Below are 60,948 nucleotides of genomic sequence, written 5' to 3'. Positions count from 1 at the left end.
CAAACTGCCATTACATTACTGTCTTTTATAAAGTACACACCAGGCACCACCTTTCGAGTTTCAAATTTTTGGTTCACATAATCATATTACTCCCATTGTGCGCTCATATCCAGAACCAGATACCTACCGCTACTGCTACCATCAGGCAGGCAAGTAAAGCAAAACCAAAAACACTTCCAATTCAAAGCCAAGATGGATACATTAAGTATTTATGTTTATAGAGTTAGGGCAACGTAAGGTGACTACTGCAGTGCTTTTTTGGGTACCCTGCTGCCACTGCTGCTTCCAGTCCAAAATTCAGATCTTCTGATTCAGAATTCAGATAGGTAGGTACGTGTATCCATTCATGATTCATTCGACGAACTCATTTACTTTGGCATGTAAACAACTAATCTGTTAACACCCTAATATCGTTTTCGTTTTGACGTCGTTGTGTGGTTCGCCTGCTTATACAATGGCACTATGGCAGTTCCACTTCCACTCGATTTGTGTAAGCTGTGCTGTGACTCTGTGATGTGAGATTGAGAACGTTAAGTCTCCCTTCATCAGAAACAGAAACACAGAACCTGCTCTGTCATGATTAGGAGAGCCATCTATCGCCATCCTTCCTTCTGTTATGCCGATAGCATTAGAGTGTCTTTTCTTTGATTTGTTGCCCTTCGTTTCTTCATTGCTTGTGAATCATTTAGATCCGTCCAATTCGAAATGGCGACGACACCTTATTTTACTTCATCACAATCCACAATGAACGTATGTATGTGATCTCTTTCGCACCATTTGTGTGTGAAAGAGATAGCTGCATTTAGATGGGAGGAGATTTCACGGAATGGTGACGCCCTTCACAATCTGGTTGGGCTTTGTGCATGCACATAATCACGGCTCGGTTACCGTCAGATGGTCGGAGAAGTTTGTCTGGATAGCGTGGTGTTGTTTCGTTTGGTATTGTGAAGTTTAGTCAAGTATATGCTCGGCGTCTGGTAATTTTGCGTCTCAGCTGAACTCCCACTTTTGAGTATCCAGCTCTTGTTCGATTGTAGAAGTCAGTGCGCGGCGACGAACACTGTTGATATCGTTTTCGCTACCAGTTTAACCAACGACGGGCAGTGTTTAAATTACACGTCGTGTACAAAAACGAACGGATATCTGTTTATGTCTCATTGGTTTAAGTGGATACGTGTGTGTATCACGACATTTGTGTAGCGGAGTAAAAAGGGGAGAACGGAGAAGGCTGTTTCGACGGACGGTAACGGAACGGAATTGGCCTTTAATGAGCTGGTTATCTACAGCGAAGGTGATACTTTGCTTACTGTCAGACGTCTGTACTGTGAGTGCATATAGTGCGGTTTCGAAATAATTATAATTTTTTCTTAATTTCGCTTCGACAAAACAAAAAACCGTAATTTAACCAAACAAATGAAAAAAAGAAATACCTTAATTTTTTGTTCCAAAGAAAGAATTTAAATGTGTGTTGAAAAATATTTACCTTTTGTTTAAAATAAAAAAAAAATCACTTAGTCATTTGCGTGAAAAAATTTATAAAAAATAAAGTGTTTTTTCGTCTGTTAATGTATACCGATGAGTTTTTTGACTAAATGCAGACAAGAAATTAATGATTAAATAACAAATTGCTGAAGTATAGTATGCAAATTTGTTCACAGTGGATTCAATTAACAAAATGGCCGTTGGACCGACGGAGGGTAAAAATCCTCCTTCCGAGACATTTTCCCCAAATCATCAGATTATAGCACCTAGTCCGATTTTGGCGGTTCCTACGTTGGCATTTTCGGCCACTCAAGTGGAGATTGTATGCAAGACACTTGAGGACTCAGGGGATATTGAACGTTTAGCGAGGTTCCTTTGGAGCCTGCCAGTGGCTTTGCCGAACATGCATGAAATATTAAACTCAGAAGCAGTTCTCCGGGCGAGAGCTGTTGTAGCTTATCACGTTGGAAATTTCAGGTTTGTTTATAAACTTTAAATTTTTGCTTGTTTGTTTATTAACAAATAAATATAGATGGATGCATTCGTGAAGCGTTCAGCTATCAGTGTGTTGTGTGTCTAATTACAAAAATATAAATGCTTAAATTCGGAAATAAATGAAAGAGTAGTAAGAGTGAGTGTATAAATAAAAAAGTTACATGCTTGGGTATACAATAATTTTGTCTCAATATAATAAAAAAAATAATCGGATCCATGATAAGAAATTTTTTAAGGTTTTCCCTAACTATCTGACCAACGCGTTTTCGTATTTGGTTGTCTCTTTTAAAACTGAGATTCTTGTTAGTCACCAGCCAACGAGTTCTCAAACCCACGCAATCAAAAAGTGTGGCGATAGTCTTTTGAAAAAGCTATCGGGAGCGTAGTGGAGTGTCACTGCAAAAGTTTTGCGATGTCCATTTTCTGAGATCACAAGATGTAACCTCTGAACAGAAGTGAGAAGTATGAATACATAACAAGATATGTATTATTTAGACTTTTAACTGAATTTTTAGTTCAACTAGCTCACCCGGTGGGCTTCGTTCCACCTTTTCTAGTATTTATTTCCAATTTTTGACTCTGTAGTACGTGAACCTTTTCCAATACCACCAGAAATCTGGTCACAAAAACAAATATAATTTCCCTAAAGAAGATTGAAGCGTTGTAGATTTTCAAGTATACCTACGTTATTTAAAATAATAAATTATTATTATTATTAAATTAATCTCTCAGCGCAATGGAGTGTACAATACTTTTGGTTAATCCGTCTTTATAGCCAATACAAATAAACTTGATGGTTTTTTAACGATGTCATTCAAAGTAGCAAACATCACTTTCGAATGAATATAATATTTAACATCAGCATCATGCTGAAATGCTAGTCGTCAAAATGAATCTGATGTAAACTTTCAAAGTAGGTACTTGTTGGCGTTTTTAGTCAATTGCTCTACCCTCTCTCTACGTGTGTTGACTTCGAATCTGCGCGTTTCTCTTCGTTCTTATCATTTTTGTGGATTTCGTTCATCTCTTGCCTATTGCGATTCTGATTCACGTAAATGCGCCATGCTCACACGCATATCTGCATTGTTTTGTTAGGTTTGTTCGCCTGATCTTTGTGCTCTTCTATCCTGTATAAAACAAATTGGACCCTTTGCGTCCTGCTAGCATTAAATATTTCAGCAAATTAAGCTAATCAAATTTCAAAAATTAACAATTAAATTAACTAACCATAAAGGTTGCGGTTTTGTTTTTTACTTTTCACAATAATAAAACACGTAAGCACGACCTATTCAATAAAAAAATAAAATGAGATTTATTTGACATCACAAAACATTTATATTTTTTGACAGAAAAAACCTTACAAATGTTCAAAATAATAAAACACTTTATTTTTCGACAAAAAAATCGCTATGAAATAAAAAAAAAGATTGGTTCTTGGTTGATCTTAGAATGTTTAAAGTTTTAAGATGTATGTTGTTTTGTTTTAATAGTGAATCATAAAAATAAATGTTTTTCCAAAAATTTAAAAAAAAAGTTTAACCATTTATACGTGCATGAAAAATAGATGTTGGCCGATTCTTAGACCTACCCGATATTTGCACTTAAAAGTTAACTTTCATAGATATTTCTGGTTCTGCTACACAGAGAGAAAATAAACCAGGGATAACTTTATTTCTGATGGTATATATATACTTTAATTAAATATACGAGAAATAAAGTTATTTCTGTAGAAGGAGAAGTTGTTGTTTATCTATCGCTCAGTTTAATTTTATTCTGTAGACCAACAAATATCCATAGCAATCATTTGCTAACACGACTAATGTCAAAAAAAAGTACAGCTAATGTAAACGCATCAGGCGGTTGAAACTTTTCAAGGCACCTAGGAGCTGGAAATATCCTCACTTCAAGTTCTCTGTGACAATATCGATTTGATTTATGGAATGCATGCAAACGATTACAGAATTCAGATAACTGATTGCTTCAGTGGCTTAAGCTATCGAAAGTCTGGGTTTGCTTACTGCAACGTCTGACTTTTCATCTAACTTTGAGCAGTTAAAGAAAATAATTTTCTTGGTGGGTTCTTGGATTATTAAGTGTTGCAATATATTGCCTTTAGAAGGATGATTGTTTCTTTAAGCAGTTTTTGTAAAAAAAAAATGTCACTCAAGCAGAAAATGCCAATAGGAAATTCGAAACTACACAGTTGGGTATCCATTAGATTTTATAATTTCATTGTTGTCGTTTCCTAGTTTTAAATAGTGCTTATATGATTTAATGAAGAACAATTGAAGAATAGAATCTTCTCTTTGAAAGGAAACGGTGCTTGAAGTGCATGCAAAGACATTTCCAAGTGATTGTTGCGCAAAAAATGACGATTCTACACCATAACTATTAGCTGTGTTTTATGTCAAAGCTATCCGCAGTAGGAAATCCCAAGTATCAACATTGAACAGAAATTTAAATGCACGCCCCAAATTAGGGGACAAAAGAAACTTATCTACCTCGTCAAGTTTCTATTCACGTCTTAGTTAAGCACACAGTTAAACACAGTTCTTCAGAGAAGAAATTATTTTTGAGGTTATTTCATTTTATTTTTGAATTTTTCCCAGTGATAGATAGATACATAATTTTTCCAAATCATAAAAGTTAAAGAGCATCAATTTTCAATGCTCACATCTAATTTTTCAATATCAGCTTCAATGAAATATTATTGTCGTGTTATTTTTACAACTCCTAACTAATGGGTCCTGAGTTGTGTCGTTATTATTCTAAATTTTCCGTATATAGAAATAAAATGTATCCTAGCAAAAGCAGTCGAAATCGATATCAAATATGGCCTTATTTCCCTGAGAAATTTCAGCTAGGTAACTCCCGACGGGCATTTCAATTCCATTATAGAAATAGAAATAAAGAAACATTCAAAATTGTTATAAAAAAACATTTCTGAAGGGAACAAAATCTGGCTTATTGTACATGAAATTACGTACCTACATATATGTAAGTTTTAATATAAAAACAAAATTACAGAAATTAAGCTTTTTTTCAGTTTCAGTTCAATTAAAAATGAAAAACTTATAAAACAATAATATTGAAAATTTCTTATCTCCACATAAGTTACTCTGTTATATCGCCACAGTTATGTTCTACAATGTTTCAAAAATATCCAGTAAACATTTATGGTAACATTCATTCAAAATTCAGTTAATTTGAAGAATAATAAAACATTCGAAAGACAAGAAAAAGATTAAATTTTCTTAAACAAGCAAATCCTAAAAAAGGGTAGGAATCAGTGTTGCCAGAGCAGGCTTTTTCACTCCTTCCTTAAAATTTTGATTTCCGATTTATAAAAATTTTGATCTTTCAATAATTTTAAACTCAGCGCTATTTGGCTCCTTTAAAATTTAGGCATTTGACAAAATAAGTCCATGATAGATATGAAAAGGGGCAACCATTTTGCTAACTTTTTTCGTTTTTATGTAGGTACCTAATGCAATATTCGAAAGTGTTTGGAATCTTTAACAGTGGCATTAATCTAAATAAAAGGATTAAATTAAAATAAAACCAAATCAAAATGAGTGATATACCTGAAGTGAATTTAAATTTCGTTCAAAATCAAAAGGTGGGCGTCAAAAAAAAATAATAGTGAAGCGACTGATCAATTCATAGAGCTCATAAAAGAATCATGAATTATTCAGTAAAATTAATACACATTAAGTGTCTGACTGATAATAATTTAACCGTGTTTTGAGAATTGTGCAAAATAATGCAAAGCAATCTGATATTAAGTCTTTTTTATGGATGTTCCACTGTTTCAAATCGTTCCAAACATATGTCTATCGGTTTCACACGACTATACATATTGCAAAAAGTATAAATATGTAGAGGTACATAACTACTTGTTCTTATAGGATAATATAAAAAACCATAGAACCTAAATACATGCTTATATTTTTTAGATTAAATTAAAATGAAGAAAGGGTTGATTTTTTTTATATTTCCTTTCCTCTATGAAGAAATATGTATACGAAAATATTATCTGACATCCTCTTGGCATCTAGTTGAATTTTGAATAAAACTTGTATTCTGTATATCTTACATATATAGCATGAAGGGTAACACCCTTAAAATATGTTTTTATACAAATACCTACAATTGTTATGAAAAATATGAGTGAATGAAGTTGATCTGTCTTCAGTTTATGTCCAAATTCATCCATTTTAGACTGAATTTAATTTTTTATTTTCATCCTTTCAGAGACAAAGATGGTAGGTATTATTATCAGACTCTGCCTTTCAATTTGAAAAATATCACTGTGGCTCTTATACAAATACTGCCAATTTCGAATATGAAAAGCAATGATGTATGCGAATAATTTTAAAATGTCAAATTTGTTTTAAAAATACATAATTTAAAATTCGGTATAATTGTTTGTATAAAACAAATGACTTCTTTCCACAAGTATGTTTGTAGCCCAGGGAAATTAGTAATTTAAATCGCATTTTTCGCGGGACAAAATTTTTTTCATGGAATGTGTTCGGGTGGTTGTCCTTATCATAAAAGTCAATTTGTTGGGATAGTTGGAGGTTGGGAACAGCCGCCATCTTGGAAAAGAGATTGGTATCGTTTTTATTGAATAGCTCCATTGTTATTCATTTTAACAAAAAATGACAAAGGTAAGACTTATTAACAATAAAATTATCTAAGAAATGATATACAAAACAATTCCGTGAGTTGATTAAATAAAATTTTATAGTTGGTCAAAGTGCGGGTTTGTATCGCAAGGTTGGGACAAAATGACATTTTTTCATATATCTGACGAACTTTTTATTTGTTTGGATAATTCTTCATGAATGAATTGTTGTACTTATAATTACCTATAAAATGAGCCCACAATCGTTATTGTCACCATCGTATTGTAGAAGTAATCTAACTCCGAATCTCTCCATGTACTAGTCGAAAGTAAGAAAAAAGCTGTTTTTTTGCTAGTAGGTCGAGAAAATTTTGGGAGTAGAGGTATAACCAAAATATAAGAGGATGTGACCAATAGAACTATATATAAGCCGTTTATACGATTATGTTTTAGAAGCTTTTTTTGTTTAGATTTTTGTTTGTTTATTTGAATTGAAAAGCCTGATATAGTTAGTTAAAAAAGCTTATATCGTGAGTTCTATTAACCCCATAGCCGAGATTGAGGTGTCCAGATTTAGGAAAAATAATAGAGCATCAGCTTGTATATTTATAATTTCAAATAGTATAAATTTAGCCCATTCACATTAACTGGAAAACTTACGTTATTTAACCCCCCAAAAACCGTATAAAGCACAAGATTAGAGTTGTCAGACCTTCGAAATCGACATTAACACGCGTATGGCTGCAAAACTGCGTACTTATATTTTGGTTATACCTCTACTCCCAAAATTTTCTCGGCCTACTAGCAAAAAAACAGCTTTTTTCGTACTTTTGACTAGTACATGGAGAGATTCGGAGTTAGATCACTTCTACAATACGATGGTGACAATAACGATTGTGGGCTCATTTTATAGGTAATTATAAGTACAACAATTCATTCATGAAGAATTATCCAAACAAATCAAAAGTTCGTCAGATATATGAAAAAATGTCATTTTGTCCCAACCTTGCGATACAAACCCGCACTTTGACCAACTATAAAATTTTATTTAATCAACTCACGGAATTGTTTTGTATATCATTTCTTAGATAATTTTATTGTTAATAAGTCTTACCGTATACCGTTGTCATTTTTTGTTAAAATGAATAACAATGGACCTATTCAATAAAAACGATACCAATCTCTTTTCCAAGATGGCGGCTGTTCCCAACCTCCAATTATGCCAACAAATTGACTTTTATGATAAGGACAACCACCCGAACACATTTCATGAAAAAAATTTTGTCCCGCGAAAAATGCGATTTCATGCCCATATTTTGACTAATTTCCCTGAGCTATTGAGGTGATATCTAAAAAAAATCGATGGAAAGTGTGTATGATTAGTTTATTAATGACTAAAAACTGCCCACCATTTGAATGGAAAATGTGTATTCATAAATAAACTTTAAAGTAAAACAATCAGTGTTTAAAATTAAAGAAAGGTTCTTTTGAGAAATGTCAAAACTTTTAAGGAATTCACTATTTTTTTTTTTGTTTAATTCCCAATTTTAAAATAAATAATAATTTGGTTTTTTTTTTAAATGATATCACTGAGCTGTTATGCGCTTGGATCCTCGGATCTTTTCAATGAATTGCGGATTTTATAGGGATTAACAGCTCTTGCGGTCTTGCCAAACATTCCCCACGGTTTATTCATTATGCATTTTAATCCATTCTTATCCTTATGCAATCAATCCTCCTCTGTTTTTTGGAGTGTAAGATACTTTGAATTTATTGTGTCAATTCTTTGCAATTAATTTTTTTGAAATTTATCGAATTTGTATTGATGTTACAAATATTTCAAATAGATATATTTTATAAACAAAGTTGACCAAATTTTGTTTTTTTGTTTTTTTAAACTCGAGAGTTGAGAAAAAAAAACTGTGAAAACAAGTTCTCAACTTTTGTTTCAATTCTCGAAATTCGGCATTAGAATTGCTTCAATTTCAAGGATACAATCAATCAAATTCAAATATTCGTACAGTAGGTTCGAATTTCGAAATTATTTTAACACTCTTTTTAACCAACACTGCATTTTTTTGCTGATTTAAATCACCAATTATTCTTAATTTATTCTATATATCCAAAATCAGATAAATAAGGTATTACTATTAGTAAATTATGGTTCAAATTCATACAAAGTTTTTTTTATACGCATTACACAGAATCATTAAGAAGGAACCGTTAACCGTGCTAAATAAATGTTTGTACTTTATACGTTTGTGTAATTCAGTTGTTTGTTTGAAAATTGTAATTAAAAACAAATAATAAAAATGATGGTTGTACCATAATGACGGTCTTTGAAACAAACATATCGCAACTGGTTGGCAGACCACAATCAACGTCCAATCAGTAGTTTTAAGGTTTCAAATTGAAAATGGTGTTAAAAATATGCCGAGGAAGGTGAAATTTTCATTACTCATGATCATAATAAACGTGTTGAAAAATCCCTTAATAGTGCACCAAAACTGGCAGCAAAGTTGCGGCAGGAACTAAACAAGAAATTCTGCACATAAACTTTGAGGAAATGCATTCGGGAACATGGTTTTAAAAACTGCTATAACAGAGTTAAACTGACAAAATTTGCGAAAGAGTTCCAAATGTAATATATTTTGTTCAGATGCATCATGCACGGCAAATGGTATGGCGGAAACCAAATACGGAGCTACTTCCAGAAAACGCAGTCGCAACGGTGAAGCATGGTGGAGGATCTACAAAACTACTACCATAGCATAAATCTTAAAATAGGAGAGCGCTGCTTTAAAATTGTTCTAAGGTTATGGAAACTACACCCCGACCCCAGTCACCGGACATTACCCAATTGAAAATGTATGGAACCATTTAGACGAGCAAGTAAAAAAACTACCAACTTTACGTTTTACGTTATACTTTCTCTTTATACATTTCTGTTCAGTGTTCATTTAATTTGGGAAATCGTATTAAGGATAGCTTTGCCAAAAATTATTGTAATTTTTTTGTAATTATTCTTTTAGCTAAAACTCCAGCTACATTTACAAGCTAATTTCTCCCCATATCTACTGTCAAAGTTTAAGACCGTAAAATTTTTATAATAAAGTTCACATTCGGCGGTAGCTAAAGTCTCTAAATGTTGGTCCAACTATTTGTAGCGATGTGAGATTATTTTCATTATTTTTATCTTTGAAGTTTCTCCGAGCTATAGCTGCAATATTCTGGATCTGCATGCATTTACATAAGTAAGTCTGTAAGTAAGAAGTAGAAGGTTTTTATGAATTTTAATGTCCATGTTAAAGCTCGGTAGAAATATTTGAAGTTCTATCGCTGTCATTATAGATAATAGCCGTGTTTTATTGGTAACTCAGTACTTAGCTTAGTAAAATTTTACACGGTAAGCAACAACAAATGATTGCTAAGGATAAACAAAAGTTTTTTATTTGTTGGTTTACAGAGAACATTTTTTTCTTAACATATACATTTTTTACCCTTCAACAATAAAGGATTATAAAAAATAAATAAAAGTAATCGTTTTTTGTTATTTAGAGCATAAAATGTTAACTCAGTAAAATACTGAGTATCAATAAAACACGGCTAATATATGCACGTAATCAAAACACGTGTGTGGTAAGATCTGAATGTTTACATATTATGTAAATAACTATTATAAACCTACAGATATTGATGTATTAACACATATTCATTCCTAAACAAAAAAAAAATCCATTTCATAAACAACTAATTTACTCTTTAATTATGCCAACTAAACTATTAAAGCTTAACAACATTACAACAACATTCCTTAAAAAAAAATCTGTTCAAATCCAATTTAAATGAAAGTACATACATATATCCATATAAGTGTAATGCTCATGTAGGGTCGATTCATTCATATTACGAATGAATATTGTGTATTCTAATAAAAATTCCCGCTTCGAAAGAAATCCCCCTTTAATGAATGATCGCAATTTCTATTCAAGATCACGACATGGCATATTGCCCATAACAATTTACCCAGCGGATATTTGATAGCCACTGCCACTAGCGCTTTTATTTAGCAGCACACAAAGCCAACACGGTTGAATACAACAATAAATGGGTTCAATTAATAAACAATAGGATTAATTTACTAATTAAAGACCCCAAACAACCATACAAAAGAATTTTATGATCGTATTAGTTTGCGAAACCCGAGTCCTGCCGTCGTTCCCAGCCCAATCCAAGATTCATTACTTTGCACACAAAATGTATGTGTACATAACTTGTGCTTTAGATATAGTTAACAAGCGGAAATGTATTGAATTTTATTAATTCATTCATGGCATAAGATGTTGATGATCATCCTGTAAAAAAAGTGTTTGGATCATTTGAGTTTTGTTTTTTTCTTTTTTTTTTATATAAAGAGATATTCTCTGTCATAACGTATAAAACCCATATAAATCATAATAAAAAAAATAAATACATATATGAAATTTCTGTGTGACTCCTTATTATGATAATGATAGCCAATATATGAATAACTCATGAAAGTAGATTATATTGATGATTTTTGAAAATTCGAAAGCAGGGGAATCATCAGCTTTTTTTATCTTTCTTAATTATTAGCGGTTTATCCCAAAAATGATTCAAGTACCTAAACATTGACTATTAACACACGTATTACGATTGTCAAAAATATCAATTGATTGTTGATAAATACTGAATTTTATATTTTGAAGCTTAAATTATGGGAAAGTGGTCAATTTTTTAATGGAGTTTTTTTCAATTAGGTACTTTTCAATTAATAACTACTGTCATCAGTTTTTGTTTTCAGAACTTCTGTTAATAGTTTACCTAGCGATATTGAAATTTAACTTTAACCACTTAGATATCAATTGATAGTTCTAAATCACAATAAGGGTGCAAATTCCAAAAAGTAAACGCTAAAAGCTAGTTTTTAAGTAATGGGGTAGCTCTTAATCCTGCAAATAAATTTCATTGCAGCTAACTAAAGAAGCGATTTTTCATTTAGAGAATACATAAAATCCCTAAAAAAAACTGATACAATTAAATTTCAAAACAATTTATTCAGTTAATTAAAACTGTTGAGTTAACTCAGGGTTTATTTTAACCTCGCATTGAAAAAATGGACCTGGGAAACACAATTTTGCTGTGGGACAATTTCCTATCTATACCCAGTTTTCGTTTAGATTGTTTTCAAATTGGAATAACGATACTTTTCCATAAAGAACAACCCTTGTGAGCCATTTCTGACCACATTACTTAATTGGTTTTTGAAAAGTGGAAGGGTTGCATATTGCATTCGAGATGGTACATCGTACATCGTACATACATATGAAGTTTTAAGGAAAAGAAAGACACTTTTTAGCGATTAAAATGGAGTAATAATTAAGTTGTTTCACACTCAAAATAATAAAACAATTATTGTGTAGATATTCTTGCGTAGATATAGTAATCTAACTGTGGTGATATGTCAATTCGTTTTTGTATGTTATTTTCATATATCGTGTAAGTATGCACAAAAATTCAATTTTGATTATATTATTTATGTAATATTTATTTAAACCAACACAACATCATTTGGCTAACATATTTTTTTGTAGATAGGGGAGAGGTGCGGACAGTGAGACACCCTTTTTTAAATTGGTACCTATATCTTAGAATGTTTTCAAGATAGCCTAACCAAACTTTGAAGTCAGTTTAAGACATGTTTTATCTTAATGTTGCAAAAAAGTTGTAGTTAAAGAATGAATGAGAGCATTACATTGGACTAAAATTTAGAAAAAGTCAAAACGTCTCACTGTTTGCAAGGGGTGCGATCAGTGAGACAGTCTTAGGTGAAACAAATTAACAAAACCGTCAATTAATTAGATAATTGACAAGTTTATAATTAATTAATTTATGTTATTTAACCCATTTTTTTTTTCAAAAAAAAAAATACAAAGAAATCATGTTAAAATAGTAGATTTTTTTAAAATCTATGTCTCACTGTTTACTTTTTAAAAATCTATGTCTTACTGTTTGCTTTTTAAAAATGTATCACTGTTTACTTTTTGTCATTTTTCGGAATAATATAAAATTACAAAAAACGAGAAGGCATTCTAATTACATGATATTTAAAAAAAAAGAAATATAAAGAACATATAAATCTAATAAATATGTAAAAAAAAGTTCTGTCCACTAACCAGATTTTTTTGTGTTATAAACTCTTTTTATAACACTCCAAAAACTACTTTCACCTGATTTTGTGTGATATTTTACGGTGTAGGAAAATGGACAGCTTTAATTGAGTCGGGACAAAATTAAAAGACGCAGACGGGGAAATAAACGTTCTGACCCAAACTAGCTGTACTGTGCTTATTTTCAGAAAAGAGAAAAATGGATTGTCTCACTGTTTGCACTGTCTCACTGTCATGTACCTAATGCAGCGGATTCAACCTCACATTTCTTTTTCTGGTAGGCGATTGTAAATATTGGTCAGTATGACATATTTCTTTAGATGCTTCCTCGTAATAATCAAAATTATCTGTTATGAATTCAACAAAGGATTTCAATGATTCCAGTGCACGAATTGCATATTCAAGAATCATTTTCGGATCCTGCCACATCTTATTTGTAATATCTTATCGCTTCAAGATGTCGCACTGTGGGCTAGAACGCTATTTTAGCTGGAAATAATTAAAAATGTCAACTTCTTCCAAAATTGATAATTTTGGTCTCATTTGATAGATGAATGGACTAGTTATAATTTCTCATTAAAAGTTGAGGTCAAAACATTCATTGGCTACCTAAAAAACACAGTCGAAAGCAATTTTTCGAAAAAAAAACAAAAAAGGCCACTTTTTCCTCTATCCAGATAATCGTTTACTGAGTTTGTTTTAACGGATTGATTGTGAAAATTTTGCTAGTTTATCAATGAGTGATGGATCTTAATATAGTATTTGCTAATAAATTGTTATTATATTGAACTTTTGTGTATAAATTTTAAAGTAAAGTATGTTACTAGCACCGATTTCATATAAAACGAATGCTTCTAAGCTTTAAAAAAAAGGCACGCGTAGGCACACTCTAGAAATAATTTTAAAAAGTAGCTAGCCTATATGGCTTTATGTTTTATATAAAACTATGTCCTACAAGAGCAAACTTTTTTCGCTGTAACTCCGAAAGTATAAGGAGCAAAATATTCAGAAAAACTACTTACGATGAAAAGAAAACGAGTTTAATGTTTTCAAATAACGATTTTGTTATTTCCATTAACATTATTTTATATTCCATAATAAGCAAAAACAACTTTTGTTCGCTTCAATGATACCATTTTCGAATTTGATGCGTTCAAACTTCAAAGAACCCATTTTTTTGTTTTTTAGACCAATTATATGTGTTGTAAATTTAAAAACCTCATTTTACATAATAACTCGCTTATTTTTGGTGTTGTTCTTACCATTAGAATCTGTTGTGCCATAAAATTATCATTATTATATCATTCGACACCATTTTAATGCCTTAAATTGCAATTTTAGACGATTTCGTGAATTTCTATAATTAATTCCAGCTAAAATAGCGTTCTAGCCCACAGTGTGTCGTTCCAAAAGACGGCAAACACAGCGCTTTCGAGGTAACTCATCTTTTGTAAAAGTTGCGATGTTTCATTTCTCACGATATCTTTTTGCTCCTTATCGATAAATTTGTAGTTTTTACTCAACTTTTTTTCGAAGTCTTTTGTGGAGGCCCGAGGCTTTAAATCCGAATGCCCCCCTAATTCTAACTCTTTCTATAATGTATAAAACTAACAAAATTAATTTGTCTTAGTTCTGGCTCTGCTTCCAAATTAAATATCACAATTCATAAGTTTCAAAACAATTTTTGTAGAACTCTTTTTCGCTATAAAAGACGAAAATTATTATATACATACATATAAATAATTAGCAGCGAGGACAGTCGTCTCACAGCCATGTCCATGTTCTTAGTACAGTGATTCTTGAGAGATGAAACAGTTAATTTCTTGACTGCTGGTTCCAAAACCAAAGAATGAGTGAATGGCGGCTTTTATTCAGATAGACTAAATCTGAGTTCCTCTTGCCGTTTACTCAGCGTGTTCCAAGCGGAACTTCTGAAATAAAAATTGACACTGCCACTGGAGTAAAATAGACATTTCAGGAAACTCCGGAGCCGATGCACTCGAAAGGACCGATTGAATCTAAAACGTACTTAAAGTTTGCCGTCTCTGACCAGATTTCTTATAAGCTCAGCAATAGGTGTCTTCTAGACACTGTTCTATTGGGAAACAGTAAACACTTCACAAGACCCGGCGGGCGCTTTTTTCAAAATGTTATTGCACAAAATGCATGGTCGCAGAGGCGGAGGAAACCGTATCGCTCCTCTTCTGTTCATCTTTGACGATGCTTGTGAATTTGTTATCTAAGGTACCTATCTGTAATTTCCATCAAAACCTCCCACTGGTGTTATTAGTTAGGCGCTCACTAAAAATCTTTTGTGCTATCAAAATGGGCCTATTATCGGCCTTAAATCATCATCTGTTTTTTTTTTTTTTGTTTAATAAAGGGCAAGCGTAAGGAAACTTAAGAAACTGCATACATATATTAAAGCAAGTAATATATGCAAATTATGATAACAACGAACGCATTTGACAAAAAATTTATTTTTCCAGTCTACCTAATGAATTATGATGACTATTTTATTTTTAGAATTGCACAGCTTTCTTTACTCCCCAATAGTAGTTGTTGTTGAGAACTTCACCCATTATTAAACACTTTATTTGACTGAAAATATTTAAGTCTAATTGAACCGTAATCCAAGAGGTGTCAACTTCAGATTTTCAGTGTAAACTTCTTTTCTTTCTTAAATACTTTTCCAGGTTAATTATAGCTCAGTAAGGATTACTTTCTTTCCATCAATAATCCCTTAAACCTTCATACACAAGCTTGTCATTGAACAAGTATATTTTCCCTCACATCTTATTATATTACATTCTCATTTATCAAAGTGCAAAGTTAACACGTGTCCACGCCTTGTGTCTGCAACGACTTTTATAGCCCCTTATTGAATCAAACAAACAACAACAGAACCAAAGATTTTAATAAGAATATTTACGATACTTTACCACAAATATGTTTACATTGTTATTCTTCTAATCAATTTGTATTCTCTCTTTTTTATATTTTTGTTGACAGGGAACTATATGCAATAATAGAAAATCATAAATTTACAAAAGCATCTTATGGAAAACTACAAGCAATGTGGTTGGAGGCTCACTATATTGAAGCTGAAAAACTACGTGGACGTTCGTTAGGTAATAATAACTACTGCCTTGAATAAATGAACAAAAATAAATGAACCTACTTAATAAATTATAAATTTTATTGTGTTTTTTACTTAAAGGGCCTGTTGATAAATATAGAGTGCGCAAAAAATTTCCCTTGCCACCAACGATATGGGATGGAGAACAAAAAACGCATTGTTTTAAAGAAAGAACGAGGAGTCTTCTGAGAGAGTGGTATCTTCAAGATCCATATCCGAATCCAACGAAAAAACGGGAGCTTGCTAAAGCGACTGGTCTCAATCCTACACAAGTAGGTAATTGGTTTAAAAATAGAAGGCAACGAGATCGAGCGGCTGCAGCTAAAAACAGGTAAATGGTAGATTCTTTAGAAATTTTGTTGGATATGAAAATTATTGTTTTTGTACATTTTGAGAAGAAAAATATAAAAATAAACTATAAACTTACATATACAAAAGTGAGAATAAAATCGATAAACCTGTCGTTTTTAAAGAAAGCTCACGTAGTTATAATTTTATCTATTGAATAGATCCTACACGGTGCCTTTTACCGAATGTCCATCAAACTACTTCATTGTTTATTTTGGAATACCACAAGAAAGCCATTTAGGCCCTTTACATTTTATTTTATTTCTTAATTATGTACCTTCCTTCCATCTTCAAATATTTAAACTACCTCATGACGTTACCATTTATAAAACTACCATCTCCAGCGATGCCAACTGACACATTAATGCCTTTTAGTCCTAATTTTATTGGCTGAGGGATCGTTTTTTTTTTTTTAATTAAGATGAAATTGATTCAAATGATTCTTACTAATGGAAATATGAAAATAATGGTCGCTAATTTCTTTCAAATTTTTCCCCAATGAGTAAAAAAAAGTTGCATAAATTTGTTTGTGGCCTAAATTAATACAAAAAATTTACATATAAATTAATTTTTTAAAATCTAATATTACTAGTTTAAAATTTGTTTTTAATTTTTCAAGAAAAGTGATAAAAATTCTATAAAATATATCAACCATGTCCGTGACAATTTCAAATTCGTACTTTGTTTAAATCAGTCAAAAAATTATGTTTTAATATTTTTGAACCTTTGAAACAATATCGTCTTAGCATTGACCTTACCAATTTTTCAGTTGTAACCGGTGTTATTTCTATCCATTTAAAGAGAATTTGCTCCTTAAGGTCGTTTCTAGTCTTAATGGTGTATTTGCGGATTCTGCGGCCCAGTTTATACCTTAAATTCTCTATCGGATTAATGTCAGGTGATTGTGAGATGGTTTCAAAACTTTCCCACATTCGGGTTGCATTAGCGTTATGCTTTAGGTAGTTGTCCTGATAAAAAGTGAAGTTCTTTCTGAACCCATTTATTTGTGCAGCACTATCTTTTTAATTCGTCTTCAGATTATCGATGTAGATCGATATGTGTCGATCTTATGATCCATAATTTCATAATCGACCCTCTATCCACCTCCATGTTTTTCTTGAGTGATTTTCGGAATATCGGAATGTATTCAGTATTCGACTTACGCCTGACCATTTTTCTGCCATCCGACCATGAATATTGAACTTTGACTCGTCTGTGAAAATTACCGTTTTCCAGAAGATAAAATCTTTTGTTTGGTATACTATGGTGAATTCAAGCCGTTTATGTCTGTTGATATGACTAATAAATATTTTTTTGCGCGATACTCTTCCGTTGAATCCATATTCACGTATTGTACAATTCCACAAGTTTTCACTAATTCTTTTTCGGTGGATTAGAAAAGTCTCTGGGGCAATTTTGATGCACTTATCTTTGGATTTTTATTTATTTCACGCACATTTAAATTATCCTCTTGTCCTGCGTGTTTAAAAAAAATACCTCTCGTCTTATAACGAAGCAAGTTTTCAAAGCTTTTTACTTGTTTACTTAGAACAAGTATTGGTTTCGTGTCAAAATGCGAAGCGAAATGTTCGGGGTCAATACAGTTACAAAATTTGAAATAAATTGTTTGTATACATAAAGCGTTGATCAACACGTCCACACTTTCAGTTGAGTGTGGACGTAATGTTGTTCAATGTTCATGTTGAATGTCTGAAAGGACCCCGCACATTTTGTATGGGAAGTGGCCATCGGTTAAATTGTCTGAAATTTTAGTATGTTGTTCTCTTGAAGCCCCTGATATAATATCTATACAGGCAGAAAGTAAAAAAATGGACAGTTTTTAAGACAACAGGTTTTTTACGATGACTATCTCAAACCTTTTATAAGGGATAGTAACTCTCTATATTATGTTTTGCGCTATTTTTTAGTGGAATCCATAGGTTTTTAGGGTCGTTGAAACCGAAGTCGAAGTCCATTTTGACCCATCACGTTTGGTTTTCAAGATAACCTCAAAAAGTGTAATAGCCTGAACAAATTTTTTTTTGATCTAGGAGTGCGACTATGTTAAATATAAGTTTTTCGGGCTTCTGAAACTAGATTCGAAGTCTATTTTGCCCAATCACGTCAAATTTTTGAGATAACCTCAAAAAATATGATCGTTTCTTTTTTGAGGTAATCTCGAAAATCCAGTCTATGTACATATTTAATAATTGAATCCGAAGGAAAACGAATTTTTATACAATAGACCACATACAAATTACACTGAACATGGACAAAATTAGAACAGAAGCTATTTCAATTGATCTTTCGCCAGTTTATAAACGTGGAAAATCGTGAAAATTCCCCAAAAAGATTTCAATATGGAGGGTGGTTTGGCAGTTTGTTGCATTAACAGAAACTGGAATTGGCTACGAATATAGATGTACCTAACCGTTTTCCACCAACAAATGCTGAAAATGTGTTTTTATTCACCAAAACTTACCATTAGTATATTTTAAATACTATAAAATAACAATTTTTTAATGAGAAGCAAATTTTGATTGAAAAAATATCTAACAAATAAATTATTATAATTTATTATAATTAATATGTCTTTTTATTCCTCATTTGGTATTCAGTATTCGGTCGAATGTGGTGAATTATTCGGCCCAACAGAATATCAAAAAAAAAAATAGAGGCCGAATACCGAATAGTGGCCGAATATTCGCGGCATCTCTAAGCTTACTGTCAGTTTCATGTGAACTTAATATCTTGTTTTATAGAGAGAAGGGTTTGCTTTAAGCAGCTAATCATACTGTAATCTAGCTGTGAGACAATAGCAAGATTAGAAATCGAACCTTTTTACATAGCGCGTGCTAATTTATTCTTTCAAGTGCCTACACTCTCCAAAAAGAAATTACAATGACATAAATAAAACATAAAAAATACATTCAAATCAGTGTAAGGAAGAAATTTGAACCGATTTTGCGCTGTGAAGCAACTTGATATTCTAGAATTCCGATCAATTGCATTTTTTTGCTTGTAGTTTACCGACTAACCTGGCCAACATGAACGATCATATCATTTAATATACTACGTATCGATAAACGGACTTCTAGCCAAGTTAATTTTTTTTTTAACTTCTCAGTTTTCTCTGCGGTGAATAAAGCACACATACGCATATGAGAAGAGAATCACAAAGATGCCGCCACGGAACCCTATTCTTGGGACCTAGCTTCTTGTTAATTCTTGCATGATATTAATATCATAGACAGTTCCGAATAGATCAAAGCTAAAACGTACAATGCGAAGCAAAGGTTACATAGATTTTCAACATAATATTATATCGATATACGAAACTATCTTCAACAATGTAACTGCTTTTTCGCAGAAGGTACCTATCTGAAGATATTAAATAAAATGCACTTCTGCGTTGCATGTATTTACTCTTTGTTTGTAGATATTTTACTTACTTTTTATTGTTATGCCGCTTTATTTGACTTACGTCGCAAAAGAAATTGGATTGTAAAGGTGTTTTTTTTTTCGCAGAGAAAGAGGGGGTGATGGTCAACAAGACTGACAAAAAATTATTTGTGGAATATAATCTCATATGACACATTTTTGTCTTTAAAATCAAGTCTTTGCGATAACTATAAGAAAGTTATTGCAGATTGAACGCGAGGCTGCTTGTTTTTTACTTCAATGGTAAAAAAATAACCGAAACTCATGTTAAGAACGTGATGCATTGTTGAAATTCGGGATGGAGGTTTCAGGTTTAAGATGAAGACACAAGGAATCCCTAAAGTTCTTAAATTTGTGGTTGGTGAAAGGGTGTCTTTTTGAGGGGTTGAGTTATGTGCGAGAACGGTTTCATAACAGCTTAGGTACATACATACACATACACCCTTTCGGGTGTTTTTTTCTTTTTAAGAAAAGATGATATTCAGATTAAGTACCTACCTACCATAAAAACTGTGAAAAAAATAATACCCCACTCAAAATTGGTACAAATGTTTCATTGACGACAGAGACCCAGTCTCGAAGCCGTCTGCAAAAATAGTTTTTTGAATAATAAAGGAATGTACTGTACTTAGTACCCACCCTTATTTATCAAAAATGTTGTTCACCATCGAAATAATTATAAAGACAGTATGAGTGATTTTCAAAGTAAAAGAAGAAATTATATGTTACACTTTTTTATCCTTGAATTTGAAGCAGGAACAAATTTACTAAAATCTTAAAATTCACTACGAAATACTAATAAAGGTTCATTTTTTCTTTCGTTCTTAAGAAGTATGGTCACCTCTTGCCTTTTAAGGCTTACTCCTTCTAGACGTCTTAGCATGGAGCTAATAAAGGTTTGAACATAAGAAGCATCAATGTTCTTCCACTCCTCTTTGGATTGCTGGTTTCAATTCTTTCACATCCTTAAATATCAAGGATTTAAACATTAGGATTTAAGTCAGGACTTAAAGCTGGCCCATCGAGTGTGGTGATTTTTCGAGACTCCAGGAATTCCTTAGTTGACCCTGAACAGTGAAATTTAATTTTGGTGTGACTCTCCAAAGTTGATGAAAACGTCAAAAAAGCTATTGAGCAGTTGAATAATAAAGAGAATCCATTTTTGTGCTCACGACAGGCGTGGAAAATGACATTTTTCACATTTTAAATTGTACTAAAATGGAGCCAATTGTATTGAAATATTTTTTCGCATGAAAAAAAGACAATATATTAAACTTATTATTTTCAAAAACGTAAATAAATAAAAATAAATTAACAGTTTATTCACATAAAAAAAAAAAAACAAAAAAACATAACATAAAGGTACTTCGGTTTATACATTAATATAATTATAATAAATAAATAAAAATAAATAAAATAAGTTAATTCATATAAATAAAGAAAAACGAATCATAGCAAAAACAATAATTCTTTAATTTATACATTAACTTTTTAAGTTTATGTATATTATTATTCAATGAGCTCTTCAGACCTAATGTTCTCGTTTTGCACATTTTTATTCAAAATATCTTTGCTTAAAGCAAATTCATAACAGGATGAATTCTTAATTAATTTTTTTGTTTCTATTAGGGCGGAACAAGTGTCAACTTGAAGTCGGTTTCGACATTTTGACTTAATAAGTGTCTGATACGAAAAGACTCTTTCAACATTTGCGGAAGAATGTGGGATAGAGAGAGCACCTTAAGCAATTTTATAAATATTTCCGAACATACATATATTCATTGCATTCATTTTTAATTAGACTAATTTCAGTCCAAAAATCAGAAATCGAGTATTTTTTTAAATCTTGAACTCTTTTGCTCTATGTATATTCATTGTTGATTTGTTAAATATTTTGTTTTTCGTTAGGAAAAAAAAATTTAATATAGAATTAAACTTTCCTGCTGCAACTGCTTCTGGATTAAAATACTCCAGCGTTGCGTTATAGCTTACAATAGCGTGAAGTTCTGTTCCAAAATATTCTTGGAATTTCTTGAACTCAAGTCTTCTCGTTGAGCTGTCGCAAAAATGATGGCATATTACACGTATTAGGTCATCGTTTGTGGTGGGAAAGGCGTTAGATTCAGCTTTTGAAGACAGGTTTAAGTTGTGACAAATGCAACCGTTAACTACAACATTGGGTACAACTTTTCTGATTTTGGCTTGAACTCCATTAAGCCTTCCCATCATTACCGCGCAGTTGTCTGCAGTAAACCCCACCATATTTTTAAAAGGTATGGCTTTTTTCCTTGAACATTTTTTTTTATCGAGCTGAAAATATACGAAGCCGATTTGTCTTCGAGTTCAATCAGCCCAAGAAACATATCTTGACATTTTGCACTGAATACTCTTATCATTATCACTATCGCAAGATTTGAACAAACAGTAGAGTCAGTACTTTCGTCAACCACAAGTGAAAAGTACTGGCAATTTGAAATCATTTTTGAATTTTCTGGTGCTGTTAAATTACGAATAATTTTTTGACCCTTGTGTCTGTTTACCAACATTTTTTTTACAATGTCTGAATCATTTATATTTTTTTTTAATAAAAGATTTAAGTGATCCAGCACTGAAAATGGCAAATTGTGTTCAGCCACGAAAAGAGAAAGGGAAACTTCTAGTTTTTTTGCACTCTCATTTAACTTACACGATTGTGTTTTCACTATCGAATCTATTTTAACACTTTTCTTTGCCGCGAAGAAATTTTTTTGGTGGTTGGAGTTTGTAGCATGTCGCTCTAGATGGGTTTTCCCACCGGAAATATTTGTGTTGTAGAAACGACATCTTTTAGTTTTTGCTTCTTGATCTTCCTCTAGCCATGGGTACATTTCTTTCCACTCGGGTCGAAAGTTTACTTCATCATTTTCATTGGAACAAGAAGGCACACTTTTAAAAAGGTTTTGTTTTGTTATTCCTAGATCTTGACCTAACCTACTACAAAATAATCTACTTACTCGTCAATGGATTCTTCTGGTTGTTTTGTTTCTTTTCGTTTCTGAGTTTTTATTAACTACCTAAAACAGAATAATAACATAAGAACTTGGATCGTAAAACTCTAAAGTATTTTCATCTATCTCTTGGCTGCTTTGCGAGCGGTCTTTGGTGTTCATTTTATGGAACCATATTCCTCGCTTTTCTTTATGAAGTTGTCAATGTCTCGGCTCGATATTTCCAAACAACGCCTTGTCTTGAAATTTCCCGATTGGACAGGCCTATTTAATGAAAAACGGTAAAAATGAGTGTTTCAATTTTAAATAATAAATAAATACCTAATGGTTTAAATAAAATAAATAAAAAAGAATTAAAATAAAATAAAAATAAAAAAAAAAAAAAATCTTTAATTTTTATTCTAAAAACTATACATAGGTACATATAATAATTTATTAAAATTAGTTTTAAAAATGGTGCCCAATTGGAATCTAGTAATAAGGCTTCATTACAATTATTCTGGATGAAAAGCGTATTTTTTTCGGATAAGGGAAATGAAGAGATTTTGAATAAAAATATTTTTTTGTGTAACGCCGAAAATTCAACGAAAAGCAAAAATACAAAAAAATTACTTTCGTCACACCTGTTCTCGGAGCATAGCTACATTTTTAAATGCTTAGTATGTTTACCAAACTGTGACGTCATGCTGTCAACCGTTTTGATCTTCCAAAATATAAACAAAAATTAATACACTATCAAACTGTTAGTACACTTTGTTCCGTAAATTTGTGTTGCTATTGCATTCCGCATACATACTCGAATACGGAATCATATTACAAAAAACAACAACAATGTAAACAAATGAATTTTGGGGGGGAAGTAGGCATGAGCACGCAAGTTTAGTCAGTCTCATCACTGAAACTCTTTGGTTTTGGCTCTATTGCAACTTGCAAGAGTAGCGATCCACTTAAAATACCTATTCAAAGACTCACTTAACGTCGACAAATTGTTCATATAAGGACTGGCTTCTTCGTCGTTCATAACATAAACCTGATGACATACAGGTAAAGAATACACATTTATAATAGCTATCGGGTGCTTCGTTGACTTTTGCTTCTGATGTTATAGCTTGTTCTCAACCATCAAGGGAGTCTCTGTTCATTGTTGTTTCTTTCAATAGGAACACAAAATACATTTTGGCAGGAGAATAGATATTGTAGTGTAGTATCTGTATCTGTCTACCTGATCCGAAACATCAACGTTGTCGTGGGTTGGGGCTGTCTGAATGAGTAAGGATGGGGTTACATAAGTGATGTGAAGTAAAAATAAGAAGATCAGATGATAAAAGATAGTCATCCTTTATATATATGTATATGAATGTTTCGATAAAAGCAGAAGCGCCTACAAACATGCATACTTGAGTATAACCATTACATCTTACTTATCGTGTTGAAGTATTTTCTGAAAGTCATCGAGTTATTAAATGAAGAGGCAGAGGCACCACCAGAATTCCGAATATTGTGCAATCAAGAGTTATTAAAGTAAAGACTGGTGGAACAGTCAGAATACCATGGCATGATGATGATGGCTGAAAAGATGACGCAGCATCAGTTAGCTGGCATTATATGTGCGCAAAAAAATAAAATAAAATAAAGTCTCGAAAAGTTGAAGTAGAGACTTGTAAGAATAACGAGAAGTTGTCAATTTTATTGCGTTCTTCCATTTCGTTATATCTTGAAATTGAGGATCAAGAAGTGTTTTTTATAAATGTATATAGCGGCGTATATGAAAATACATATACAATAATAATGTTTTGTTATGGCTTTTTTTGAATCTCTCAGGTCATAACCAGTAGTCAATTGGAATTGTGTTTTAGCGACGGCAATCGGAATGTTTGAGACAGAGAAGAAAATATTCAATGAGTTATTTGAAGATAATTTTTGTTGTTGTTAGAGTATCATCGTTTCATTTGGTTTTTTATAGTAAATACAAATAAAAGGCTACTTTGGTCGCATGTAGTTGCTGTAGGTAGTGATTTAGAATCACCGAAGTTATATTCCTATGTCTATGTATAGCCAAGAAAAATTTGAAAACTCACTGCCGGATCGTTCTATTGTTACTTTTTACTTTGACTTGTACAATTAGGAAAAACTATTAGTAATTGGAGATATTTTAAGCGATTTTCCGACTTATTCGTTAACTTTTGTATACTTTTTTTTATGTAGGTATGTATGTATATACAGATTAACAATAATTTATATCCATTTTTCGGTTTACATAATCCTGTAACTTAAAACTTTCAAACAGAATCTACAAACAATGAGTTTGAGATTATTATCAACTATATCATTCAAACGAATTTCCGTCATGGTTGTTCTTAGCCACGTTTTGACTCTCCTCAACAATGTGCTAAAAGTTCTTTTAACCGAGCTTGTGGTGCACGCTAAAGAAAGGGCAATATGGAGAGTAAGTTTCGTTGCCGGGAAAAAGTTGTCTGCTTCTTGTACGATATCGCATAAATCAAGTTTTTGGAAATCTTCGGGATATATTTTTGTATCTTTCCAAAAATTGTACCACAGTTAAGCCTCCGCCAGAAATTTTTTTAATCTGAGTTAAAACTCGATGCAAATTTTTGATTTAAACTAAAAATCATTTAAGCTTAACTTTAACTTATTCACTGGGTGCAAAATAAATAAAGAATATGCTGGTTAGTTTTCATCTGGAAATCTTCGTTCAAGTGAAGAAATCAATGAATCTAAATATGGAATCAGGAGCGATCTCTTCCGAAACTCAACTGCGTTCGAAGAAGGATGGTTTGAGCGATACATGTGCTTGGAGTTTGACTATTCTTGGTGCTTACAGTTCTATCTCAACTTCAACAACAGTTTTAAATCAGTCATGAGTTCTTCTACTCCTGAGTCCTTTGCCATATTAATAAATTGTATGAATATGCTTGGTACATTCAAGGAGGTCTATTTTTGTTTATTGCAAAATATTCACAACTGGTTCTAGATAAGCTGAATATCTTACTATGAGGACTAGGCATATTAATAGTAATAGTAGTAATGGTGTCTTTTTAAATAGGTCCATTTTGATTTAATTGATTTTTGTTCTGATTTTGGTAAATCGGTACGTTGCATATATTGTTTTGTATGCCTCAACGCATTGCTATAAAAACAATTTTGATAGTGATTTGTTGAACCTTCGGCGTATATCAAATGTCAAAATATTGTCATAAACAGGGTTTAAGACGTATTAATTCCCTAGTACCGCTTTGGGATTCTAATTCAGGTTCAATAAATGTGAAGAAATGCTCAGGAAAGGAAAAAAACCAAGTGTTATATGATTTCCGTGTAAATCTTCCGCTACTCAGTTTCAACAATAAAAAAACAGTTTTGCTTGGCAAGTCTTCATGCAAAAGCTGCCCAGGAACTTTATGAAGCTTAAAACTCACATAATTTTAAATACATTTAAAACAAATTAAAATCTACCTTTTTTTCAGGAGCATAGTTAGTTTTACACGTAAACCTTTATAGGTATTTTCCATCAATAAGTAATCGAAACTACCCTATATTTCTTTCAAACACTGATGCTGTCCATATTTCCAATAATATGAAGGTATTTGGATATGCATACGCTTCAATTTGTCTTCTCTATGTGTTGTTTATCCTTCAATCCCGTTATTTTGATGATTTCCAGTTAAATTGTCACAAGATAAATATTTGAATTTAAATTCTTATAAATTTAAATGAACGTAGGTAGGCAAATCAACTTATTCCATTGTGCATACCTTTTTTTGTCAATGGTTAACAACTATGTTGACATTAGTTCGAATTCAACCCTCCTCCTTTTGCTTTGTTGTTTAAAATAAGAAGAGAACGGGTAGTCGTCGTCGTTGAACGTCCTTAATACCCCAAGGAGAATTTACCTCGATTGACATTACAACAATGCCAACCGGGACGAGGACAGACGCTCGAGGAGAACAATGGAGTGTTGAATATTTTCCTAACCTTAATTTTTCCTTTATACACATTTTTGCTGTTTAACGCGTTTAGATGTAGTGTTACTGTAACGGCAGTTAATATAAACAGGGACCTTTGTTAATGCCAGGAAAAGTAGATGCTTCTAAACAAGAGCAAATATACTCGACGCAGAAAGAAGGAAATTGGTTGTGTTAGATATTTTGATTGATCATTGACATTTACGACGGACGGAGGAAAAGTAATCGGTTGGTGTTGAAGTGTTGCTAAATTACTTGTACGTTTATGTCAAATTGTCTGTCTTTTTTTTTTTTGTTGGTTGGTGGTAGAACCAGAACGTATTGAAAACGGAAGCACAAAACGCGATTGATGTGAATTCACGGACCTGTTTTTGTGATTTCTTTTGATATATAGGTAGGGTATACCTATGAAGGTACATGCAACATTAAAATGGATGATTATTTGAAAGCCCTTTCCTCAAAGTTCCTGAGAATGAAAGAAGGAAAAAGGAAAGACACCACGTCGCGTTGCGTGGGTACCTTACCTAATGGAATTGAAAACTTTGATAGATTTTTTTTACCAATACCTGTGTATATAAGTGTACCTTTGTAAGTATGTACCTACTCTCTTTTAGATGTTTTTTCGTCTCAATATTTAACGTGTACCAGCATTTTACTGGATAGGTAAGGCAACATACTTATTTAAGCAGTTTGAGTAATCAACTAAAACTATTCATAAATGCAATTAAAAGGTTAACCATATCTGTGGTGTTTTGACATAGCCTCTTGGAAACAATTGTAAATAACACACAAAAAGTGACAGTTTACAGGCTATATACTAGCAGCGACTAGTTGTTGTTTCACAACATAAAAAGACCTTAACATAACAATAAACTTTCATTTATGGGCTTCTAGAACTTTTCAACTATAACTGCACAATGAAATGACTGCAAAGTACAACTTAAACCACTAAGTAGGGTTGCCACTGTTCGAAAGAAAATCCGCAGTAGACTTACAAAAAAAAATGCAGCATTTTTATATTTTTTTTATAAACAAGGATAAATAAACAAAAGATAAATAAAACCATAAAATAAATATTAAATTCTCTTCAAAAAAAAACAAAAAAAAAAAAATAATTAAAGTTTATTATTATTAGTAATTATTGATATAAATTTTTAATTTTATATTCACCATCTTGTTCAATCAATAAGCCCCACTGTCACTAAATCTGATGGCTCCCAAGTCCCAACAATCTTTCTTCTAATCATCTAGTTCTTTACATAAAATAATCATTTTCTAATGTATTTGTATTGAGTTTATTTCAAAGTTCGTTCTTCGTCAAACTTAACTTAACGTGTAAAAGAACACTAATAATCAAATTTAAAGCTCGCTTTAATTTTAACCCTAATTCTAAATATTTCACAGTACCAAAAATCAATTGTCAGGTTAAAGGCTAACTCTTGGTTCAATTTTATAGTTGAGTTTCCGAACTATAAATTTTAATCGAGCATTAGCCTTTAACTTGACTATTAAATTGGTTTTTGGTATTGTGAAAAATGTAGAATTAAGGTACAAATTAAAGTCAGCTTTAAATTTGATTATTGGTAGGGCCGAAAGTATCTAAGCATTCAAAGCAGAAACACAATCACGCTTTGCCAGACGCGTCATCGCGTTACGTTGAGAAATCCTCAAAGCGCGCTTCTGTCACTGAAAAAGGATATTTATGTGTTTAAAAAATGCATAGAAATTTGTTTATTCTTTAATCCTATAATAACGAAGAAAAAATAGCTATATTTATAAAAACAAAAGCAATTAAAATTAATTGTTTTTTACCAGTAAAACTCAGCCTACAACATCATTAAATTATTGTTGTTTTTAATAAGTAAATTGTTTTGATTTAAAATATCTCGATGTCGTTTTTATGTGCAACATCTATAAAGAGAAATTAAAAGACACACCTAGGTTTGCAATAATTTATTTTTTTTATTCACATTTGGCGCAATAATTATGTGGGTGACTGTAACTATGTCTGATAAATGTCAGAAAGCGAGCAAAAGTTCAGTCTGGTTGAACTTTTGCTCGCTTTCTTACGTTTCCCTACGTTTGTCAAAAAAAGCGTTCGTAGGAAAAGCGTCATTGTGGGAGGTTACACAGATTTCGTATGGTTGAACTTTTGGCAGTTGTCAAAATCGACGGCAAAGCGTGATTGTGTTTCTGCTTTTATGTACATATCCTGCCCAAATCACTTTAACTTTTTTCCCTAAAGCGTTTTCTTCGTTCAATATCTTTAGCCAAAATGCTGTGATGTCAAAAGCATCGATCATAATATTTATTTAAAAGATATAAGACCTCCAAGCAATTATTAAGCTTTTTAATAGCTGTGTTTTATTTTCCTCGTGATCCAGATCAATACAATGATCTGATCTGGATCACGAGGAAAATAAAACACACCTAATGTTTCAATTATAAAAACGAAAAAACATTAAAATTTGCAAAATTGAGGTCAATGTGCCCTCTAAAACCAACTTTTCACCTGAATGTTTTAGTTTGGTATCTTTAAAATCAAAACGTTTTTTTATTTGAATTTATATTTTTACAACTGCACCAAACGAAATAGAAAGAAAGGTAGGCCTAAGAACTCCTGGTACAAGCAAATGCAAAACCACCAGCATTCAGTTAGCCTTAGAAATGGAACAATACAAAACCGGGAGGCTTGCCGCCGATTTCTGAGGTCAACCCGGCGAACCCCACAGGCGGATCACTAGTGTGAAGCAGTTACGTGGGATAGTTATGATCCCCTCGACATCGAGATCATAACAGCGCCGAGAAAAAGGAAGAAGAAGACAACTGCACCAAACACTTTTTTATTTCTTCTTGATTTTCTCAAAATTATTTGAAGTGACATAGGTACATCTGGAACTCGACTCCGAAACACATATGTATCTGAATTCTGAATAGGAAAGATAATGAGAAAAGTTTCTATCTTCTAAACTGTCATCACCAGTATTAATTGCATCCATACTTATACAAAATTAAGAATTTCGAAAAAAAAGCTCTGTGATGCCTGAAGTGTTGGCCCAGTTTGTGAATAAGTATATGTATATTCAGCTTGAAACACAACACATATGAAAGAAAGAGGAGAGTTTTTTGATTTGAACAATGACAATGTTTATCGCAGAAGCATTGCCTGTTGACATTCCCATTATGTTTTTGAAATTTTTAATTTCTTTAAAATTGAAAATATTTCTTCCGAATCAGATTAAGTGGGCTCTATGAATACAAAAATGTTGTCAAAAATTGAATTTTCAGATATGCATCAAAATAACGAGTAGAAATCACTAAATGCTTTGCACTAGAAACATCGGTTGTTGTTGTGTCTCGAACTTTCGAAATTAAAAGAAAAGTCGATTTCTCAAAAAAAAAAACAATAGAGAACTTATTTATTCTAATTTAAATGAAAAACTTAATAATATTTATTTTGACAAACAGAAATTAAAGCAATTAATAACTAGATTTATATGATTAGTTAAAGTATAAATTGAGTACAGTAGTTAATATACAACAATCTCGTAGCCAATACTGCAAGCAAGCTCTGAGGTTCTTCCACCTTTCTTTGCATTCAAATAGTGTGGCATCAAAATTCTTTGCAATCTCTTTCCACGTATCGTCTTGTTTTGTTTTATTGGAATATTCTTTACACTGGCGATTGTATAGACAAGGGTAACATTCAATTGTTCTCACAAATTGTACATTGGTATCTGGATCGTCCTTCATTATATTGAACATAGAATTATATGAAATACTATGAAAAACTTAATAATATTTATTTTGACAAACAGAAATTAAAGCAATTGATAACTAGATTTATATGATTAGTTAAAGTATAAATTGAGTACAGTAGTTAATATACAACAGTTGTCTCATTTCAAATAATTGAAAATTTACAATTTCATATTTGAAAAAAAAAAAATGATTTTTCCTTCTAAGAATGGCCGAATTACAGAGTTAACCATAGCAGAGGCCATTGTACGTCCGAACTTAACTTCTTTCGCAAAGGAAGAATCCTTACATACTGTGCGTAGTAGAGCAGGGATTGAATTCATTAAGCTAAATGGCAAATTGTAGTTGACGGAATACATTTCAAAAGTTATTTCTGCGGCCAACTTGAATTTTGAATTTCGAGAGCTTGTTTCTAACAACAATTCTGAAATAGGAGTTGAGTTTATGGTGTTCTTTATTTTTGCGAGATGAATTTGGTTGAATTGTGTTTCTCTAGATTGTTTTTTTTTTACTATATAAAGTCTTGAAAAAATGTTTCCAGTGTGACTTTATATATTTTTTGGATGCTAAATTAACTTTCAAAAACCATTGTGACTATTCAATTAACAATGCAAATCGTAAACTTGGTTGCATACGACGCGACACGGTGGGCAACAGATTTTAACGACCCACAAATACTTAAAACTTTATACTGTGCTCTTGTGAGATCTGGGCTTGAATATTGCAGCAGTGTATGGTGTCCACGTTACACTTCAAATATAAATCGGATCGAATCTATTCAGAAAAAGTTTTTACTGTTTGCGCTTCGAAATCTACCTTGGAACAGAGATGTAAACCTACCTCCTTATACACATCGTTTAAAATTAATAGATCTTGATACTTTAAGTAAAAGAAGAACCATTTTAAATGTCCTTTTTGTGTTTAATTTATTGACAAATAAAGTTAATTCAAGTGAATTATTGTGTAAAATCAGCATAAATGTCCCAAGTAGATCTTTTCGAAATTATGAACTTTTAAATTTAAGATTTAACAGAACTGTATATGGTCAGCATGAACCCCTCTTTGCAGCATGTGTCAATTTTTAAAAATTATAGCGATTATATAAATTTTAATAATAATTCAAACAATCTAAAAATATTGTTGTAAAATGTAATTGAATGAAAAATTGTAAATAGGCTAAGAATATATTTTGTAGCTAAATAAATAAATAAATAGTACCAATCAAACCCTTTTGAGATGAAAATTTTTCTATTTCATTTCTATAGAACAGCTTCTAAATCTGTGGTAATAAGTTAAAAGAGCTTATGTCGACATAAGTGAAAATCGATTGTATTTGCTTAACATGTTCACCTTTTGTTCAGCTTTGTTTTAGTCTGGGTCTCATTTCTCTACGCAAAATCTAAACCATTAAATTTAAAAAAATCATAGTAGCTGAAGTCTTTTTGGACAAAAACTGCATTTGCATAATAGCTTATGTATATGTTAAAATAAAATCGTCCAAATCTTAAAAAGAATAGATACATTTTTTTAAATCAGCTTAAGACGTGACATAAGCTTTTATGACAATTTGAATTCAAATATATTCATCGCTTATATCAACATAAGCTATTTTAAACTTGTGGTCGAGTGAACCATTTGTGTTCTTATGTCGACTTAAGCCATTTTAAAAATTTGCATTTTGAACCAAAACCAATTTTGCAAAACAGCTTAAGTAATATAGGTAAGTTGTTTTGTTCCTTGAAATGTCCGCCAAATTGTATACTTAAGTCAAAGTAATATATTTTTTCAATTTTAACGGTCGTCCCGAACGTTTTCAAAAAAAATATACATATGGAAATTAAGGGTATAACAAGCTTGTATCATAAAAAAAAATTGTAAGTCTAGCGGCAACAGTTTAAAAGTAATCACAAAAAAAAGTACAAAAAAATCATGTCCAATAAATTTCATTTGCTTATACTGAAAAATGATAAAAATTGACTTAAGCTCTTTTAACTTATTGACACAGAAATATTACGCACACCACTTAGCAGTTCGGCCATCATAAACCTAGGTCGTACAGTTCTCCAAGCAACAAAGCCCTCAAAACACCGTATCAAAGATGAAAAATCAAACATTACTCCTGTTCAATTACGAAATAGTTACATCAGAACAGGACAGAAAAGTTTTGTTAAAACATTTGACAGTTCTCAAGAATCTGTTCAAATCTGTTTTGAATCAAAAGCAAGAACAGAAACTGTTTAATGTCGTTTTCTATTGACTTTTGAGATTTTTGTGTAAAATTCTCAGATTTTCCACTGCAAATAGAATATGAAATCTAGTTTTGTAATTGTGTGCGAAATCTGTGCGTATAAAAAAAATAAAACAACAACAAATGTTCAGACAAATGTCAAACAGAGGAGTGTGTGTGAAAGTGCGTGTGTTTGTATGCGTGAATCTTGATAAAAATCCAGAATCAGATTCTTGAATCTCAGATTCATTTTTTTGTCATTTTTTTGAATCTCAGGACGCAAATAGATCACGAAATCTGAGATTTGTCCACTATTTCCCCTCTTCACCCCCCCTTTCAGCTGTCAAATTCACAAATCTCATTCTGAGATTCGTCAATAGAAAACGACATAAGTTCTAAACTGTTTAAGACTGCGGAATTGAATAGCAAACTAGAACATTTTTAAACGGAACTGCACAGCTTAAAGTTGTCCGATTTAGAGATTAGAGTTGTTACAAACCGGATCTCATCATTAAGTATCTTAATAGATTTAAAACTGTTAATAAGCCTGAAAGTTCAAATTTATCATATTTATTTGTTAGAAAAGTACTTGCACATCATTTACATGACAAGGACAACAAAACAAATTGGTACCAAATAAAATGCAACTGTTTCTTTGTGCAAATTTGGTAGGCAAAAAAAAATTATACTTACCTAAAATATATATGTATGTCAAACAAATAGAGAGGTAGGTACATTATAATACAGATGGTTATTTAAAAAAATGAATCACAAAAATATAAATGCAAACAAAAACAAACATACACAACACATTCAAAATGGTTGCCACATAATAATAATAATTATAATCCTTTTCTTCGAATACATTTACTTTTGAAGACAACCCTTGAATAGACATGGAATTATTATTGAATAAAAAATCCCTTTTTTAATCTAAAGTAACTGTATTGAATACAACACATGGGTTAAATACAAAGACAACTGAAAGAAACCACATACCATTCCATAATCCATTCCCCATTCACATATAATTCCTATGCAATGCACGTTATTTATTTTTTTTATACAAGTTTAAATCGAAAACAAAAATCGAAAAGCTTCGCGCTTACCCCTTCCTTCTATAACGCTGAAAAGAATGAAGAGATTTTGGCATCATATTACTTTATATACAGCATTATTAAAACGTATTAACTCATGACATGAGCCGATTAAGAATTTTCCAAGTTTTGAATTACATTTTTGTTATCTAAGGGTATTGTAATTACATACACTTAGGTAGGTGCCAGCATATCGGATTTCGGTAGTTTAAGTTACCTACTTGATGATATGTTTGGTCAATTGTGTGGAAAAGTATTGGTGAAGACGAAGACGACGAACGAACGGATCGGATCGGTAGTTTTTCGTTTCATTAACCTTGAAATTTCGTTCGCAAAAATTTGTCCGTCTTTCTCTGAATTGGCGCACAGGCTATCGATTTCTCTTTCAAGCTTCCCAAATTAATAATGCGGTTAATGTGAGTGGTCATACCATATCCGCTGGATACATGTTAGCAATCTTTATAGAAGCTGACGGATTGGATTTTGAAAAAAAAAGTATCTTTTCTACATAGGTAGGTATACCCAAATCATATTACCTGATATCTTCCTCCCACTATCGATAATCCGCACAAAAATTCATTAATGCCATGGCAGAAAAAAAATTCCTTCATTCAAGAGTATCAAATGTGTTTTTTTTTTTTGTTGCTTTGCCTCTCAAAGCAGACCGATACAAACCGTGGAAGTCATCAAGACACCTTTTCGACTTAAGCCCATTCCAAGTGCACATGAAGAACGGAAGAAGACAAGCCATCAGCCGATGCTATGGTTGAAGACGAGAAGGATACGTTACGTGTGATGACATCGGCGCGGCGTATGGGTTCAGCCAAGTAAGGTGCATGTGTATTTAAATGGCACGGCTAGCATCATAGGAAGATTATGAAATTATAACGACACATACTGTTCGAAAGCCGGAGAGTGGACATTTATATTGATACGTTACCCGTCGCCTGATGTAAATGATCTTACAATCCCATCCCTGTTGTATACGAGTTGTATTTCCTGCTTCTCTTTTGATAAATCTTTCATTTCATGTTGCCATGTCTTCGGAAGGTAAGGCTGTCCATTCCGTTCGACCTGATTGACGGTCCCGGCTGCTAATGTTGGTCATAACCAAGCAAGTGCAAAGAGCAACTTACACTCTGCAAGTTATCTGTTTACAGACAGCATATATCCATCATTTCTATAGAAGCAAAACGATTTCATACTTCACACATAATTTTTGTTGATGGGTTCCCTTCAAAATCCCCTTTTTGTTTTCGCTTTGAAAAGTGCGCCTTAGCTCTAGGGCCAACAGCAGGTTGGTTACTTAATTCATGTGCCTTCTGCAGTTGATGATCATCATTAATCACTCAACATGAGACGTCAAATCAAAAAGAGGCGCGCGAGAAACAACACTACACGCCACGAGAAAAATTATTAATGACGACACCCCAGAGACCCAGACCATTGTGGTGGGGCATTAACGAAGCAACTAACCGTATAACCAATAATTAGTATTCAAGTAATATTTCGTTTTGCTGCTTCTAGATAGATATTAGGCGCAAATCACTTTCTCACCTAAGTGGATGATAATATGCCAATTTCTAGATAACCCCATCACTTTGTAATGTGAGTTCCACCACGCACGGTACATCTTCATAAGAGTGCCCTGAAGTTTTGACGTCTCAATCTAATTTGTCAGCATGGAAGCAAAGTACATTTTTCATTGTTATGTGCTGTTGCTGGTATGATGCTGGTGGTTTCTTATAAGTCACAGTTGAACAAAAGAGAAGGGGCTAGCAAGATCAAATCGTCATTAGGATCATTACGGAGATGTAGAACGATTTTTCACAAACTCTGGGCTATGTTATGTTGATGTCTCAACCGATCGCTTACAAAATAAAAAACAAAACAAAAAAATGCCTTCGACGCGGTCATTTGTTAAACTGACACTGAGACATTGCATGTGTTCCAAACTCATGTTGATCGCGCTCCCGGTGCGGAGTATCTGTATCAAATCAACGTATCTGTATTCTCAAATGATTACAAAGAGAAAGATATCTGTTAAAAGGGATTCTGCGGGTTGTGATGTGTATTTTGTTGGATTTCAATAGAGGAAACCTAAGTTAAATTGATTATGATTACTCCGAAAAACAAAATTCGAACTAAAACATAATACATACCTACATGTAGATACATACACACACACACACACACACACTTTGTAATACATATGTTTTGAGCTTTAACAAAAATAAATGAGCTTAGGTAATGCTGGAATTAACTCATTTGATCCATGTTAAAAAAATTAATAATTAAGACTGAAAAAATTTTCATCTTTATAGAATATGTTTGAAATTTTTTTTTTGTAAGGGAGACTTTGGTGTGTTGTAATATAGAAACTAAGAGTTCTTATAAGTTAAGGTTTCGGAGTTTAAGAACGTTGCAACATTGTTCACATGGTACCTACTCAGACTGACTCAACTATATTATTTTGACTTGAGTCCATCCAATCGTGGTCGTTCAGGCATAAACCATTATGAAGGCCAACACAACGAATTGTTATTTTCCGTTTTAACCACCAAATGTCAAAACAGAAATTGTCAAAAAGAGTATTACTTCATTTGGCCATCTTTTTCTCTCCATAAAATGCGAGTGAGAAAAACAGAGAGAAGTCAAAATGAATCCAATGTGAACACCGTTCTACCTATTCTCCCAATGACCACGCTCATTGCAATTTGAAGCGAAACGTTCGGGGTGAGTACAGTAGTGAACTCAATTTATATTTCTATATATAACACAGATAATCCGAAAAGTGTCAAGTTTTGACTTCCTAAATTTTATATACCTTTAATGTAATTAAGATGGAGGTCCCCAATTATGGTTATCTATCCAAAACTCAAGCCTTAGCCACTGAAACTTGCTTAATTATTTTCCAAATGAATTTCTTAGAGGAAGCTTAGGATATTACAGCGTTCAATTCGAGAATCCGTTCGAAATTACATCGGAGGAACGCTTAATTGAGCTCTATAGATTTACGAAGCGTCTTTGTTTGGACTTAATAAACGAAGGGAAGGCACATTCCGATTCTACTTTAGCTCGCCGCAGAAATACCATTCAATGACACTGAAAAGTTTGAGTAAACTGAGATTTTTTTTTCAACTCGTAGTTTTCAGCAAGTTGTTGGCCGAAATTTTCTGTTACTGTTTCAAACATCAGTAAGCCCCTTCTTTACAGAGATTGCTATTGCTAAAATAAAAGCTTTCACATTTTAAAACTCCAAAAAATAAAACAAAAATTTATTTGATAAGCTTCATTATCTCAATTTAAAATAACAATATTTTTTTATCTTTATCATTTCAGAATGCAACACAATCAAAACAACCCATCAGGTATGTCGTTCCAATGCCGAAGAGCTGAAGGCGCTTCCTCGCCAGCTCCATCCGACACGTCCGATTCAGATATATCGCTGGGAACCCATTCGCCTGTACCTAATAGTTTACCCCTGCAACACAGTCCCGGATCAACGTCCAACGGTGGCAATGATCGCGATGACCGAGATCTTTGTATAGACGATGACAAGCCACGAGACCTGACAAGTTCTCTAAATGCAAACTCTGGATATCCGGCAGTAATATCCTGCATGCAACCATTTAAGTTGGACACAACAGCTGCTAGCTTCTTGAATGCCGGTTGTTACTTGCAAAACTTTTCAAACCTTAAAGAAATGTCACAGTTTCCAATTCAGCCTACTGTAATTAGACCGCACCCACAGCTTCCACAAACCATTACTTTAAATGGCAATCAAATTCATTCGTACACGACGCCAAATTATGCAGTAGATAGCACGCCCCCGCCTAAAATTCGGGTAAACTCACCGGAGAAGCTCAATTCTTCGGCCAACAGTATCAACTCGAACTCAATGACATCGCTACAAGAAATGTCTTATCATCATTCTGCGGCGCAATTTTTACATAGACCTTTCTCAACTTCACCACAGCCCTCTCATATGGCATCTGAGGTTACATGAGACTAGGCACTTTGCTTTCGATTTATACCTATTAATAATTTTAATTTAAATACAATTATTTAAGAAGCAATTTATCTGATTGCATAAAAATTTTAAGGCATATCGTTGAAGCTTAATATAAAACTCCTCTATTCTTTTTGTTTCTAAACAATTTTTTAACCATTTTCCATGTCCACATAAGGCGATTTCTGGATTGAGTTAGCGTTTCAGAAATGCGTTTTTCTTTATAACTTCTGTTTATAAGATCCATACTAATCATTCGTTGATTTATTAAACCATTAGGTAATGTTTTTTCTCATTTATACATTGCTTGATAAAAATAAACTTTATTAATATATTTAAAAATTATGAAAGGAATAAAAGATTCGATAGTCAACAATAAAAATCACTCTTTATCTCATGTATATCTTCAGAGTTCAGATTAGTATTTATCTATCTGATTTGTAATAAGAATTTGATTTCGCTAGCTCAGTGATCGCTCTGTTTGGACAAGGTTTTATACTAGACGCGAATGAAAGATTTTTGTTTTATTTTTTTCAAACGCATCTAATCTCCTAATCAGCTGAATTGAAAAATGTAAATCTTGTATAAATAACTTAAAAAATTGTCAACAACATTTCGTTTTAATATTTTTAAGTCCTTTAACAAGGTTAAAAGCACAAATAATGTTCAATTTTTAAGGGGACCTTATGCTTCGCCTTTAGTGATATATGACTACATAACTATATAAATAAAATATTTTATAAACCTCCATTAATTTGTTCAATAAAAAAAAAACCTTTATTTTTAATGATTAAAATCAAATGTTTTTGATTCTAATAATATATAAATACCGATGTTGTTTTTTTTTTGTAATAAGGAAGCAATTGGTCATACGCTAAATTCCTAATTATTAGTAATAATTTAAATCGTAGTCATAATCTAAACAAGTGTATAACATAAATAAACTAATAAAAATTATCGAAATAAGTACATTTTGTCTTCTTCTGTTTGCATTGTTTTAAGATAAAATATATGTATACTCGTATACATAAGTGGTTGCATCGTTTCATGCGGAAAATTCGTAATATGGGCGAACCAGCAGTTTGTACCACCACCAAATTTTTTTTGAGCATTCGGCTGAATATTATTATTCATTACCCTGATTTTTTGCACTTGCGAAATTCACCTTTCGGCCGCCATCTTGGATTTTAGTTTTTGTTGAATATCTCGATTTCTATTAATCCTACATAAAAGTTATGTATACAAGAAACATAGGCAATTAAATTTAAAATTAAACGTAGGAAAAATTTTTACAACTCTGCTTTACAACTTTTTTTGGGGTTGGGGTCGAAATTCTGTATGTTGCAAAATTCTGTATTCAAAATACTGTATGCCAAAATACTGTATGTCAAAATTCTGTATTTGCAAAATGCTGTACGAACAAAATTCTGTATAGCAAAATTCTGGTTGGTCAAAATACTGTATTTCAAAATTCTGTACATCAAAATTCTGTATATCAAAATTCTGTAAAAATGCTGTAAAAAATATCGTTTTGATAATGTAAAAAAGTGCGCGCGCATTATTTTACATTATCAAAACGATATTTTTTACAGAATTTCTACAGAATTTTGAAATACAGATATATTTAAAAGAGGGTTTACTATGAATTTCTAAGAGATCAACTTAATAAAGAGGCAAGCTTCTAATGCTGATTAATCTAGGTACTTTATTAGGACTTAGGAGCTACGGAAAAAAGAGAGAGAAAACAAAACTACATTTTTCATTTCATTTTTATTCAGTTTATTTAACATCTGTACAAAGAAGATTGCTCTTATAACAAGTACAGGTTTATAATTGGAAAGATAATGTTTAATACTTAGTTACAATTAAAAGAACTTAATAGCTAAATAATTTAAGGGAATTTTTCAATATTCATTATTAAGATAAGAAAAGAGATTTTTTAAAAAGTGTATGTTCAAATGCTCGCCTGATAGAAAGTGGAATATTATTCCACAGGGAAATAGAGTGGACGAAAAAATGTCTTGCAGATATTAAACATGAATACGTACTTGGTATAATTGAAAGATTTCTTGTAGATCGCGAGAAGGATAACTTTTCATACAAATACTCAGGACTCTTGGTAATAATAAGCTTGATAAGAAGTTTTAGTGTTCGGAATTTCAAAAATATTTCAAGTGTGCAACCTAGAATACGATTAACATATAACTACACTTATTTAAAAAAACAATCTGAATTAAACCACGTTGCATACCTAAAACGGATTGAAAAAAAATTAAATTTATATTGATTTTGACATTTTTTTTGTAAAATGTATTTTGTATGTTTAAGAAAAGTTTGATTTGGGTTCCTAGAATTGATTTACTTTTTTACTTTAATAATTATGTTTGTATAAAATTACAACTTTACTGTCAATAATTATATTTTAAGCTACTATTTCGTGTTTTTTTTTATCAAAGGAAATTTCTTTAAAAATACTGTATTGAAAATACAGTATTTTGCCGTACAGAATTTTGCAAAACAGAATTTTGCAAGTCAGTATTTTGTTCATACAGTATTTTGACGTACAGGATTTTGTATTTACAGTATAATGACGTACAGAATTATGGTCTTACAGTATTTTGACCCTACAGAATTTTGTCGTACAGAATTTTGACAAGCAGAATTATGACCCGCTCCCCTTTTTTTGTATTGCTATATAGGCCAGTCATTATGTTGGAAAAAATGGCTTAGAAATGCAAAATGACCGAGAAAGCTAAATTTTGGATATGTTGTAGAGGATGCTTAAAAAAGCTTAACTTGAAGTTTTCGACCAAGATTTCCTATGAGCTTTTTCCGCCATTTTGAAAAAAGGATAAAACTGGTTTTTTGACAATAACTCGGCTATCTGACGTGATGCGAAAATTTTACAAGAAGCTTTTTTTGTAGCTTTTAACGAGTTCTACAATTCATGCATACACATTTTTTGTGTATCATGAACCGTTTTCGAGATATCGATTAAAAAAGTCAAAAATTTAGGACATGCCATTTGTTTTTTGACATAATCTATTTTTGGGTGATGAATATCGAAAAAATTATTAAAATAAAATTTGTAGACCAAATTCAGACCTACAATGTCGTATTTTTATATTTTTTTTTTTTTGACAAAAATTACGACTTCCAGCCGGCCGCAAAGTCGGCAAGCCGCCCGTTCGGTTGTAAAAAAAAAATCATTCATGTTATTTATTAATGTTTATATTATTATATCAGTAACACATACATACAAATGTATGTACTTATTTAATAAATAATGAGAAGAAGATGGTAATGGTTTTTTTGTAACCCCAATTTTATTAACCCAAATTTTGTAAATACAGTTTACCGGCTTTTTGTGTTGATTGTGCATTTTGTAATTTGCTTCAATCTCTATATTATTTAGTTCATCAAAATTGCAATTAGATCAGTGCCAATAATTTTTGAAAATAAAAAAATTATTAGCAGCATATGGGTGGTTGGAAAATTTAGGATAAACGGTGTATGAAAGCGGAAAAATAAATTGCCCACAAACTAATTGGAGGAAAAAGCTCATAGGAAATCTTGGTCGAAAACTTCAAGTTAAGCTTTTTTAAGCATCCTCTACAACATATCCAAAATTTAGCTTTCTCGGTCATTTTGCATTTCGAAATGTATATAATGACTGGTAAAAAAAAAATTAAGAAAAAAGTAAAGATTAAAAACACAAACAAAAAAGAGCATTTTTAACAAAAAAAAAGTATTAATAACTTCTGTATTTATAGCGAGTTGTAGAGAATTTTAAGGTGAATAATCTTATCTCGGAAGGTTTTTTAATAATTTTCATAAAAAGTGCTCAAAACTTTAAAATTGTCACTTTTTTCTGTTTTTTTTTACTTTGTTTGCTTGTAACTTTTTTAATATTCAGAATATCGAAAAAGTGTTCTGAGCATAAAAGACGCGAAATTTAATTTCCTACGTTTATTGAATACACAACTTTTATGTAGGATAAATAGAAATCGAGATATTCAACAAAAACTAAAATCCAAGATGGCGGTCAAAAGGTGAATTTCGCGAGTGCGAAAAATCAGGGTTATGATATTCAGCCAATGCTCTATCGAATGAGCAAAAAAAAAATTTGGGGGTGGTACAAAAAATTTTCTCGTTTTTTTAGAAGCTACACTCTTTTAATCTTGTTATTTTTATAGTACGGGGAATTTAGAATTGTTTGTATGCTGCTCTGGGAAAAAATCCAAGGTATTTGATAGAGCATCAGTTCACGAGCTGAAAAGTATGTAACGGTACAGACTAACTTCCACCAATCAAGGTAAAAATATAGTCAACCCTACCATCCTGTAGGTACAAATCCTACAGTCAAAGGATTTGCACAACACAACAAAAACTGCAAATGCAAAATATACTAGGACAGAAATGACAATATCGAACAGACGAACAAAAAGTGACTAACAAGACAAATAAAATTATGGTATATCTACGTTAAACGATTAAAAAAATTTAAGTATGCTGCAGGTAAATCAAGGACCCTGTGCTAAATCACCTAATTGTTCCTTCCAGAGGCGTACGTTGAGTTGCCTTTGGGGGCTCCTTTGATAAAGAAAATAAGAACAAATAAAAAAAAACTACTTTTGTGTGGGAGGCCCCTGATGTATCATTTGTTGATCGCTAATGTCGACTTTTTACGAGTCGATTTAAGCCGGACAATATGCCGCACGGCTAAAGTCGACTAGGACTCTACTATGAGAATTGTCACTTCATTCACCTGCCACAATGGGACCAAACGAGGTTGAGCGTCTCAAAAATGGTTTTTACGAATTTCGCAATTTAAAAAGTCTAATGATGGGATTGTTTATAAAGAAATAGAGCTTTTTGCGATACAATAATTTATTTTTACATTATTTTTATTCTGGGTACTTAAAACAACCTTCAAACACCGCATTTTGTAATTTTATATTTCCCAATTTTTAAAAGGAGACATTTTGAACTCAGATATTTCGTTAGTTTCTTAATAAACTAACAGCCCTATTCTTCTATTCGATTCACGTAAATCGAAAGATTTACCTAATTCATTAACCACGTCGAATTGTCTTCGATAAACTTATGTTTTTCGATAGTAAGACGTTGATTCTGCTTGTTTTAGTAATCCTCAGACAAATTTTGTTGTGAAAATTTAATTTTAGCCGCCATTTAAACGCATGTTATTTTAGACTTTTACGTGAATCGAATAGCAGAATAGGGCTGTATATTAAAGATATACATTTTTGTAAAGCTTGTAATCTCTTCTTTCCAAAACTATAAGCATTTTTCTTATGTAATGGAACCAGCGTTACCGTTAAGCGACTTTAGTCGCTATTAGCGACCTTTTTGAAGCCTTAGCGACCAAGCGACGACTTTTTATTTAAAGCTACCTTTTCACTAATTTCATAATTTCTTCTTTCTTTTTTAATGCTCAGAATGTTCTGGCTCTGTTCAGAGCTTTTTTTTTGAGTTAGAACAGAAAAACGCCTACCCATAAACTCATCCATTTACATGCCCTCCACCACAGTACACATAATAAGGTAATATCTTCCGAACGTTGTTAAAATTTGTCTGTCAAAAATGGGCACCAATCTGAACAATCTGTCAGATCGGCCTGACATTTCAATAGCAGTAAACAGGAAGTTTGTTTTTGTTTTAATTTATAAAAGCTGCGTTCCTTTGGGAATATTTATCTACTGCTTAGTACTTAAAGTTGCTTTGAACTACTTTTTCAGTATAGCAAAAGTAGTTCAAAGTAGTTTAAAGTAATAAGCAGTAGATAAAAGTTCCCAAAGGAACGCAGCTAAAATGTAATTTGAAAAAATTATAAATAGAAAAATAACAAATTTTCTTTGTGTTCGGTTTTTGTGCGTTTTTCTACGGTTATTTAAAACAATTAAAAATAACGGTAGCTGTCACTATTCTTCAAACTGACATTGGTCGAGAAATTGTCAAAACATGTGCTCAGATATTTTTATTACCTTTTTATGCGTATAGCCGAACAAAAAGAGGGAGTTTTCAATGGAATTTGAAAGGAAAAAAATATGTTGGAAAGCTTGAAGGCCTTTTTTCTTTTAATATTTTATTTTTGTTCAAAATAAATGTTTCAAATATTCAAATGTTACGGGCCAAGCGTAGCTTCCAACTAAATTTAAGTTCCTAAAATGAAGACTGTTTTTTTTTAGTTTATAATTTTGTTATTTTTTTGTTGTTAATAAAAAATTTGTTTCAAGACATCTTGTGTTTATTTTTCTATGTAAAAACATTTGAAAACAGTTTAGCGACTTTTTTTTTTGTCAAATAGCGACTTTTTTTTTAATTTTTCAGATTAGCGACCTTTTTTTTCTGAAAGCGACTTTTTTAGCGACCTTTCAAAAATTTTCAACGGTAACGCTATGGAACAATAAGTTAAAAAAAAAATATATTGTTTTAAACTAGAGTTTTCAATGTTGGCTCCGGCTGCCTACACTGAGTTAATGGCTGTTTTGCATTCTATCTTTACTGTAGATTAAGAAATAAAAATAAAAAATTTCCCATTTTCATCCTTTTCCATTTAACTAGCGAAATGAAATAGTGAGAGAGTTTATTTTTAATTTATTTTAAGTTTTAAAAATCTATTATTTCTTGAAGAAACTTATGGGTGTATACGCACTAAATTCTCTCATTTTTATCTATAGACAATAGACTTGATATATTTCATTTGGCAGACCAAACGGTCAAAAAATCATAAGATCCTGATCCTAATTTCCAAAGTGATTCCGAGAAATAAAAAAAATACTAAAAAGAATTTTTCTTCGGTATTTTTCGTAAGTGATTGCCACGAAATTTTTACGCAGTGTGGCAACCATGGCTCTATTAAATAATGAGAATGCCATTGGCTGTAAGACTTTCATTCTGATAGGGCTGCGGCTTATATTCACACGAGTCGACGACGCACGTACGCCGCAAAGCTTTGCCGCACGGCAAAAATCGTGATTTGTTCCCTACCTTGAGACCAAACCAACAAAATTGTATGTTGTCATCCGAACTGCATAAATATATAAAGTTTCAGTTCGACTCGATGGTTGGAAGAGGATCAAAACTTACTGCTAAGATTTTATTACATAGTTAGTTAATAAGTTAGTTTGAATGTCAATTACAAGTGAAACTTATAAAAACGTATTAGGAGGACGTATATGGGCCTCCTTTTAATAACAAATTTTACATAAATTCATTTAATTTGCTTTCTGTGCATCGTTATAAACACTCTTCCAGGTATAATATTAAGTGGCCCAATGACTTTAAATGAGGGTTATATGTTGTATTAACAATCCTATTATTGATCTCTTTATCACAAACTGCACAATTATTTTTCATACTTTTACTTATGCACCTCACTCTTTTGTATGAAAATTCAATCAAAAATAAAAGCAAGCTCTTTAAAAAAATGCATAAATTTTCCATGGTGTGCAATGGTACCATTTCAAAAGTGTTCCATCTCCCTAAAAAAAAAACACCCTTTAACCCATAATATTTTGATGGGCATATTTTATTAATTTTTTCCATGGTATATGAAACGTCTTTACAAAAACATACCACTTATTTTCAATGAGTAATTGATAATATTCTGACTCTTGCTCCTTAAGTAAAAGACAATTTACAAAGAGTCCAATAACTTTTTACATGATGGTCGAGTCATTTTGGTATTGATTATATTCGATTGGGCATTAGAAAATACCTCAAAATCATGTATCATACTAATAAAAATGTTTCATTACCTATACTATGATATGCAACCAATCGAGTGCAACACAGAAAAACTCTTGTATCTACCCTTCTGGATGGAATACAAGGTGGCCCAATATCTCAAAATAACTCTTATGTTGAGTACTACCAACGATTTGAATTTCATCCTTTTATCACAAAGTGCACGATTTTGTTGCTAAGCCGCCCCACTATAAAAGTAAAAGTGGATTTGATAAATTAACATTGTAAAGACAGTGTGCATGTGAAAATGTTGGCTAGAAAATACAAAATCGACACTCAAACGGTGATTTTAAAATTTTTCGCTGACAGTTACACTGTAAGGGGATTGGAGAAGCGAAAAACTCTTTTAGGTCAAAGACCGGGAATCGTTGAAAGACCAGACTTTTGTTGTTCTTCAAATAAAAAAAAGAAAAAAAAAATACAAATTATGAACACAAAATTTTAGTTTTATTGAGTAAAACTTAAAAACTAAACATAGGTATATCATATTTATACATATATATACATATTTTTTATTTCTTTAAATTTTCTTGATAATTTTCTTGAAATTTTCTTGAGCTCTGTTGGGAATAAAGATTGTTAGTTAGTAAAAGATAAGGTTGCTTAAGGTTGTTAGTCACGAATAAATTAAATACGCAATGTTTATAACCCCTGTTCTGACTTTCCATTGAAAACGTAATGACTTTATTTTGTTTTAATATATTGGATAATTGGAGTCATTTTCGTTTACGAACTAGAAAATCAGAAGAGGTTTAAATTTTCCTCACTTAAAAAATTAAAATTAAAAAAATAATAATAATTACATTTGAACCTTAGGCTATTTCTTTTTTGAATAATGCGGTTGAAAATTTCACTTTTCAACTCATCCTTTACAGGGAACGGTAAACCCTCCATCATTGACAATGCCGTTTTTAAAAATAAGGAATCACTTGTCTCCTGTTGTTGGCTTCCCAACCGGTCCAAATTCGTCACAAAGCGCATCGAAAGACCCCTTCTTTTTTTTCGTTGGAGGGGTCGTTTCCTCCTCCGAAGTTTCTGGGGGCTTCTCCTTCTCTTTAATCTCATTGCTTATTGTTCTGCAAAGAAAATTAAACAGCCCATTTAGATTAAAAAAGAAGAACAGTAAACAATACTTACTTTCGTGGTTTCATTGAATCCTTTAGGAACGTCATTTCTTAAAAAAAAACCCATTCTGGATCCATTGATGCTTCGCTTCCGGATGGGGTATCCATTTTTTTTAGCATCTTCGCATACTTATCCCTTAACGCGCTCCACTTAGATTTGCAAACGTCATCTGTAATTATATTTTAAAACAAAATATATGTACATAAAGCTCCTCGCCATCAAAATAATTTAAAATTTGTTTTGGAACATAAATAATAGAAAATACACCTTGGAACCCATGGACTTTATGAATTTTGTGAAAGGTTAATGGTAAAAAAAATGTCTCTTTTTGCAATGAGTTGAAGCTAAATATAATGTAGCGATGTTGCTTCAATTTCGTTTTCCATTTGAAAAAGACTGCAAAAAATTAAAAAAATAATTTCAATAATGTTTAATAATTTTTTATATTTTATTTTTACTTACTTTAATGAGAATTTCAACTTAAATTATTGACTTATCAAAATAGTAAAAAATTTGTCTTCTTCACACACAGCGTTTTTGTTTTTTTTTTTTAAATTTAATTTGACACTTTGATAAGTTTGCTTCAGTCGAATGCGGTTGCGATCGCTGTTCCCCTCCGTTTCGTTAAGTTCAAAAGACAAATCGATAAGTTTCTATCCGTCAATTGTAGTCTACACCATTCTATTCAGTATATTTGCACACTTTCGGACGGCAGCGTCCGCCACCATCCGCCAATTATAGTTCTGCCTTTAAGCAAAGTCGATGCAGCAACTTATGAATGGTTTCGTCAGGAAAGATTTAAAGGCGTTCCAATTTCGGGCAAAATTTTTCCATGCGAATCTAAACATAGCCTCTGATTGTGTATACTCTAAAGGCTGGCTGGGAAAATTCAAAAAACCGTCATGGAATTCATGGATTAAAAGCAACAAGCGAAAAAGGATCTGCTGACTACGAAGCTGCTACACTTTTTGAAGAAGAATTGTCTGAACTCATTCAAACAGAGAATTTAAGCAATGAGCAAATTTATAATGCCGATGAAACCAGTCTATTTTGGAAATGTTTGCCCACAAGCACTTTGGCATGCAACGACGAGCGTTCTGTTGAAAGGTATAAGGAATCGAATGAAAGGAAAGGCCTACTGTACTGGTTTGTTCAAGTGCTTCATAAATACAAGTTGATGGTTATTGGCAAAAGTGCTCGTACAAGAGCTTTAACAAATGCTGGGGAGCTTGCAGTTATCTACAAAGTGCTTGGGTCATGGTATAAGAAGAGAAGGTATGATCATTAGAAAAAACTCTGTATCGAGATTCGAGAAATGTCAAAACTTAAAAATGGCTACTTAAGGTTTTGACAGCTGCCCATTGAAGTTGTCGTTGTAAACAAATTTGTCTTGGAAATTGTTGTTACTTTTGACTTTGCCAAATTAAACGTCGAAAACTTATTACCCCATTTTGTAAGATGGCGGCTCTAATGATCATACCTTGTCTTTTTATACCATGTGCTTGGGTAACCCAACAATTGTTCCATCAATGGTTTAATAAAAACTTTTTCGCAGAAGCAAAATAACACCTGGAACAAAACAATCTTGATAGGAACTACAAAATGTTATTACTCTTGTATAACTGTCCAGCTCATCCAGACGTTAGTGATTTTAAAGCCCCAAACATACTAGTAAGGTTATTTCCACCAAACTTTTAAATCATCGACATTTTAAGGTTTCTCAGAAGAAGATGGGGTTAACGAGGTTGCAACAGTTATGGAAATCGCAGAGGTCAATGCATTAAGAATTTGGGTAGACTCAGATGCTTCACCATTTGATGATTATCAGAGAACGAAATTATTGTGATGATAAATAACAACCTTGACAATGAGCCTAAAGTTCTTTCGGATGAATCTGATGATGTGAAAAACGAAGATTCCAATGGTTGATAATGACATTAAGGCAAGTTCTACACTTTTGAGTTTTTTAACAGAGTCAAATTGTCCTGGAGTAACGCAACAGAATATAATGCAAGTTCACCCCATTCAATTCGAATTGTGTCTTGATACTCTTCCGAGTCCTGAAGTCAAAATGCATTTATTAATTTTTTCTCAAACCCCATATAATAAAATCTAACCTTCCCGTACTATCTTCATCTTCAGTCAAATAAACCTCAGACGGAATCAAAGCTTTCATAGCCAAAGTCTGGAATTAATAACACTGTGAAAATCGAAATCTTTGACATGTGCGCTGTTGACTGTTTGTGTTTCCCCCTATTTCGGACCTTAGAAATCGATTGGCATCATTAGTTTTTCGATTTGTCGGTACGACTTTGAACAAAAATTTTTTCGGAAGTTTTTTCAATAATTTTAAGCATTTTGCCCGGTTTAGTAATTTTTCTTTTTTATATTGCTATTTATTCTGCTCAAACATTATTTACTACCAGCATAAGCTACTGGCTTTGTAAAAATGTATATCTTAGTAATGAATGTGTTGCCGTTGTGTTGTAATACATTTTTTTTACATTTAAAGCCGATTTGTGAGAAAATTGCTTCCTTCGCTCCTATATAATTTTTTTTCTGTAAATAATCTAAATAATCTTTATACATCATTTTATTTATGAAATTAAAAAAAAAAATTTGAAATAAATTTATTATTAGTTTAAGACACAAAATGGCAACACCGCCAATTTTTAACACATAGATTTTAAAGTTTTTTTACTACCGACCGACGCCTCGCGACAGAACAGAACAGAAATTTTATCAAAATTGGATCTGTAATTTGCTTATAGCAATATAAACAAGAAAAATAACTTTAAACCGGGCAAAATGCTTAGAATTATTGAAAAAACTTCCGAAAAAAAATTTGTTCGAAGTCGTACTGATAAATCGAAAAACTAAAGCCAGAACCATAATTGGCGGATGGAGTCGGAAGCTACTGTCAATTGTTGTTGTTTTGTTTTGGCGTTTTTAATTGGCAATCCGGAATTGTTCTTCGATTCGGAATCCCAATTGAACAGTTTTTTTTTTATTCCGAAGAATCTGAAGTTTGGTGTGAATGTTTTGTTTGAGTTTAACATGTTTCACATATATGTGTATTCGCGCCAAATTTCATTTGTATTTGTGCTGCAATAGGCCAGTCATTATGTCGGAAAAAACGGCTTAGAAATGCAAAATGACCGAGAAAGCTAAATTTTGGATATGTTGTAGAGGATGCTTAAAAAAGCTTAACTTGAAGTTTTCGACCAAGATTTCCTATGAGCTTTTTCCGCCATTTTGAAAAAAAGGATAAAATTGGTTTTTTGACAATAACTCGGCTATCTGACGAGATGCGAAAATTTTACAAGGAGCTTTTTTGTAGCTTTTAACGAGTTCTACAATTCATGTGTACACATTTTTTGTGTATCATGAACCGTTTTCGAGATATCGATTAAAAAAGTCAAAAATTTAGGACATGCAATTTGTTTTTTGACATAATCTATTTTTGGGTGATGAATATCGAAAAAATTATTAACATAAAAATTGTAGCCCACATTCAGACCTACTATGTCGTATTTTTATATTTTTTTTTGGACAAAAATTACGACTTCCAGCCGGCCGCAAAGTCTTTTAGTCCGCTCCCACCGCCAAGCAAACGTATTTATTTAATAAATAATGAGAAGAAGATGGTAATGGTTTTTTTGTTACCCCAATTTTATTAACCCAAATTTTGTAAATACAGTATACCGGCTTTTTGTGCATTTTATAATTTGCTTCAATCTCAATATTATTTAGTTCATCAAAATTGCAATTAGATCAGTGCCAATAATTTTTGAAAATAAAAAAATTATTAGCAGCATATGGGTGGTTGGAAAATTTAGGATAAATGGTATATGAAAGCGGAAAAATAAATTGCCCACAAACTAATTGGTGGAAAGGGGGCGGGTGAATGCCTTGTTCGATTTCACTAGTCAAAAAGTTTTTTTTTATAGAAATCAAAGTATACATCACAAAAATAGTGTTTTGAACGTTCAAAATTCAATATCTCAACAACTTTGCACGTTAGAGCTATTCTAATGCTAGATTGAATTTAAGAAGGTCAAAGGCCATTAGAAATGTATAATTTCGTTTCTATCTAAAATCGATCTTAAAACTCGTTTTTTTTTTTTAATTTTTCTCAATATTTTCTAAATCAAAAGTATAGTTTTTCCATACAATCTTAAATAAAAGGTTTTAATATAAGTAACTACATTCCAAGCTTTTCAAAAATCAAAAACTTTTTGGATTGACAAATAGGCTATTTTATCAAATTAAATTCGTCAAAAATCAAAAAATTAACTTTTTGCTCAAAATACATTTAAAATACCTACATAGAAAACATAACAAAGTAATTTTTAACCAAGATTTGTTAAAATCAAACCATTTTGGTAAAAGATAAAAATAAAAAATAAAAAAATCGTATTTTTTGCATTTTTTCAATATTTTTGAGATTATATAAATAAAATGGTTTTAGTAAAAGTTATGACACTTTTATTACCCACAACGTTTGCATTTAACTTTTGTTGATAGGAGGTCTACTTTTGACAGAAATCGTAAAAAACCAAGATTTTCGACACCAACACTTTTTCGCCCACCCACCCTTTTTCACCAATTAGTTTGTGGGCAATTTATTTTTCCGCTTTCATATACCATTTAACCTAAATTTTCCAACCACCCATATGCTGCTAATAATTTTTTTATTTTCAAAAATTATTGGCACTGATCTAATTGCAATTTTGATGAACTGAATAATATTGAGATTGAAGCAAATTACAAAATGCACAAAAAGCCGGTATACTGTATTTACAAAATTTGGGTTAATAAAATTGGGGTAACAAAAAAACCATTACCATCTTCTTCTCATTATTTATTAAATAAATACATACATTTGTATGTATGTGTTACTGATATAATGATATAAACATTAAAAAAAACATGAATGATTGTTTTTTTTACAACCGAACGGGCGGCTTGCTTGGCGGTGGGAGCGGACTAAACGACTTTGCGGCCGGCTGGAAGTCGTAATTTTTGTCAAAAAAAAAAATATAAAAATACAACATAGTAGGTCTGAATGTGGGCTACAATTTTTATGTTAATAATTTTTTCGATATTCATCACCCAAAAATAGATTATGTCAAAAAACAAATTGCATGTCCTAAATTTTTGACTTTTTTAATCGATATCTCGAAAACGGTTCATGATACACAAAAAATGTGTATGCATGAATTGTAGAACTCGTTAAAAGCTACAAAAAAGCTCCTTGTAAAATTTTCGCATCTCGTCAGATAGCCGAGTTATTGTCAAAAAACCAATTTTATCCTTTTTTTCAAAATGGCGGAAAAAGCTCATAGGAAATCTTGGTCGAAAACTTCAAGTTAAGCTTTTTTAAGCATCCTCTACAACATATCCAAAATTTAGCTTTCTCGGTCATTTTGCATTTCCAAATGTATATAATGACTGGCCTACATACATTTTGTACTGCTGACATTTAAATCTATGAATGTGTGAGTGATTCTGTTTCTGATTCTGTTTTTGAAACCAGAAGAGAAATTCTCAAAAATTTTTTTGAAAAAACTTGCACAGTGTAATTTAATCTTCTCGTTAGCTTTCAATAATGATTTTATTTTGCTCATCTTCTTCCTTTTTTGAGAGTACCGCATCTCTTTTTCCAATTTTACTTGGTCGACATTCTTGGCGTGTTGTGCTTGTGGCGTCCTCTTGAATACAAATAATTTCAAAGACGTCAGCGTGGGCTGTATTTAAAAGATGCTCCAGACATTTTTTTTAAATAGTTCTTCTTTTTCCTTCAAAATCACAGATCATTTGAATTTATTTCCTTATTCTTTTTATGCCACTCTCTAAAAAGGGTTTCTATTTTCTCAATACATCTTTTTTTTAATTTCGTCGGTTTAATTCTGATTATCTACCAATTTTTAAACTTTCTGAGAAAATCAAAAATTTTGAATTGTGGTAGCGACCCCTAAAACTTGTTTAAACTTGATCAAATTTTACACAACTTATATTAGCTGCGTTCCTTTGGGAATATTTATCTACTATTTAGTACTTAAAACTACTTTGAACTACTTTTGCTCTATTCAACCATTTTTTAGTATTTTCGCTTTGGACTGGTACAGTGTGGATCGTCAATAAGGCTGATTACTGATTACACCATTTGGAAGCAGATCAGCTTCAAAATTGTATAGTGGTGGAATCAAGTAAACAGCGTGTTTTGAACCAAAAAGTATTTGTTGTAGGTGATTTAAGCAGCTCTTCTTTCTCCAATACTAATAGTTATATTTGGAGTAAATTTGTTATGCAATAGACTGCATTATAGCACCCTGCTATCGTGTTTCGTACATCGTACCTACACAGAACCGGGGAAGTTTCTGTTAATTGAGTAGAAGCTTTAATCTGCACCAGCAACTAACATAACGTTAATGGAAAGGAAACCTCTTCTATCAACAAATGATTCTTTGTTTACTTATGGGATTGCAATGGGACCAATTAAAGACCCATCGATAACACCAGCGATATGTGGCACACCACTTCCTCAGCAAACCATAAAGAAAAATAATTATAATTGTTATGCATACATTTTTGTATATACTTATCCAATAATTGACTTCGAAACAACAAACATACTCACATTTTTTTAAATATAAATATCTCATTTCATTAGGAACGCAAAAACACAACTTTTCATTCATCACAAGAATTCAGTCTTCTTCTTTCTTTCATTCGGTGCTGTCATAATCTAGATTTCCAGGGGACCATAACTGTCCCACACTAGTGGTCCGCCTGTGGGGCCTATCTCAGGAATCGGCAGCGGCAAAAGCCTCCCAGTTTTGTATTAATCCATTTTTTCGCGGTCGAACAAGAATTCAATAATTATAAAATGAAAATTAAAAAGGCTCAATGAAAGAAAAGCTCAGGTCTCCCCTAAAAACAGATCAATTTTTGATTTTGTTTTTTCACTTTGCTTAAGTTTTGAATCTCGATCAGTTTGTCGGGATTTTATATCTTCTTATAAAGCTTCGAGTTTTTCCGTCTTTATTTTGAGAAAATCCTTATTGACGTAGAAGTTATTTTGGAATATTCTTCTATGCTTGAAATTTTCTTTTTCATATTGCTCACCATATCGTATCCTTCAACTCGCTACAAGATTTTTGAAAAATATTTCTTTGCTTCTTTAAAAGTTCGATTCATCCTTCTTCCTTTTTCTTTTCCTTTTTTTATGGAAAGTTCCACGATCACTTATAATAGTATCGTTCTCTAAGATGTTATCATATTGCATTTGATGGATCGGTTCGGGCTCATCTGCAGCTTCTGTATTGTTCGCGTTAATTTGTTAAATTGTTCTCTGAGTTGTTTTCCTGTTCCAGATCGAACTCCAGACTAGGAGGTCCGACATTTTTTGTTGAAAGCAAACCGTTTACACTCTCCTCCAAGCTACTGAATGTGTGTAACCGATTTGGCACACCCCCGTGGCTTTTATTTCTGTTTTGATTTCCGTCTTTTTTTTTTATTTTGCATTTTAAATCTGCCCAATAATATCACGAAAAGAACACATTTTTTTTTATAAAAAATGGTCCACTTGTCGCATGTTCTTATTAAGTCCAAGAAAATTTTGTTTGAAGGACTTTGCCGCACACTTCTTTTGCGATATCAGAGTTCATCGTTGAGTCCAAGCTGGTTGAGAAATAAACTATTTCAACAATATGATAAATGACAAATGCATTTTCAGAGGTTATACATTGAATTACATTATGGCAATCCTGAATCCGTGCGTAAGAATGGTTAAAAGATAATAACTAATTTATTTTTATGGCGCTAAATATCAAATTGTAGAACCTACCTACACTTAATAGATATGTACAATCGAAAGATTACACTGGGTTCTATGTCTGTAGAAGAAGAATTAATAAGCTGAAGTTTTGACTGTTTCATTTGAAATATATTTTTTTTAATTGATTAAAAGTTTACTATTTTTATAAAACATGTTACAGTTCAATATACTCTCTCTTCACTCATCAACTATGTATATAAAACAAATATATCATGCAAATTACAATCAGAAAAAAAACCCATACTTTTCTATTGTCAAACCCGCACTCACATATTCTAACGTCTGCAGAAAGGAAATACATAAGCTTCTGGAAATCCTTCTGTCTGCTTTGCAGCTGCATAAACAAATAGAAAATTGTCAAAATCCAAACAATAGTAATAGTGATGCAGCGCATTCCAAAGGGACACAAATATTCAACACATTTAAAAGATATTATCTCGATGCGTTTTCTTTTTCTTTACCATAAGTTGGTATAAATTCTTAATCGGAAAAAATCTCCTTAATCTCATAATCCCTTAAAAATAGCAAATGCTCTTCTGAGATTTCAAACACTTTCTTCTAATCCACAGAAAAACCAAAACAACAATATTGAAAAGGGACTCTACACGAAATCCATTAATGAAAACCGAAACCCATAGCGTGAATGTGAATGTTATATGAGTATATTCTTTTATGTATCTATTTGCAATTCAAAAATTTGTGAACATCAAAAAAACGCCCAGTTGGTCGACTTGCTTCCGTTCAGCGAACAAAAGCACAATGTACAACTAATTCGGCTAAATGAGTTTATAGCCCAATTGAATGAAACCAATGTTAACACCTCCCAGAACCCAGATAATATTGCACACTTGAACTAGATGAAAGGCAGAATCATTGAAATTAAACAAAACGCCTGTGTAGTAAAAATTACCAACAATTATTTTGTGATGGCAATTAAATTTTTGAATTTATGTAGCAGCTAGTAGTAGAGTAGAAGAAGGTAGGTAGAATAATGATAATGATTGTCAAGTAAAAGAATCATAAATCATAATGGTCTCTAAACTGTACTGACGTTATAGGTACATTTACCGTGTTTTATTGGTACTCAGTATTTTACTGAATAAACATTTTATGCTGTTAACAACAACAATTGAATACTTTTTTAAATTTATTAATAGTACTTATTGTTTAAGGGTCAAAAATGTATAAGTTTAGAAAAAAATTTTCTCTGTAAGACCACAAATAAAAAACTTTCGTTTATCCTTAGCAATCATTTGTTGTTATTTCTCGTGCAAAACTTTACTGAGCTAAGTACTAAGTTACCAATAAAACAAGGCTATTGACTCTTTGCATGGAAGTTGTAATAAAAATTATATATTTTGTTCAACATTATGCTTTTTATAAAGTGTCTATTGGATGTCCCTGTAGTGTATAGTCGATTAAATTTAACATTTTGTTCGACAATTTCTGTCATTGAGTATTTAGAAACACTCCTGTCCTCCCTCACTGCAATATTGTACGAATAGGAACAGCTGAAAATATTGTGAAAATTGGCTAAGACAAAGTTACATTGTTTGCTAACGACAAAATCACGATTCACGATTTTAGTTTTCCTTTATAAAAACAATAATCGCACTACTACACGGAGAAAAAAGTGCGCCTGAAAACAAGCGGAATCCGTATCAAATTAAGCGGATTTTTGGCCAAGATGACTTCCGCCTTAAATTTTTGATTTGGTTCCTAAGGAATGCTAACTGGATTACAAATTACAATCTTCCATTTGAAATCATTTTATCATGTCTTAAATATGTTGTTCTTGATCAAGAGAAATTTAGCCTTTTTATTGGCTTTGGTAGGTTGGAAGGGTTAAACTCGATTTGGTAGAAATTTGGGTCGTTTAAGGAAACAATGACTATTAAATTGCAAAATCTCTTCAAACGATTCTTTTTCAAATAGTTCAACCACAAAGTTTTATACCATATCTTTGCCCGGGTACAAAGGGGTTAAGTCACAATTTTGCACTTTTCGGGTTTGGATCAAAATGCTTAAAAATGAATCGATTTTCATACATTACCCAAATCCCAAGCTTCAATCGCATTTTCTGGCAAACTATCATTATGATATTATGACTTAACTCTTTTGTATCTGGCAGCAAAGATATGTTAAGGAGTCCTTAAGACAGAACCGCAAAAATTTGACAAATTTCCCATATTTTTCAACATTGTATTTTTACCCACATCTGCCCACTCTATTATGATGCAAAAATGATCCAATTGATACATTAAATAAACGGTATTAAGGTTTTATAATATTCCATTCCGTAATTAGTTTGAATTGACTTAACTATATATTTCAAAATGCCGTCGGCTGTTTAAGAAGCTGTGTTTTTATGATAAAATCAACATAAACACCATTTCTTCGAGGACCGTAGAAAAGTACATATTGAAACATTATCAACAAAATAAATTGATATATTCAAAGCTACTCTAAAAGCTTTTCTCACTAAAAGAACAACAAAAATACAAAACAAACCTTCTTGGCTTAAAATACCCGTTGCTATTTTTATGTTATAAAAAAACACACAACAAAAGTGTATTTAAGAATTTTTGTCAGTTAACTTTGCATTTCGTTTAACGTTTCTTTGTATTTACATAACACTGAGCATTGTTAACATGTGCTTTATAGATGAAAAGGGTGATAAGGATGAAAAGGGTTTTTGCTTTAGCTCCTGTTCTAAGGCGCCTGAAGGATGTGAGATGTGTTTGTTTTTATAGGCTATGTACTCAAACAAGCACAGCATCCCCATGGAAAATTAAACAACAAGGTCCATATATTCATTGAGGGTACAGAATTAAATATTGATTTCGAACTGTGCTCTGAGCGGGCGTCTAAACGACTAATCCGCTTTGTTGACATTTAACATAAGCGCCCAAGTAGGTTGCTATTCCCTGGTCGACACTTTTAATTTCCATTCAAATCGCGTTTGTCTATTTACACTCCATTTGCTCATTTGATGATAACGTTGTAGTCGTGATCGTCATCGTTATGGTGCTGTATGATTTTAGCAGTAAGTTCAGAAGATTCGACTCATAACAAGAGGGTGAATAAATTTAATTTGGGTAAACCTCTTCGCTTATTTTTGTGGTTTATCTAATTGAGTCGTCTTCTAAAAATGTCACCCTCTCAATGAGTAATGTAAATTACGCTTAAAAATGCTAACCAGGTTGATTTGGTTATTGTTTAAATGTTGACGTTAGGCGATGCGGAGCCAAGCGGAGCGGTGAGGCTTAAATTTAAAGTGTCGTCGACACCGACCGACATGACGAAAAGAGGTAAAAAGCCATGCTCTGCTCAAGGCGTAATCAATTATTAAGCATTACATACGTTATATTTGTTGAACTGCAGCGACGCTAATTGCAGGACCAAATTGGTCGACCATTATTGCTTGACGTCCTCGTCGACAACGACGGCGACAGCGGCAGAGATGTCTGGCTGGCGAAAACTGTCATTCCATCATTCTAAATGTTAATTTTGTATTTGCTTTGCCTCTGACTTTCCGTCAAAATGTACATCAGAAGCAACCACACAACAAGAACATTGAAGTATTCATCGAAGATAATTACATAGAACTCACCTTGTAATTTGAACCGAATATGTAGATATTTTTTTAAGAAATAGAAGAGGGGCAGATAAGGAAGCACTTTACACAAGACTTGATTATCTTCGCTGTAAAAATAAAAACCAATGAATAACGAAACTACCTACCCACGAAAAATATGAAGATTGAAAGACGAAGACGTAAAACAGAGAGCCAAAACAACAACATTATTAGATACAACATATTGACAGTGATGCGTCACTTTTGGTGCATTTTTTTGTTTTTTTTTTTTGTAAGAGTAGCCTGGGTCTGGGAGGATTGTTAAATACTGTCTGTTCGTACCTATATTTAAAAGGTAGACACACAGACTTGGCCAAGTCTATTTTTATAATTTCCGTACCACTCAAGATGATCAGGCTTTTAAAATGTTGGTATTTGTGGCGCCAGGTTCGCGCGGATGGAAATATTTTGCTTTCCGACTGCGAGTGTGGGATAGTGACTTAAAGCATGTGTTGTTTACCCAGAAACTGATATTTTATTTCAAAACATAGATATAGACGAAGGTGTTTGTCTACGTATACTGCCTATAAAAAATGAGTGGGAAAGAAGAAAACTGGACAAAATGGTGATCGAGCGGATGAACAATGCACATGGGTAGTTTAAAAATAACCTACCTAAAAGATTACTATGCGAAGGGTCTTTGTCAGATATCTTTAGAGTTTTAAAATGAATTTAAATTGAAGTAGGTTGGTACCTACCTGCATTCATCCATTTTGAGGCAGTCTAAGGTATAACCAATCAACAATCACCTTTTAAAATTGCCTGTTATTTTTTATATTCATATATATTTATTCCAAAATAGGTCATTTTAGTAAGTTTTAAGAACTGAGCACCTAGTTTACTGCAACAATTTTCAAATGCGAGATCAATTAAAGAAGTTCTTTAACTTAAAAATAATCATCTGATTATTATTTATAACTACTACATAAAGCAATTAGGTTCGCTGCCTTTTTTTTGCGGTGCGGTTCCATTTTAGGGCATTAGGAACTTCAGCTCGAGTACTTGCTCATTTTGACTATTTTCGACAATTCTTAAACGACTGTTCTGTCTTCTATGTGCATCTCAGTCGACCAACTGTTCTAACTGTTCGACCGAGGAAGGCCAGATTTCAAAGTCTTTATAAAAGCGGATGTGATCTTCTAGATCGAAAGGAATTCGAATTATTTAGTTGGTTGTTGATGTCTTGCTTAGTTCTGCCTTCTTCCGTAGAAACACTCCCATATTCTACTGTTGTAACATGCGGACAAGCTATAACGCCATCGCAACGGCAATACCTCAAATCAGAGAGCAACAAAATTGAGTATTTTCTTGAGTGGCATTGGTCGCTGCGGAAATGGCGTTTAAAGAAATAAGTCAACCCTTTTTAAACCGTCAAACCATCAGTGATGAATCTTTGATGTTTTGAGGTGATCAACGTATTCTTTCTTTTTGACAATCCTGTTGATCGGTGTGGACAATCTTCAGCTAATCCAAAGCGGCCCCAGAGCAATTGCTTTTAGATGATATGAACCAGACAAAGCAAGCATTCCGAATATAATATATATATATATATATATATTTTAAGTTTAAAACTTAATAGAACAATCGGAAAAGCTGATACGAATCGAAACTGAATGACCGTTTACAACATGCATGCCTGAATCAAAAAACCTGCCTGCTGTAGCTGATATTGCTCCCTTTGCCACACAAACAACGTAATCGTGAAATGTCTTCCGGAACTTCCAACAAGTTCACAGATATTGCGAGTTTACGACATTCTTATTGAAATAAATAATAATAATAGAAAATTTTAAAATATTTGTAGTTAAGTCCAAGTAAAATTCTTTTCAGATGTATGGACTGTTACACAAAAAAATCGCATACAATTCTGCAAAATTCCAATGAGCATTAAAACATCAAAAATTAAAAGAAGAAAAACAAAAATGTAATGATGAGTGCTTAAACGTGCTCTGGGGTCTGGGGGTCCAAATGAAGCACCATTACGTAAAAAAGGCTCAATTTGGTGCAACCTACGCTTTTGATAAATTTTATCATCAACTAAAAAACCTTGTCTTGAATGCTTTGATGCAATTAAATGTGGTCAAAATCTTTTTATAGAACATGCAGATAAAGCAATTTATATTTGTGTATAAAAACAATGGGAAATAAAATGATTTATAACAAACATTTACATTCTTATTGTTATTACTTACATTACATTCAATTTGTTCTGGCACAATTTCACCCTGGACTCTGGCTCATATTCAAAGTCTCCAGAAATATTTTTGTGTACTTTGGCCAAATTATTTGCATGGGTCATTTACTTTCCATTTTTGGCAAATGTCTTTGGACTGATACACTCTTTTTGGTGAGAGAGGTTTCTTCTATAATTTGGTACAACCTAATCTGATGAATTTTGATTAATACCTATCAACTAAAAAACCTTATCTTGAATGCTTTGATTTAATTTAAAATGGTCAAAATCTTTTCACAGAACATGAACACAAGGTAATTTATATTTATGTAAAAAAATAATAGAAAAGAAAATAGTATAACAAACATTCTTATTAACTATTCTTACATTCAATTTGTTCTGACACAATTTCTCCCTTATTCATATTCAAAATCTAAATCTTCTAAAACTATTTTTCATACTTTGGCCAAATTATTTGCTTGGGTCGTTAAGTTTCCATTTTTGTGCAAAAACAACAATTTGTCTTTGGACAGATACACTCTTTTTGGTTGGAGAGGTTTCTTCTTTCTATTGTAAAAGTAAAAGAAAAACTACAAATCTAAAAAAAAAACC

General features: G+C 32.1%; 1 protein-coding gene and 1 pseudogene across 1 annotated transcript; one reads left to right on the top strand and one right to left on the bottom strand.

Annotated features, from left to right (window-relative positions):
* Positions 1–457: 457 nt before the first annotated feature.
* On the top strand, positions 458–38,784 carry LOC129907911 (protein Optix). The gene is made up of 4 exons (XM_055984402.1): positions 458–1,959; positions 15,811–15,929; positions 16,019–16,268; positions 37,119–38,784. The coding sequence occupies exons 1-4, from the start codon at positions 1,676–1,678 to the stop codon at positions 37,783–37,785; spliced, it is 1,320 nt and encodes a 439-aa protein (XP_055840377.1). The 5' UTR covers positions 458–1,675; the 3' UTR covers positions 37,786–38,784.
* On the bottom strand, positions 21,564–22,999 carry LOC129907912 (uncharacterized; annotated as a pseudogene).
* Positions 38,785–60,948: the final 22,164 nt, after the last annotated feature.

This window comes from Episyrphus balteatus, chromosome 1, assembly GCF_945859705.1.
Source record: "Episyrphus balteatus chromosome 1, idEpiBalt1.1, whole genome shotgun sequence".
Lineage (NCBI taxonomy): Eukaryota > Metazoa > Arthropoda > Insecta > Diptera > Syrphidae > Episyrphus > Episyrphus balteatus.
Note: the sequence above shows the minus strand (reverse complement) of the source record. Positions and strands in the feature narration are given on the sequence as shown.

What these genes read in the sequence shown, in the direction of transcription:
- LOC129907911 (XM_055984402.1), top strand. Translation starts at nt 1,676, where the DNA reads ATGGCCGTTGGACCGACGGAGGGTAAAAATCCTCCTTCCGAGACATTT. An exon ending in TATCACGTTGGAAATTTCAG is followed by an intron (nt 1,960 to 15,810) that starts GTTTGTTTATAA and finishes TTTTGTTGACAG; the next exon opens with GGAACTATATGCAATAATAG. An exon ending in GCGGCTGCAGCTAAAAACAG is followed by an intron (nt 16,269 to 37,118) that starts GTAAATGGTAGA and finishes TTATCATTTCAG; the next exon opens with AATGCAACACAATCAAAACA.